Source organism: Bos grunniens, chromosome 21, assembly GCF_055505025.1.
Source record: "Bos grunniens cultivar Pamir isolate PY7600 chromosome 21, Bosgru_T2T1.0, whole genome shotgun sequence".
NCBI classification, from domain to species: Eukaryota; Metazoa; Chordata; class Mammalia; order Artiodactyla; family Bovidae; genus Bos; species Bos grunniens.
In genome coordinates this window covers 44,420,170-44,491,633 of record NC_141185.1, presented here as the reverse complement: position 1 = coordinate 44,491,633, position 71,464 = coordinate 44,420,170, and the positions used below count along the sequence as shown (strand labels likewise).

General features: G+C 44.7%; 2 protein-coding genes and 2 long non-coding RNA genes across 8 annotated transcripts; 2 read left to right on the top strand and 2 right to left on the bottom strand.

Annotated features, from left to right (window-relative positions):
- Positions 1-11,271: 11,271 nt before the first annotated feature.
- MTHFS (methenyltetrahydrofolate synthetase) lies at positions 11,272-27,470 on the bottom strand. 2 transcript variants are annotated; one of them, XM_086364246.1, is made up of 3 exons: positions 27,165-27,470; positions 18,671-18,932; positions 11,272-11,720 (listed from the first exon to the last, which is right to left on the bottom strand). In XM_086364246.1, the coding sequence occupies exons 2-3, from the start codon at positions 18,876-18,878 to the stop codon at positions 11,497-11,499; spliced, it is 432 nt and encodes a 143-aa protein (XP_086220372.1). In that variant the 5' UTR covers positions 18,879-18,932; positions 27,165-27,470; the 3' UTR covers positions 11,272-11,496. The 2 variants fall into 2 exon arrangements, with proteins under 2 accessions (XP_086220372.1, XP_086220371.1); XM_086364245.1 differs by having other exon boundaries at positions 27,301-27,470.
- Positions 27,471-27,569: 99 nt separating this feature from the next.
- LOC147349546 (uncharacterized) lies at positions 27,570-36,412 on the top strand. Its single transcript, XR_015149936.1, has 3 exons — positions 27,570-28,004; positions 33,719-34,357; positions 35,268-36,412. It is a non-coding gene; the product is annotated as an uncharacterized LOC147349546 (long non-coding RNA).
- A 5,258-nt stretch (positions 36,413-41,670) lies between these two features.
- Positions 41,671-53,931, bottom strand: BCL2A1 (BCL2 related protein A1). The gene is made up of 3 exons (XM_086364247.1): positions 53,372-53,931; positions 50,285-50,883; positions 41,671-41,951 (listed from the first exon to the last, which is right to left on the bottom strand). The coding sequence occupies exons 2-3, from the start codon at positions 50,702-50,704 to the stop codon at positions 41,844-41,846; spliced, it is 528 nt and encodes a 175-aa protein (XP_086220373.1). The 5' UTR covers positions 50,705-50,883; positions 53,372-53,931; the 3' UTR covers positions 41,671-41,843.
- On the top strand, positions 53,750-64,950 carry LOC147349544 (uncharacterized). Of its 4 annotated transcripts, none has more exons than XR_015149934.1 (3): positions 53,750-60,333; positions 61,629-61,753; positions 64,543-64,950. It is a non-coding gene; the product is annotated as an uncharacterized LOC147349544 (long non-coding RNA). The 4 variants fall into 4 exon arrangements; XR_015149935.1 differs by lacking the exon at positions 61,629-61,753 and adding an exon at positions 60,830-61,591; XR_015149932.1 differs by having other exon boundaries at positions 60,830-61,753.
- Positions 64,951-71,464: the final 6,514 nt, after the last annotated feature.

The window sequence follows — 71,464 nt, the reverse complement described above, 5'->3', positions numbered from 1 at the left end:
ATCCCTGATCTGGAAAGATCCCACATGCCGCAGAGCAACTAAGCCCCGGGAGCTGCAACTACTGAGCCATGTGTCACAGCTACTGAAGCCCATGAGCCTTAGATCCTGTGCCCTGCAACAAGAGAAGCCACCACAATGAGAAGCCGGCGCACTGCAACTAGAGTAGCCCCCACTGTCTGCAACTAGAGAAAGCCGGAGTGCAGAATCTCCAGAACAGCCAATAAAAAAAAAATAATAAAGTTAATGCTGCTACTGCTAACTGCTGCTAAGTCGCTTCAGTCGTGTCCGACTCTGTGGGACCCCATAGACTGCAGCCCACCAGGCTCCCCCGTCCCTGGGATTCTCCAGGCAAGAATACTGGAGTGGGTTGCCATTTCCCTCTCCAATGCAGAAAAGTGAAAATGAAGTCGCTCAGTCGTGTCCGACTCTTAGCGACCCCATGGACTGCAGCCTACCAGGCTCCTCCGTCCATGGGATTTTCCAGGCAAGAGTACTGGAGTGGGTTGCCACTAAAAAGGACCGGGCAGGGGGAGAAGTGGAACTGCAATGCAGGCATGCACAGGCACGCAGCCTCAGCCAGGCCCATGGCGGCTGCCCTGGGATGGCCCCTCACCGGTGGCCTGCCCTGAAGCAAAGGGGCCAGACCTTCCCACCTCTTCAGTGACCATATGCTAGTGTGGGCTGTCACCAAGAAGGGGCTCTAACCTTCTTGGTGAGATGCCTTTGTTTTGTTGTTGTTGTTCAGTCACTAAATCGTGTCTGACTCTTTGCGACCCCATGGACTGCAGCACACCAGGCTTCCCTGTCCTTCACCATCCCCTAGAGTTTGCTCAAACTCACGTCCGTTGAGTCAGTAATGCCATCCAACCATCTCATCCTCTTTTGCCCCCTTCTCCTTCTGCCCTCAATCTTTCCCAGCATCAGGCTCTTTGCATCAGGTGGCCAAAATACTGGAGCTGCAGCATCAGGAACAATTGTTTAGTCGGGAGCAATTCCAGGCAAGGGACTCAGCTCTGGGCCACCAGCACCTGGAGGAAAGCATAGTTTAGACCTCAAGGAGGGATCGGGCAGCTTGTCACAGCACCCGCTGCTCCTTGCATCATCTTCTTCTCAGACTTAAGTTCAATCTCTGCTTGAAGTAAAGGACCACAGCTGATTTATTCAGACACAGAGAGATCTCGGACAGTAGACTTAAATTTACCTCCTGCCTTTGGAGAGCTCTCTTCAACAACTAACTCCAGCTTTGTCTGTCCGTTGTGCACGGCCCCAGTTAAAAATGAGCACAAGAACGTGAACTTCTATCAGGAGGAAAACTCTGCAGACTGCTAACCATCATAGAGTTTTGCCTTGGCATAAGTACCTGCCTGTTGACCCTCCAGGTCCAATTACTGTGTGAAAAGGGTTGTTACACGGGGTTTTTCCTTTGTGTGGAATTTCTGGAATCTCCAAGGCGGGGAAAATGGGAGACAGGTATCTACATTTTGTTTTTGTTGTTCTTGCTGCACTGGGTCTTGTGTGTGTGTTAGTCACTCAGTCATGTCTGATTCTCTGTGACCCTCCTGGGCTGTAGCCCTCCAGGCCCCTCTGCCATGGGATGTCCCAGGCAAGAATACTGGAGTGGGATGCCATGCCCTTCTCCAGGGGATCTTCCTGACCCAGGATCAAACCTGGGTCTCCTGCATTGCAAGCAGGTTTCCTTACCGTCTGAGCCACCAGGGAAGTCCATATGCCAGGTCTTAGTTGCCACATATGGGTTCTAGTTCCCTGACCAGGAATCAAACCCAGACCCCCTGCGTTGCAAGTGCAGAATGCACAGGGGACCACAGAACATAACTGGGATTGGTGGCACACCGGCAGAACACTGCTGACTTGAGGGGTTCACACCTCTTCCACCCTACATGACTTTGGCACCAGAGGTCAGCCCCACCAGGTGAAACCTACTATACCTATAGACAACTGCATATACTTTTCATGGCTGGCAAAAAGGGCATTCCAGTTTAAGCTGAGCTGCTCCATTACCTATCCCCGCATTTGGAGAAGGAAATGGCATGGGATTTCTTGCCTAGGAAATCCCATGAACAGAGAAGCCTGGTGGGCTACAGTCCATGGGATCGAAAAAGAAGAGCCAGACATGACTGAGCAAGTAAACATTACATTTATCTCTAAGCATCAGACTCTAGTTCTCTATAAAAGCTTTCCCATGACTTTAACATGCATAAGAACCCATAGGGGTGCTTGCTTACAATGCGAATTTCTAGGCCGCTACCCCTGGAGATTCTGATTTAGTAGATGGCCTGTAAAAAACCGTTTGAAAAACAGCATTTTAGAGAACAGTGCTGTCTAATAGAACTTTCTGCAGTGATGGCCATGTTTTCTTTCAACACTATTCAGTATAGTAGGCACCTAATACTATACTACTACTGTGACCAAGGAAGTGAATTTTAAGTTTTATTCAGTTCTGAAAAGTGAAAGTGTAATCGCTCAGTCGTTTTTGACTCTTCGCCACCCCATGGACACGAAGGAGCCCAGCAGGCTCCTCTGTCCATGAAATTCTCCAGGCAAGAATACTGGAGTGGGTAGCCATTCAGTTTTAATCAATTTCAATTTAAATAGCTGCCTGTGATGAGGGTCACCATCTTGAACAGCACAGCTTAGGACCTTGATGCCCAGAGTGCACAGCAAACCAATAGCAGCTCCTGGGGGGTTGTTAAAAATACAGAATTTCAGGTCCCATTCTAGACCTACTGAATCAGGATCTGCAGTCTAACAAGATGCCCAGGCAGGAGCTCCCTGGAGATTCAGTGGCTAAGACTCCAAGCTTCCACTGCAGCAAGGAGTGGGTTTGATCCCTGGTCAGGGAACTAAGATCTCACATGCCAAAAAATAATAATAATAAATAAAAATTTTAAAACGAACAAGATCCCCAGGCAAACCATAAGTCAGTGAAGGCTGACACTCACTTTCAAGAACATTTTGGTGCCTGACTGAGATGCCCCGTTTCTGAGCTACCTGCCATCTGTTAACACCACTCTCTTGTTATAGACAAATTCTAATATCCAACTGTATTAACAGTCTAACCCAATTTTTACCCAGAATACTGGATTCTGATGTAACTAGCATTATTTGTTTAGAAGAAATAAGAGGATGTGTGTGCGTGTTAATATAAAGAGGGAAAGAGAAAGATGAAGAGATGGTGTAGTCAAGTTAGAATGGGTCCTATTTGCTAGCCAAGGGTTTTGGCAACAGACAACCATCAAAGATGTTAAGCAGGCAGATAACATAAGTAGGGTTGTTTTCTGACAATAAGGCTCCTGACTTAGGAGGATGGGGTAGAGGAGATGGCTGGTCACACAGGAATCTCCATTGTCCATTGGGTCTTATATGAAGTATAATTACAGGGAGAAGCATTTACTATCTAATCTTATTGCTAGATTTGAGGAACGGCAAATATTTAGGACTTACAAAACCTATCTATCCTCCAGAACCCATGTCCACAAATATCTCAACCCAGATCTTCAGAATAATGTAGTACTCTCTTTTCTTGAGAAAAAATAACAGACGATTTTTGTATTTTAATCCCTAAGAGATAATTTCTCAGTGATAAACCAGATGTCCATCATTTCTAGTAGTGAACTATTTGGGATCCGATTCACCCCTGCAACAACTGTTTGCTTCTAAAGTACACTTTTTTAAAATTTTATTTATTTTGAATTGAACGATAATTGCTATACAATATTGGTTTCATTTCTGGCATACATCAAAGTGAATTAGCCATAGGTGTAAAGTATACTTTTTTACACTTCGTTGTACAGCAGAAACTAACACAACATTACAAACCAATTATACTCAAGTAAAAATAAAGTAAATATACATTTAAAAAATAAAGTGTACTTTCTACACATTTTAAGGCTAAAATATAAGGAGGATATCCACAGAACACACATAATCAAAACAATGGACTTTCCTTTAGACAACTTTCCCATTAGTATTCATGTGGTCTGTTGTCACAAACATGAAAATGAAAAATAGCTGCAACTGGGGGTGGACTGAGGGATGACATGCAAGGAAGTAAAGGACTTAAAAAGTGTTCCTCATCTTTTATCTGGGCTCAGAAGTCCTCTGATGCACCCAAAGGGTGGAGATTGGTCAGCCAGGGTCTCTGAGAGGGAAAGAACCAAGAGATAGGAATCTGCTGTTTTCTAGGCAACAGCGTTCTTTAGGCCATGCTGTTTTTCAAGGAATAACTTAGAGAAATGATTTCTCCTAGTACTCGAACTCGATAGGCAAGAGAATAGCCCAGCAGAGCACTCGGAAGACAAGGAGACCAGAGAGATGAAGGGGTCACGGGAGGCCAGATACATGTGGTCAATAAGAGGCAAGGAGAGGGACTTTTCTGTTAGTCCAGTGGTTAAGAATCCACCTGCTATGGAAAGGGACACAGGTTCAATCCCTGGACTAGGGGAAGGTCCTACATGCTGTGGAGAAACTAAGCCCATTCACCACAACTACTGAGCCTGTGCTCTAGAGCCCATGCTACACAAGAAGAGAAGCCACTGCAATGAGAAGCCTGTGCACTGCATCTAGAGAGTAGCCCCAACTCGTTGCAACTAGAGAAAGCCTGCAAGCAGCAATGAAGACCCAGCACAGCCAAAAATAATAAATCAATAAAAAAGGCTTTGGCATAGTCAATAAAGCAGAAATAGATGTATTTCTGGAACTCTCTTGCTTTTGCTATGATCCAACAGATGTTGGCAATTTGATCTCTGGTCCCTCTGCCTTTTCTAAATCCAGCTTGAACATCTGCAAGTTCATGGTTCATGTACTGTTGAACCTTGGCTTGGAGAATTTTGAGCATTACTTCAATAGCCTGTGAGATGAGTGCAACTGTGTGGTAGTTTGAACATTCTTTAGCATTGCCTTTCTTTGGGATTGGAATGAAAACTGACCTTTTCAAGTCCTGTGGCCTCTGCTGAGTTTTCCAAATTTGCTGACATTGAGTGCAGCACTTTCACAGCATCATCTTTCAGGATTTGAAATAGCTCAACTGGAATTCCGTCACCTCCACTAGCTTTGTTCATAGTGATGCTTCCTAAGTTCCATTTGACTTCACATTCCAGGATGTCTGGCTCTAAGTGAGTGATCACACCCTCATGGTTATCTGGGTCACGAAGATTTTTTTTGTACAGTGCTTCTGTGTATTCTTTCCACCTCTTCTTAATATCTTCTGCTTCTGTTAGGTCCATATCATTTCTGTCCTTTATTGTGCCTATCTTTGCATGAGATGATGCTGTGAAAGGGCTACACTCAGTATGCCAGCAAATTTGGAAAACTCAGCAGTGGCCATAGGACTGGAAAAGGTCAGTTTTCATTCCAATCCCAAAGAAAGGCAATGCCAAAGAATGCTCAAACTACTGCACAATTGCATTCATTTCACATGCTAATAAAGTAATGCTCAAAATTCTCTAAGCCAGGCTTCAGCAATATGTGAACTATGAACTTCCAGATGTTCAAGCTGGTTTTAGAAAAGGCGGAGGGACCAGAGATCAAATTGCCAACATCCGCTGGATCATCAAAAAAGCAAGAGAGTACCAGAAAAACATCTATTTCTGCTTTATTGACTATGCCAAAGCCTTTGACTATGTGGATCACAATAAACTGTGAAAAATTCTGAAAGAGATGGGAATACCAGACCACCTGACCTGCCTCTTGAGAAACCTATATGCAGGTCAGGAAGCAACAGTTAGAACTGGACATGGAACAACAGACTGGTTCCAAATAGGAGAAGGAGTACATCAAGGCTGTATATTGTCACCCTGCTTATTTAATTTCTATGCAGAGTACGTCATGAGAAACACTGGGCTGGATGAAGCTCAAGCTGGAATCAAGATTGCTGGGAGATATATCAATAACCTCAGATATACAGATGATACCACCCTTATGGCAGAAAGTGAAGAGGAACTAAAAAGCCTCTTGATGAAAGTGAGAGGAGAGTGAAAAAGTTGGCTTAAAGCTCAACATTCAGAAAGCGAAGATCATGGCATCCAGTCCCATCACTTCATGGCAAATAGATGGGGAAACAGTGGAAACAGTGTCAGACTTTATTTTTTGGGCTCCAAAATCACTGCAGATGGTGACTGCAGCCATGAAATTAAAAGACGCTTACTCCTTGGAAGGAAAGTTATGACCAACCTAGATAGCATATTCAAAAGCAGAGACATTACTTTGCCAACAAAGGTCCGTCTAGTCAAGGCTATGGCTTTTCCTGTGGTCATGTATGGATGTGAGAATTGGACTGTGAAGAAAGCTGAGCACCGAAGAATTGATGCTTTTGAACTGTGGTGCTGGAGAAGACTCTTGAGAGTCCCTTGGACTGCAAGGAGATCCAACCAGTCCATTGTGAAGGAGATCAGTCCTGAGTGTTCTTTGGAAGGACTGATGCTAAAGCTGAAACTCCAGTACTTTGGCCATGTCATGTGAAGAGTTGACTCATTGGAAAAGACTCTGATGCTGGGAGGGATTGGGGGCAGGAGGAGAAGGGGACGACAGAGGATAAGATGGTTGGATGACATCACCGACTCGATGGATGTGAGTTTGAGTGAACTCTGGGAGTTGGTGATGGACAGGGAGGCTTGGCGTGCTGCAATTCATAGGGTCACAAAGAGTCAAACACGACTGAGCGACTGAACTTATCTTACATGAAATGTTCCCTTGGTATCTCTAATTTTCTTGAAGAAATCTCTAGTCTTTCCCATTCTATTGTTTTCCTCTATTTCTTTGCATTGATCACTGAGGAAGGCTTTCTTATCTCTCCTTGCTATTTTTTGAAATTCTTCATTCAAATGAGTATATCTTTCTTTTTCTCTTTTGCCTTTAGCTTCTCTTCTTCCCTCAGCTATTTTTAAGGCCTCCTCAGACAACCATTTTGCCTTTTTTCATTTCTTTTCCTTGGGTATGGTCTTGACCACTGCCTCCTGTACAATGTCATGAACCTCTATCCATACTTCTTCAGGCACTCTGTCTATCAGATCTAATCCCTTGAATGTATTTGTAGCTTCCACTGTATAATCATAAGGGATTTGATTTAAGTTATACCTGAATGGTCCTAGTGGTCTTCCCTACCTTCTTCAATTTAAGTCCGAATTTGGCAATAAGGAGTTCATAATATGAGCCACAGTCAGCTCCCGGTCTTATTTTTGTTGACTATATAGAGATTCTCCATCTTTGGCTGCAAAGAATATAAGCAATCTGATTTCAGTATTGGCCATCTGGTGATGTCCATGTGTAGAGTCTTCTCTTTTGTTATTGGAAGAGAATGTTTGCTATGACCAGTGCATTCTCTTGGCAAAACTCTGTTAGCCTTTGCCCTGCTTCATTCTGTACTCCAAGGCCAAATTTGTCTGTTACTCCAGGTATCTCTTAATTTCCCACTTTTGCATTCCAGTCCCCTAAAATGAAAAGGACATCTTTTTGGGGTGTTAGTTCTAGGAGGTCTTGTAGGTTTTCAGAGACCAGTTCAAATTCAGCTTCTTCAGCATTACTGGTCAGGACATAGTTTTGGATTACTGTGATATTGAATGGTTTGCTTGGAAATGAACAGAGATCATTCTGTCATTTTTGAGATTGCACCCAAGTACTGCATTTCGGACTCTTCTGTTAACTACGAGGGCTACTCCATTTCTTCTAAGGGATTCTTGCTCACGGTTGTAGTTATAATGGTCATCTGAGTGAAATTCACCCATTCCAGTCCATTTTAGTTCACTGATTCCTAAAATGTTGATGTTCACACTTGCCATCTCCTGTTTGACCACTTCGAATTTACCTTGATTCATGGACCTACCATTCCAGGTTCCTATGCAATATTGTTCTTTACAGCATCAGACTTCTATCACCAGTCACATCCACAACTGGGTGTTTTTGTTTGTGCTCTGTCTTTTCATTCTTTCTGAAGTTATTTCTCCACTGATCTCCAGTAACATATTGGGCACCTACCAACCTGGGGAGTTCATCTTTCAGTGTCCTGTCTTTCTGCCTTTTCATACGTTCATGGGGTTCTCAAGACAAGAATACTGAAGTGGTTTGCCATTCCCTTCTCCAGTGGACTGCATTTTGTCAGAACTCTCCACCATGACCCATCTGTCTTGGATGGCCCTACACGGCATGGCTCATGATTTCATTGAATTAAACAAGGCTGTGGTCCATGTGATCAGTTTCATTAGTTTTCTGTGATTGTGGTTTTCATTCTGTCCAGTGCTCTGATGGATAAGGATAAGAGGCAAATGGAAGTTTCCTGATGGGAGAGACTGACTGAGGTCTTTTTCTGATGGGTGGGGCCATGCTCAGTAAATCTTTAATCCAATCTTCTATTGATGGGTGGGACTGTGTTTCCTATTGTTTGACCTGAGGGCAAACTATGGTGGAGGTAATGAAGATAATGGCGACTTCCTTCAAAAGGTCCCATGCAGGCACTGCCACACTCAGTGCCCCCGACCCTGCACAGGCCACAGCCAACCATGCCTCTGCCAGACTCCTGGTTACTCACAGACAAGTCTGGGTCAGTCTCTTGTGGGGTCACTGCTCCTGGGTCCTGGTGCACACAAGGTTTTGTTTGTGCTCTCCAGGAGTCTGTTTCCCCCATCCTGTGTAACTTCTGGCAGCACTATGGGGTTAAGGGCAACCTCCTCCAAGAGGGCTTATGCCATACCCAGTTCCGCTGCACTCAGAGCCCCTGTCCCTGTGGCAGGCCACTGCTGACCCATACCTCCACAGGAGACCCTCAAACACTCAAAGGCAGGTCTGGCTCAGTCTCTGTGGAGTCTCCTGGTGCGCAAAAGGTTTGTTTGAGCCCTCTGAGTGTCTCGGGTGGGTATGGGGTTTGATTTTAAATGTGCTTTTTGTTCCTCCTACCATCTTGCTGGGACATGTACACACTGCTATATTTAAAATGGGTAACAAAAAACTATTGTATAACACATGGAATTCTGCTCAATGTTATGTGCCAGCCTGAATGCAAGGGGGGTTTGGGGGAGAATGGATACATGTATATGTATGGCTGAGTTCCTCCACTGTTCACTTGAAACTATCACAACATTGTTAATTGGCTATACCCAAATACAAAATGTTTTTGGTGTTAAAGAATAAAAATAAATTTGAAAAAAAGAATACTAGAGTGAGTTGTCATTTCCTTCTTCAGAGAACCTTCCTGACCCAGGGATCAAACCCACATCCCCTGCATTGGAAGACAGATTCTTAACCACAGGATCGGCATGGGAGGTCCCATGACAACTAATTTGACATGTAGGATGATGTGATGAGGAGAACAATGTCCAGGGCCACTTATGCAAGTGAAGGGACAGGGGAAGACTTCACAGAAGAGGAGGCAATGGAGCTAAGTCTTGAAGGATAAACAGGAGTCTCCCTGATGAACAAAAGAGGAAGCAGCACTGCCGTCAGAGAAAAAGCAGCCCAAGAGGCAGGAAGGGTGGAAGAAACCGGTGGTGTTTGAGGAGCTGTGTGGTCATCCACACAACTGGGACAGGGAAGAGTACAGGGAGAGCTGAGCCTGGAAGGAGATGAGTAGGGGTACTTCATGGTCAGCTTCATGTCTGATAAGATCACCTTGACTGTGATCTGAGAAATAAAGTGAAGAGAAGCAGACTGAAGGCAGGAGCCAAGGATGGGGCTCTTGCCCAGTTTAGCTTAGACACTCAGTCTGGACAAAAGGGACAACAGGATGAGGAGAGGAGGGAATAGGTTAAGAGAGACTTCCCAGGTGGCTTAGTGGGTAAGGAATCCACCTGCAATCCAGGAGACATGAGTTTGATCCTGGGGTTAGGAAGATCCCCTGGAGAAAGGCATAGCAACCCACTCTAGTATTCTTGCCTGGAGAATCCCATAAACAGAGGAGCCTGGTGGGCTACAGTCCATAGTGTTTCAAAGAGATAATCGGACACGACTGAAGAGACTGAGCTCATATGCATGCTCAGAGGCAGAATCAATGGGACCTGGGGACAGGTACAGTGTGGGATGTGAGTGAAAGAGCAGCACCTTGGAAGCCTCCTGGGTCTCTGGCTATAACAAGACTTCCCCCATGAGACTCCTGTTCCCTGGCTGTGATGCCATCTATCAACCGTCAGCTCAAATCTCATCTCCTGAGCAGATACCACAATCAACAGAAATAATGTCTAACTTGCAGGACACCAGATCTTTTTTAAATTTACTTATTTAATTGGAGGCTAATTACTTTATAATATTGTGGCGGTTTTTGCCATACATTGACATGAATCAGCCATGGGTGTACATGTGTCCCCCATCCTGAACCCCTCTCCCACCTCCCTCCCCATCCCATCCCTCAGTGTTGTTCCAGTGCACTGACTTTGAGTGCCCTGTTTCATGCATCGAACTTGGACTGGTCATCTATTTCACATATCATAATAGACATGTTTCAATGGTATTCTCTCAGATCATTCCACCCTCACCTTCTCCCACAGAGTCCAAAAGTCTGTTCTTTATATCTGTGTCTCTTTTGCTGTCTCGCATATATACTCTATTGGTGTTTTTCTTTCTGACTTACTTCACTCTGTATAATAGGCTTTATTTCATCCATCTCATTAGAACTGATTCAAATGCATCCTTTTAAGACACCAGATCTTAAACTCCTTGGTGACTGACACCCGAACAGCAGAGATGGAAACACATTAGCCAGATTTAAATATTTAAATCATAAAAGGTTTCAGTCTGTTGTCCATCAAATGTTAGGAAGTGCCAGACATAATTTCCGGTTGAGTAAGTGAAGCCATGATAAAAGGGGAGAATATTCTTGGGGAACTTTTAATGCAAAGCAAACTCCAAGTCATTTAGTAATTGCTGGGTCTCTGTGTGCCTGCCAGACTGACTCAGACCCCTGACAGGACTTCATGACAGTGTCCATTCCCCATAAGTTTCCTTTCCCCTCACACTCTGAGTTGGAGCACAGCGTCTCATGAATGTTCAACTTACACTTCAAAGCAGAACCAGGGATCCCCTATCGGCTCAAGTGGTAAAAAAATCTGCCTGCAAAGTGAGAGACCTGGGTTCGATCCCTGGGTCAAGAGGAGGTAACAGCAATCTACCCCAGTATTCTTGCCTGGAGAATCCCATAGACAGAGGAGCCTGGCAGGCTATAGTTCATGGGGTCGCCAAGAGTCAGGCTCGACTGAGCAATTAAACCACCACCACCACAGAGCAGACAGACCAACCTGGGACATTAAGGCCAGAAAGTTAAATTGAAAAGCATACAGTGATAGCCTCCATTTTAATCAATGTTCTATTACACACACGGCTATTGATTTTTAAAACTGGTTTCATGTTAGGTGTATCTTATGTTACAAACAATATAGCCCATATTCACATTAGTGTGCAATTTCCACTAATCTCTGACAAAGAGAAAATACACATATTCGACTTTTTTCTGGCACAAAACCTTGATTATTCAGCTGAGGTCGTCAGAGCCAAAGGTGCTCAGGAGTCTTCGTAAAGCACTTCGTCTACCTTCACATCATTCTCATTCACCGGGACCTGGAGGCAGATCTGCTCTTTGAAAGCCAAGGCCAGGGTGTAGGGTTTCACGTCCTGGGACTGCAGACAACGCTTCAGGTAGGCGTCATAGTAGCCCTTGCCCCGTCCCAAACGGTTGCTCTGTTTGTCGAACCCGAGACCCGGCACAAAGATGAGGTCAAGTCCCCCTGTGGAAAAGAGGAGCAAATTTATAAGGAAGGTTAATATGGACAGGGACCAGGGCCACACCAGGTACCCACTGACTGGAGAGGGGGCAGCTACTGTATTTGTGATTGATGAGGCCACAGGCAGTATCCATGTCACCAAAAGCCTGGGCCAGGAGGGGAAGGCACAGTACGTGCTACTGGCCCAAGCTGTGGATCAGACCGCCGACTGACCCCCGGGGCCCCCATCAGAGTTCATTATCGAGATGCAAGACGTCAGTAGCAACCCACCCACCTTTCTCCTCAGGCCCTACCATGGCACAATGTCCAATGTGGGCAAGAAAAAACCGATCACTTCCTGATCTGGTTTTTGTTTTGCAATGATGCCCTTTTTTTTTTTTTTTGGAGTACAGTTGCTTTACAGTGCTGTGTTAGTTTCTGCTGTACAGCAAAGTGAGTCAGCTATATGTTTACATATGTCTGCTCCCACTTGGATCTCCCACCCTCGCCCATCTAGGTCATCACAGAGCACCAAGCTGAGCTCCCTGTGCTATACAGCAGCTTCCCACTAGCTCTCTATTTACACATGGTAGTGTATATAACGACTGATAAATGATGTCTATTTTTTCTATGATTTTTAATGAAATACACGATCACTGTAGAAAATCTGAAAAAACTAAAAAGACAAAGAAAGAAATAAAAATTACTCAGCAACTAGTAAGCCCATCATCCATCCTCTGGCAGTTCTTTCAAGTATGCATGCTACGTTGCTTCAGTCGTGTCTGACTCTGCAACCCCACAGACTGTAGCCTGCCAGGCTCCTCTGTCCATGGGATTCTCCAGGCAAGAATACTGGCATGGGTTGCCATGCCCGTCTCCATTTTTCATGTATACATGTACAAAAATGGCAGATTCCCAGGCCCTATCCACATCTAGTTAAAGAGAATCTCAAGACTTCCCTGGTGATCCAGTGGCTGAGAGGCTGCTATCCCTATACAGGTGCCCAGGATTCTATCTCTGGTCAGGGAACTAGATTCTACGAACCACAATTAAGAGTTCACATGGCTCAACTAAAGATCCCACATGCCACAACTAAGACCTGGCACAGCCAAATAAATAAAATAAAAATAAATGTTAAAGAAGATAAACAGAATCTCCAGGGATAGGACCTAAGAAGTCCTTTTTCTCTTAATTTCTTTCTCTAAGCATACATATGACCCTACACACACTCCTGCCAAGTTTGGGAGCCAATGTCCCAGGGCGCTGACAACTGGCAGAGCGGGAGAGGGTCAGAGGGAAATCAGGAAGGACAGAGCTCTTGTCAAAGTCGATGAGAAGCAGTAGGGTGAGCTGTTAGGAGGCCTAAGCTGACCCTTTTCATCTCCCCTCTTACAGAAGCAGGGAGGCCAAATTGTCCTGCTTTCCTGTATTCACATGAGTGCGACCTTTGACCTATTCAGGAACATTCCGAAGGTACCAGATGGGGTCCCTTGGTTGGTCCTCGGGCTGGAACTCTCCCAGGGACACAAGGACCAGAACTGGCCACAGCCTTGTCAGCACAGGCCTCAGAGAGGAAGGCAGGGTCTTCAAAGTTACAAAAAGCTGCCCACAGTTAGAGGTGTGCAGAAGGCCACAAAGGTCGTGAGGAGCTCCGTGGACTCTGTGAGGTTCAGGGAGTGACCCTCCAGCCCCTGGCGGGGAGCCGGACACACCAGCGCTGCTCACAAGCAGCAGCACACACCCCACCCAGCCATCTACCTGGTGGCCATCCTGTACTGAGCTTCAGCCTTCTGAGGGCTGTCCTGGGGGGTCCGAGTGACCTCCAGCTTAGCAGGGACTGACCACACCTGCAGCGTTGCTGGCAAAGATGTACCAGCGAGGGCTGGGAGCCATGAATTCTTTGGAATGGGCTGCTCAGGGTAGAGGTGTTCAGACTGCCAGCCAGACTGGCCCCCCACTATCAGCAGCTGTTCTGACTTCGTGCAGAACTGCGAGATGAACTCAGCTTCTCCTGGGCGCCCAGCACACCTGCCAACCCCTGCCTGCAAAACCTGGCCGAGCACACCTCCAATGACAGGCATGACCTTCTTGAGGAAACCTGCTCATCTACTCTAATCCCAACTTGCTATAGGGCTCTGGCCACTGACTGTCACCTTCCCTCCCTATCCCTGCTCTGCTCATCTCTCTCTCTCAGGAATCACAGTGACTTCTGGCTCAGTCTCCGCCCCCTCCAAGTCCTCCTCCTGAGCTTAGAGTTCAGCTCTGTCATTATGTCCAGAACACACCCGCACACATCTTTTCCTCCGTTCCTTTGCTGACCCACATCACAGAACATAAGGAAAGAGTTTCCCGTAGAAGGAAGTGGAAACGATGTCAGGAGCTGGCAAAAAGGAGAGTAAGGTGCAGACAGGACAGTATCATCAGAGTCAGTAACAAGGGAATTGGCAGGGTAAGGCTAACTTTGGGAGATGGGGCAGACACTGAGCTGTAGAATATTCATCGACACCCCCCGCCCCCTGGCAAAAAAATAAAAGCCTAGGAACTAGGCCCTGAAAGAAAATGAGGAAAGAAGATTCTCTAAAGGCCTTGATTTATTCTTGAAACTGAAAGTACATACTAGGCACTGAGAATTCAGTTAACCTTCACAAAACATCCTTTTTACCTCTGGCCAAGGAGGTGGCAGCTGGGCCACGGACACCTCTTAGGATGCTCTGAACTCAGACTGTCCATCCTGGGTTTTTTTGTTTTGTTTTTTAATTTTATTTTATTTTTAAACTTTACAAATTGTATTAGTTTTGCCAAATATCAAAATGAATCCTCCACAGGTATACATGTGTTCCCCATCCTGAACCCTCCTCCCTCCTCCCTCCCCATATCCTGGGTTTTGCAGGACAATATAATCAGCTTGGCCAGAGGACTCCCTTTAATACTAAAGAGAAAGCTGAAAACAGTAAGTGTGAGAGGCCGGCAGTTAAACGGAGCTTTCTAACACTCCTTTCAACACATCCTATGCATAACCTTCTCTCTCTTTCTCCTTGCTCTTCTTGCTAAGTTCAGTGTCATGGCCACATCTCCCTCAAAGTCCTCTGCAGGAACTTGATAAACTTCTCCATGCCCGCTCTGCATACTGCCAGAAACCTCATGTCAGCTTTTTGAAGATGCCATTTCTCCTGGAATTCCAACTGTCATCCCACCTCCAGGCCCTGCTGGTCCCAATCCATCCTTCACCATGACTCCCCATGCCCCCAAACTCTCCGTCAATAACAATCTCCTAAAGGTAACATCCACATCCTTAACTGGGTGCACAGCCACGACCCTCTCACCCCAATCACCTCACCCATAGCATCTCCCATTATACTTAGGCGATCCTAGATAAATGGATAGATTCCTTGTCCCACATGCCTGCCCCACGACTTCCTGCTTTTGCTCTTAGGATGCTATTTTCCATGTCTGTAAATAATCTTTTTTTTTTTTAACTTTTTATTTTGTTTTGGGGTATAGTCGATTAACAATGTTGTGATAGTTTCAGGTGAACAGAGAAGGGACTCAGCCATACATATACATGTATCCATTCTCCCCCAAACTCCCCTCCCATCCAGGCTACCACATAACATTCAGCAGAGTTCCCTGTGCTGTACAGTAGGTCCTTGTTGGTTATCCATTTTAAATATAGCAGTGTGCACATGTCTAAACTTTTCATCAATTTGTCTAATTATAACAGTCCTCACGGACCTCAGTGAAATGTCCATCCATCCATCCCTGCCCACGCAGTCTGGTATGACCAGCTCGTATCCTACACTGCATGGTGCCCATGGTCCACTAAGCAGGTGGAATCCTTTCCCCTACCTCTGGGAACAGTTTTTGTGGTTCCCCAGAAAGATGCTCATCTCTGTTCTATTTATTATAAAGGGAAGAATGAGAGTAAAAGATAAAATAAGACACCTCTTGATCATATTTATCTAAGTTTCCTGACTATATTTAAGTAGCTACCTGTTCAGATCATCCTATGCAACATCTGACTCTTATCCAAAGTCCAGCTTCTAGAAGAGGAAAAGAAGCACAGAAGCTAACATTTGTGAAGTGTCTACAATGTGGCAGGCACCATTCTATACCCCAGGGACAGAAGGATGAATCACATAAGCTGATCAGTTCATCTACCTGGTGAGGCAGGAGGGCAAGTATTACTACCATCCCCTGAAGAAAGAAACATACACTGTGCTCAGAGAGGTCTAACTGCTCCTTCACGGCATTCAGCTCATAAGAAATGAAGCTGAGGGCTTGCAGTCCAGGTGGACTCCACAGCATACACTGCTCCTGCTGCTGAAAGGCACAGGTGACCTCAGTCAAACGGACAGAGGATACAGGACAAGAGCACCTTAGAGGGGGATGCAGAGGAGTTGCAGCTGCAGGGTACAAGATATGCTATTGTTGTTATTTAGTCGTTCAGTCGCTCATGTTCAGCTCTTTTGTGGCTCCATGGACGGTAGCCCGCCAGGCTCCTCTGTCCATGGGATTCTCCAGGCAAGAATACCGCAATGGGTTGTCATTTCCTCCTCCAAAGGATCTTCTTGACCGACCCAGGGATCCAACCCATGTCTCCTGTGGCTCCTGCATTGCAAGCAGGTTCTTTACCAAGCCACCAGCAAAGCCCATCATGGATGGATATAATATCAAATATTATATGATCTCACTTGTATGTGGGACCTAAAAAAATAATGCAATGACTCTACATACAAAATAGAAACAGACTCACAGATGCAGAAAACAAACTTATGTTTACCAAAGGGGGAAAGAGGTTTGGATAAATTAGGAGTATAGGACTAACAGACACAAATTACTATGCATAAAATAGATAAGCAACAAGGATTTACTATATAGCACAGGAAACTATGTTCAATATCTTAAAATAACTTTTAATGGACAACAATGGAAAAAATACATATATGTAATGTAAGTATGACTGAATCACTTTGCTACACACCTAAAACTAACACAATACTGTAAATCAACTATATTTCAATTTTTTTTAAAATAGGGTTGGGAAACAAAGAGATTCAGAGTGGCTGGAATTCAGATGATAAAGTAAGGGAGTAGAAAGATGTGCAAAAGGAAAGAATAGCAAGGCTCAATCAGGAAGAGTCTTGGATGTTTTGTTTCGTTTTTATTTTTTTGGTCACACCTTGCAGCATGTGGGACCTTAGTTCCCTCACCAGGGATCTAACCTGCACCTCTTACACTGGAAGGTGGCACTTAAACCACTGGACCTTCAGGGAGTCCAGGAAGAACCTTGTTAAGGAATGTTTACTTCAAAGGAAGGGCAGCAGAAAGTCACTGAAAGACTTTAAACTGAGGAGAGAAAAAGTCAACTTTGCATTTCAGAAATCTTGTTGCAATGACTATATAAATAATATGACTGAGAGGGAGGACAGAATACAAGGCGTGGAGAGGAAGCAGAGTTGGGAGGCTATTATAATACCCCAGACAAGGGGGGATGGTGGCTTGGACTGCAGTGGGATAAGAGAGAAGGGACAGATTCAGTAAGCATTAATCCGCAGGGGTTTCCCTGGTGGCACAGTAGTAAAGAACCTATCTGCCCATGCAGGAGACCTGGGTTAAATCCCTGGATCAGGAAGATCCCCAGGAAAAGGAAATGGGAACCCACTCCAGTATTCTTGTCTGGGAAATCTCATGAACAGAGAAGAATGTCAGGCTGCAGTCCATGGGGTCACGAAGAGTTGGACACAACTTAGCAACTGAACAACAAGTAAAATCACCAGGAGCTGACAATGGGCTGCTCATGGAACAGGCAAGAAAGAGAAGAGTCAAGGGTGATCTTGAGACTTCTGACATGGTCAAGTGGGTGAGTGATGGTACTAAACCCTAAGAGAAACACAAGACAGGAGGCATGAGGGAGCACAATTCACTTTGGAACATGTTGTATGTGATATGACCATGGAATGCCCAAGTAGTTGACAAGTCTGTGCTGGAGACATAAACGCTTATTGCATTAATAATAATGTACTCATTACCAGACTTCCCTGGTGGCTCAGACGGTAAAGCATCTGCCTACAGTGTGGGAGACCTGGGTTCAATCCCCGGGTCGGGAAGATCTCCTGGAGAAGGAAATGGCAACCCACTTCAGTATTCTTGCCTGGAAAATCCCTGGATGGAGGAGCCTGCAGTCCATGGGGTCGCAGAGAGTCAGACACAACTGGGCGACTTCGCTCACTCACTCATTACCAGACAGACTGCAACTGAAACCACAGAAAATGCAGAGTTTTTTTTTTAATTTGGCCGTGCTGGGTTTTTGCTGCAGCACAAGGGTTCTTCCTCTGACTGGAGGGTTTAGTTGCCCCAAGCCATGTGGGATCTGTTTCCCAACCAGTGATTGAACCCGCATCCCCTGCATTGGAAGGCGGGTTCTTAAACACTGGACCTCCAGGAAGTTCTGGGAAACAGAGTATTATTTAGGAAAAATGTATTATCCAAACCAGAAGTTCAGGGCAAGAGTCTGTGGAAAAGAACAATACCTTTGTCCCGCTTAGTCACTCAGTCATGTCTGACTCTTTGTGACCCCATGGACTAGAGTCTGCCAGGCTCCTCTGTCCATGGGATTCTCCAGGCAAGAAAGGTGGAGTGGGTTGCCATTTCTTTTCCCAGGGGATCTTCCTGACCCAGGGAGTGAACCCAGGTCTCCTTGCATTGTAGATGGATTCTTTGCCAACTGAGCTACCAGGGAAGCCCCGAACAATACCTTGATACTTTACTATTACAGTTGACATGCCACAGCTTACAGAGGGCATCTCATCCTAAGTCAAGTTAGGTGGGTGGCTTGGAACTTAAGTGAAATACACATTCATCCCTGTAGAAAAGTAACCCTCCCAACTCGACCACGACAAGCCGATCAGAGGTCTAACAAGCCAACGCAGCAGGACAGCATCCTAAGATGGCAGTTCTAATACTGTAATGCTCACCTGTTGACAAGGCCTCCTCCAGAACTTCATCCTCACCGGGCTGCTGAATGTTCCAGGAAGTTCTGGGCAGCGAAGCGATTTCCTCTGGCGATGCTAACTTCACCATATCCATGTGATTGCTCTGCAACTGGTACCGCGGGATAAAGCAGGTTTTGCCTTGTCGGAAAATGTCCTTGATGATCTCCTCTGTCTCAATTTCATCTGGCATGCTCAGAAAGATGGACACTCTTTTGGACTTTTGATATTCATTATGGGTAAACACCTAAGGGAGAAGTGATGGCAGTTAAATTTTCCCAGATGATACTTTTTAAAACAAGTGGCTCCCCTGAACAGTTTTAACACTTCCTCCCTTTTCTCTCAGCCTTCTCCAAACTTTTTAACCAAAAACAAACACACAAAAAGTGGAGTGATACAATATGTCAAATAATATTGCATCCTGAAGCCTGACTTTTACTTCTGGACCCAACAATTACTTCTCTGATCCCTTAATGCCTCTCTGGCACATCTGCTCTTTGTCGTTGTTGTTGCTCAGTCTCTTAAGTCGTGTCTGACTCAGGGACCCCATGGACTGCCACACGCCAGACTCCCCTGCCCTCCACTGTCTCCCAGAGTTTGCTCAGATTCATGTCCACTGAGTCGGCGATGCTATATAACCATCTCATCCTCTGCTGGCCTATTCTCCTTTTGCCTTCAATCTTCCCAGATCTTTTCCTAGCAGATGCAAAATCTCATTAAAAGGTCACGGTGGGACCCTGCTGTCTAAAATACGGAAAATTCCAAACTTGACCCCCACCACTGGGAGGGAGGTGGGTAGTGCCAACGGGTACAATGGGTAGTGCCCATTCTAGCAGACTTCCGTGTCTTTCCCTGAGAGTCTCTGCTTTAACTTTGAACCTTGGCTCCCACAAGCTTGTTTTTTTTTCCTCTGTGGCTGTTGTTGTCATTGTTTTAATATTTATTTATTTGACTGCACCAGATCTTAGTTGCGACATGTGGGACATTTAGTTGTAGCATGTGGGATCTATTTCCCTGACCAGTGATGGAACCCAGCCTCCTGTGTTGGAAGCGCATAGTCTTAGGCACTGGACCACCAGGGAAGCCACCCCCAAACCCCAACTAGTACAAGTTTCTTTACTCCCTAGATTGTTAGCCTTCTCTCATCTCAAATTCCACCACTTAAGCCCAATTCAAGTCCTAACTTTTCCTGACTTCTGCAGAACCCTCACTATGTGTAGAGTCACTATACAACCTAACAGCTATGTGCTATCATAAGTCAATTATTGTTTTGTGTATCCTAAACACAGCATCCTAGCCAGTCTATAAACTCCCCAGGGCAGACATGCCACACAATTCTGTTGGCACTACCCACCCCCCTCCCAATTGCTAAAGCTCTTCTATTCAAATGAGTGTTAAAATGTTAACAAAGACAAGGACTTCTCTGGTGGTCCAGTGGTTAAGACTTCCACCACAGAGGGCAAAGGTTGATCCCTGGTCAGGCAACTAAGATCCCACATGCCACAGTTCTTGCTGTTCAGTCGCTCAGTTGTGTCCCACTCTTTGCAACCCCGTGGACTGCAGCACACGAGGCTTCCCTGTCCTTCACCATCTCCCAGAGTTTGCTCAAACTTAGGTCCATTGAGTCAGTGATGCCATCCAACCATCTCATCCTCTGTTGTCCCCTTTCTCCTCCTGTCCTCCTCAATCTTTCCCAGCATCAGGGTCTTTTCCAATGGGTCGGCTCTTCACATCAGGTGGCCAAAGTATCGGAGCATCAGCTTGGGCATTATTCCTTCCCATGAATATTTAGGGTTAGTAGGTCCACCAAAAATAATTTTTTTAATAATATAAAAAATAAAAGTGTTCACATAGATGGAAGGTGGGGGATCCTGGAGAAGCAAAGGCCCTCTAAATGAGTGCCATGTTGTGTTAATAAGAAGGAGAACCTGGGTGAAAGCATTCTTTTGTACTCAGTTTAACAAGAAGCAGGAGCAATGGGCTGAGCTTTGCTCACTATAGAAATGTTAATAATCCCAAAACATCCCTAGTCTCTGAAGTTAGCCCTCAGCTCCCTTTTTCTTCCTTTTCTGTTCTTCCCTGTTCTCCGAGCTAAGAAGGAAAAGTGACTGCAAAGGTGGCTTATAAATATGAGTGCCAGAAAGATACAGGCACAGAATGTCCAGTTATTCCTAATAAAAAGGAATAACTTAACACAGAGTTAAGCAGACAAAGCACACCAAAACAGTGCCAAGGAAGGAAGCTAACTCCATCTTTCTGAGCAGTTACAAAACTGTTATCAGGCCCGAAGTGGGCAAAGCAAGTGGAACTGTGAGACCTGGACACTGGGCAGACCTGAGGCTTTTAACACCCAAGTACTTTCTGGGAAAGTTAAGTGTCTATCTTGGGCTCTTTAAAGCAGAACATAGAAAATCAAAACTTGAACAAGCAGAAACAAACATCAGTTAAAGTTCAGTGTGAGACTGTTAAGGGAAGCACACTGATTGAAACCGCCCACCCTGGCCAGGCACCACAGTAACCATTTGCATGAGTTGCTTTATGACAGGAGATCCTGATAAAGAATATGGAACTATTAAGCCACCACCAACCGGAAGAGTTCAGGAAAGGTCGAAAGGAGACACTGGGTGTCGGTCCACTTCCCAGAATCCCTCTCGCTAGTATCCATCTTGGCTGAGAGATGTGTGCGCCACCAGGCAAGACTGAATTAGAATGATTGACCAAAGACCACCCGGAAACTAATCCAGTCACCATAAAACCCGAGACTGCAAGCCACGCGGCAGAACTGTTCTCCTGGGTTCCCTTACCCTACTGCTCTCCACCCGGGTGCCCTTTGCCAATAAAATCTCTTGCTTTGTCAGCAGATGTGTCTCCTCGGACAATTCATTTTCAAGTGTTAGACAAGAGCCCAGTTTCGGGCCCTGGAAGGGGTCTCCTTTCCTGCAACAAGACTGTGTATACACACTTACCTTTCTTCCTCAAATCTCATTTACATGACAGTAAGAACAAAGTAAAAAAGAAAAGCATGATAACACCAATAACAAGAGAATAGGTATTTAACTAGTTTCTGCAAGACAGAATGAATGGGACAGTGTGTGTGTGTGTGTGTGTGTGTGTGTGTGTGCGCGCGCGCGCGCGCGCTCATGCACACGTAAGTGCTCGGTCCTTTCCGATTCTTTTGCAACCCCATGGACTATAGCCCGGCAGGCTCCTCTGTTCATGGGATTTCCCAGATAAGAATACTGGAGTGGGTTGCCATTTCCTTCTCCAGAGGATCTTTCCGACCCAAGGATGGAACTTGCATCTTCTGCATTGTCAGGTGGGTTTACCACTGAGCCACCAGAAAAGCCCTGGATAGGACAATATTTACAGATAAGAGCAACAGATTGCAACACTGGGAGAACAAGGATTAAGTCAGACAAGAGTCCGTTCTTACCACAGAATTCCAAAGTGACTACTAAAAGCAAAGGAAATCCCCATTTTAGTGATCACACCTTCATTCATAAATATGTACAGACAATAAAGGTTCATCGAGAAGGAAGTGGCAACCCACTCTGGTACTCTTGCCTGAAAAATCCTATGGACAGAAGAGCCTGGTAGGCTACAGTCCATGGGGTCACAAAGAGTTGGACACAACTGAGTGACTTCACTTTCACTTTCAAACATTTTAGAAAGCCAAACACTAATTAGAAGGATTTTTTAAAAGGGGAGGTGAGGGGAGTGATCCAGCAGGAAACAGAAAATTATAATTCAGAGAACATGAATTTTCTTTTTTTTTAATTCTAATTAGTCTTCTCAGACAAGTTCAAGAAGATAGATGCATCTATAGGGCAAAAAAAGGCTGCTTTGGAAAGAAAGCAGAGAATTTTTTTAAACACTTGGAAATTAAAATTAAGATTACCAAAAGTAAAACAATTCAGAAGTGGGACTTCCATGCTGGTCCAGTGGCTAAGACTCTGTGTTCCCAATGCAAGGGTCCTGGGTTCCATCCCTGGTCAGGGAACTAGATCCCACCTGCTGTAACTAAGTCCCTCCTGTGTACTTAGTCACTCATTTGTGTCCAACTCTTTGCGACCCCATGGACTGCAGCCTGCCAGGCTCCTCTGTCCATGAGGATTCTCCAGTCAAGAATATTGGAGTGGGTTGCAACGCCCTCCTCCAGGGGATCTTCCCAACCCAGGGATCGAACCCAGGTCTCCCACATTGCAGGCAGATTCTTTACCATCTGAGCCACCAGGGAAGCAGTCCCAGCACAGTCAAATAAATACTTTTTAAAAAAGAAAGAAACTGGCACATAGGATATAAGATAAAATGAATACTGGGTACTAATTTCCTCATCTTATTTGCTGAGGAGTCAAACTACAGCATAAAGTTTAATTTCTTTACTATATGTCATTTTCTGGTAAAATTCTAAATTATTTTTTAAAAATTTCTGTGTCAATAAGAATACGCCTACTTATCATTTAATACTTTTATCGTATTGAACACACATTATGGCAAATCACTGTTCTAGTACCAGTACGTTGATATTTTGGGCCTTGATCCATGGTTGGTCATGAAACAACAGTGAGTTATAATCAGCAAATGAAATAGAAAATATTAGAGTTCATCATATACAGTAAGAGCTATGAAATCTTTGGTTATGAAACAGATGTCTCATATGAGTACATCTGGGTATATGTGCTCAAGTATATGTATTACTGAGAGTTGTGGGTCTCTCCTCAGATGCCAGTGCTCAGCTGTCAGTGTACTACCAGTGGTCCTGTCTCTATATGGCTCCTATTCCCACCTGGAGTGTTTTGTTTCTAATGTACCATAAGACAAAGAAACCAAACTGAACTCATCTTTATTTACCCCATGCCCCTCCAAAATCCACTCCAACACCTACATTCCTTGCACCTAGTAATGTTAAAAACCCTTTATCAGGACTTCCCTGGTGGTCCAGTATTTATAAATCCACCTTGCAATCCAGAGAAAGCAGGTTCAATCCCTGATTGGGGAGCTAAGATCCCACATGCTGGGGAGCAACTAAGCCCATGTACCTCAACTAAGACCCAATACAGCCAAATAAATATTAAAAAATAAATAAGCAAACCTTTACCTCCAGCTCTAAATTCTGAAATCATAAGTGACTCCCCTTTCCCAGTACTTTCTAATGTCATCCAGTTAATTGCCCAATCCTGCTGGGTCTCACTGCATAGTCTCCCATTCACCTGCCTTTTCCCCCTCAGCTTCACCATCCACGCCCTTTATTATCTCTTATCCAAACTATCACAACAGCCCCTTAATGCCCTCTATATATTTTTTCCTCATTCTTCCATCCCCAACCTATTTTCCAAAAGTGCTGCCAATATTCTCTTCCTACAGGACTTATCAATACATCCCTTAGCCACTTCTTTAATCCTCACGATAGGTCTTGCAAGGATGGGCATTATCCCTCTTACAGATAAGGAACCAGAGGCTCAGAATGATTAAGGGATTTGTCCAAGGCCCTAGGCAGCTAATGGACAGCTTATGGACTTCCCTGGTGGCTCAGACGGTAAAGCGTCTGCCTACAATGTGGAAGACCCGCGTTCAATCCCTGGATCAGGAAGATCTCCTGGAGAAGGAAATGGTAACCCACTCCAGTATTCTTGCCTGGAAAATCCCATGAACAGAGGAACCTGGTAGGTTACAGTCCATGGGGTCACAAAGAGTCAGATACAACTGAGCGATTTCACTTTCACTAGGCAGCTAAAATGCAGTGTAGCCAGATTAAATCCAGATCTGCAGAACTCCAAAATACATGTTCAACTGTGCCCTTCCTTCTCTTGACAAAATATTCCTGTACATGTTCACCGATCCTACTTTCCCTTCACCTGACAAAATTCATCTTGTACTACAAAAAACATCTCAAACATCTCCCTATAGAAGGAAAGCCTTCTGAGTCCCCCTCCCCTAAGTTATATTTCTACAATTGATGTTTACCAGATTATCTGAAAGCACTGGAATTCTGTATTCACAAGTCTGTTTCTTCTTCCAGACTCTGTTCCTTTAGAGCAACAATCCTATCTTTTTCATCCTATAACTAAGTACATGGCAAAGTATGGGCCACAGTAGGGTTCAATATGGGCTTCCCTGGTGGCTCAGAGGTAAAGACTGATGGCTCCTTCAGTGCAGGAGACATCGGTTCAATCCTTGGTCCAGGGAGATCCCCTGGAGAAGGAAATAGCAACCCACACCAGTATTTCTGCCAGAAAAATTCCATGGACAGAGGAGCCCGGCATGCTATAGTCCATGGGATCACAAGAGTCAGACATCCCTTAGTGACTAAACAACAAAGGGTTTGCTGCTGCTAAGTCGCTTCAGTCGTGTCCGACTCTGTGCGACCCCATAGACGGCAGCCCACCAGGCTCCACCATCCCTGGGATTCTCCAGGCAAGAACACTGGAGTGGGTTGCCATTTCCTTCTCCAATGCATGAAAGTGAAAAGTGAAAGTGAAGTTGCTCAGCCGTGTCCAACCCTTCGCGACCCCATGGATTGCAGCCTATCAGGCTCCTCCGTCCATGGGATTTTCCAGGCAAGACTACTGGAGTGGGGTGCCATTGCCTTCTCCAAACAAAGGGTTTAGTATATGTGAATTAATTAACTAAATTTTAAGCACCTAGAGAGTAAGGATAAGATGGTATGCATCTCTACATTCACTAAAGCAACCAATGCCTTCTTCATAATCGCTAAAAAATACTAAGTTTGAATAAACTAATATCTGCATAGACACCATCTGCGTAGAACCCCCTTCATGCACACCTATATACACAAAGAGTGGAATGAAATGCTTGTACTTGCTTTACTGTTTTAACTCATAGGAACTTTGAATTTGAGAAACTAATGGATGGTAGAATAATGAAGGGTAATTAAGAAATTCTTATGGCACATCTAATTTCAAGACACATCAAGGAAAAGAAGCTAATTTCCAAATATAACATTGGTATATAACATCCTGATAACATCCAAATATAACATCTGGATGTTGAGGAAGACGGGTCACTAGTTTGACACAGAATCACTAATATTTAGTTATTCACAGGACACTCATTTTTCCCCCTCTGGTGTCCAACAAAAACCAGTCTCACAGACCTTTGGCACATGCCTCTGGGACAGGATCTGTGGACTGTTTTACTGATAAGAGACACTGGTATCATTACATGAACAAAGTATTAATATATAGCAAGTTAGTCTGTGAAAGTAACAAACTGGAGGTATCATAACCAAGAGACAGGAAACCGGACTCAGTTCCCTAATCTCTCCTGCTTCCTATCTTCTTGAGCAGGCTGAGTATGAGAATCAGTTGTCATTAATTCAAAAATGTACTTAACGTTCACCTACTGCGTGACAGGATAGGCCCGAGGCCACAGAGGCAGGGCCCAGCCCTCCACAGGCTCCGACGGGCTTCCATCCTTGAGCATCTCTGCACCCTATTTTGCACTCGCTCCTCTGAAGTAATCGTATCGTTCTCTGGTCATTTTACCGCTATGGACTCTTTTTCATAACTTTTTTTTCCCCGGCCACATCAGGAAGCGTGAGGGATCTTAGTTCAAGACCAAACCCGCGGCCCCTGCATTGGGAGGCTGCAGTCCGAACCATCCGAAGTCCCTGTATTCTTTAAGAGTCACTGAAGGCACCGCAGATAGATGGGGAAACAGTGGAAACAGTGGCTGACTTTATTTTGGGGGGCTCCAAAATCACTGCATATGGTGATTGCAGCCATGAAATTAAAAGACGCTTACTCCTTGGAAGAAAAGTTATGACCAACCTAAACAGCATATTGAAAAGCAGAGATATTACTTTGCCAACAAAGGTCCGTCTAGTCAAGGCTATGGTTTTTCCAGTGGTCATGTATGGATGTGAGACTTGGACTGTGAAGAAAGCTGAGCGCCGAAGAATTGATGCTTTTGAACTGTGGTGTTGGAGAAGACTCTTGAGAGTCCCTTGGACTGCAAGGAGATCCAACCAGTCCATCCTAAAGGAGATCAGTCCTGGGTATTCATTGGAAGGACTGATGCTGAAGCTGAAACTCCAGTACTTTGGCCACCTGATGCGAAGAGCTGACTCATTGGAAAAGACTGACGCTGGGAGGGATTGGGGGCAGGAGAAGGGGACGACAGAGGATGAGATGGCTGGATGGCATCACCGACTCGATGGACATGAGTTTAAGTGAACTCCGGGAGTTGGTGATGGACAGGGAGGCCTGGCGTGCTGTGATTCATGGGGTCAAAAAGAGTCGTACACGACTGAGCGACTGAACTGAACTGAACGGAACGGAACTGAAGGCATTTTAGACCCAGGTGGTCCCGCCCTCCAGATCTGTTCTCATGCTGCTCTTGCCTCAGCACCCTGTCACCCACCTCCATCCCCTCCCTCACAAGGCCCATAATTCTCCACGTGGCGCTGATTCCCTCCACACTGTGCCCAACAGTACCCTACACCCATTGTGGGACTCACACGGGCTCACGGGGACACGGCATGCGCGCGCTCAGCGGACATGCGCGCGGCGGGCGGACGTGCGCGCGCCCAAAGGGCCGCGCCTGCGCAGATCCGCAGGTCTGGCGCTGCTGTGGCTGTCGTCGCGGTCTCTCACCTTCTGGGCCAAGAGGTGGGACTGGCGCAGCCGCTCCTCAGCGCTCAGCGCCCGCAGACGCTGCTTCAGCTCGGCCCGCAGGCTCCGCTTGGCGCCGCTCACGGCCACCGCTGCCGCCATCTCCTGGTGCGATCCAGCCCCCGTCCTCACTCCGCGAAGTCCGCCGGCCCAAGGGAGGGTCCGGGGGCGCCCCCACCCCCTCCGCTTCCGGCCCCGGGCGCACCACGCCTTCCGCCCTTCTGACCCGACATCCTGCAGCTTTCGCGATCGATGCGCGCCCCACCCCTAGCAGATGAAGGGCAAGGGCTTCCCTGCTGTTCTCCGGCTCTGCAGCGGTGACAGCTCTACACGCCTGATCTCTCGGCCTGGGGTACTGCTGGAAGGAGTACTATAGGGCCCCCCTGTACACACACACACACACACACAAATGCTCTCGAATCCCTGGGTGCCATGGCTCCTGCAGTACTGGGGCCTGAAAAAGTAGAGGCCGGTGGAATTGAGAAATTCACATGACATGGCAGTCCTACTAGCTAAAGGGAAAACGACCCTTTTTGTTTGTAATAACTCTGAAACTGTGTAACTCAGATCAGGACCGGAAACCATGATCTGTTAACTGAGATCTTAAACCTAGCCTCTGATCTTAAAGAAGTTCAGGTTCTTGATGTCTCATTGTGGAAAGAATTAAGAGAGAGATGAAGTGAAAGGTAAGAAGTGGGTTTATCTGGAGACAGACACAGTCCACAGAGTGTGAGCCCGCTCAGGGAGCAAGAGCAGCCTCAGGGTTCGGGGGTTACCAGGTTGTCACTGTTTATAGGGGTGGGTAAGACTAATGAGTAGGAGGCCTATTCCAGCTATTTTGGGAAAGGGGTGGAGATTTCCAGAAAGTGGGCCACTGCCCACTTTTTGACCTTTGTGGTCAGCCTTGGAACTGTCTTGGTGTTGGTGGGTGTGTTATCTACTTTCTGATGTGTTGTAATGAGCCTATACTGAGGCTCAAAATCTCTTGAGATATGCCATCTTGGATCTATTTGGTTCTAATCTCATCAGTTTATGTTATGTCTTTGGGCTGTGTCATTCTGTTCAAGATTGTGCCCTGCTTCCTTTCCCTACTGTTTCAGTGCCTTCCTCTTTTTCTTTTCCAGAAGCTGGAAGGATGAGGTGGTTGGATGGCATCATTGACTCAGCAGAATCTGTTGGGTGTGCTCAGTGGCTAAGTCGTACGGATTCTGCAACCCCATGGATTGCAGCACACCAGGCTTCCCTGTCCTTCATTTTCTCCCAGAGTTTGCTCAAACTCATGTCCATTGAGTCAGAGATGCTCCTAACTGTCTCATCTTCTGCCTCCCCCTTGTCCTTTTGTTTTCAATCTTTCCCAACATCAGGGTCTTTTCCAGTGAGTCAGGTCTTTGCATCAGTTGGTCAAAGTTTTGGAGCTCTAGTTTCAGCGTCAGTCCTTCCAATGAGTATTTAGTATTGATTTCTTTTACGATTGACTGGTTTGACCTTGCTGTCCAAGAGACTCTGAAGAGGCTTCTCCAGCACCACAATTCGAAAGCATCAGTTCTTTGGTGCTTAGCCTTCTTTATGGTCCAACTCTCACATCTGTATGTGACTACTGAAAAAAACCATAGTGTATATATATATATATATATATATATATACACACACACATATATATACATATTTATATATATACACACATATCAAAAGATAATAGATACATTATTAAGTATATATAATAAAATATAAGGCCTGGCATGCTGCAGTTCATGGGGTTTCAAAGAGTTGGACATGACTGAGTGCCTGAACTGAACTGAACTGAAGGCATATGTATTTATATTCTATAGGATCAGCTTCTCTGAAGAAAGCTGATTAATATAAATTTCTATATGCTAGCAATGAGCAATATGACATTTAAAAAAACAGTTCCATTTACTATAGCATCAAAAGGGGTTTCCCTCGTAGCTCAGTTGGTAAAGAATCTGCCTGCAATGCAGGAGACCTATGATTCCTGGGTTGGGAAGATCCCCTGGAGAAGGAAATGGCAACCCACTCCAGTATTCTTGCCTGGAGAATCCCAGGGATAAAAGAACCTGGCAGGCTACAGTCCATGGGGTCACAATAGTTGGACATGACTTAGCAACTAAACCACCACCACTACAGCATTAAAAAAAACAAGATACTTAGTAATAAATTTAACAAAGAGGGTGTTAAACTTCTGAAAGCCAGATGCATTGTTGAAAGAAAGACCTGTATAAGGAAAAGGACAGCCCATGTTTGTAGACTGGACGACTTAGTATTTTTAAGATAGTAATACTCCACAAATTATAGAATCAATGCAATACCTATCAAACTTGGCCTTTTTGCAGAAACCAATAAGCCAGTCCTAAAATTCATATGTAAATGCAGGGAGCCCAGAATAACCAAAGCAATCTTGAAGAACAAAGTTGGAAAACTCACTCTTTCAAACTTTAAAAGTTATTTCAAGGCTGCAATGATCAAGACAGTACAGTGTTTGATTAAAGGGAGATAGGAAAATGTCACAGAATTGAGAATCCAGAAATAAGCCTTTACATTTATAGTCATTTTTTTTTTTTTAAAAACAAGAATACCACGATAATTCTATAGGGAAAGTATAGTCTTTTCTAACAAATGATGCTGGGACAACTGAATGTCTACATACAAAAGTTAACTCAAAATAGATTTTAAAAAGCATAAATATAAGAGCTCAAATGAAACTTTTGGAAGAAAACATAGGCACAAATTTTCATCACCTTGGAATAGGCAATGGTTTCTTAGTTATAACACCAAAACCACAAGCAAGAAAAGTACATTGGACTTCATCAAAATTAAAAACATTTGTGCATCAAAGGACACCATCAAGAAAATGAAAAAAACAGCCTACAGAATGGGAGAGACTATTCACAAGTCATATATCTAAAAGGGACCTGTATCTAAAATATACAAAAACTCATAAAACTCAGCAATTTAAGAAAAAAAGATAATCCTATTTAAAAATGAGCAAAAGACTTGAATAGACATTTCTCCACATCAAATAACCAATAAGCACTTAAAAAGATCATAATTAGTCATTAGAGAAATTCAAATCAAAACCACAGAGAGATACCACTTCGCACTAGAGTGTCAACAGTCAAAAAAACAGGAGACAAATGTTGACAAGAGTTCGGAGAAATTGAAACTGTTATAATGTTCTACATGTATATACATGCAAGCCAAGTGTGGAGAGATGTCAAAATATTACAATACACGCAGGGACAAACAAACTGAATTGTAATGTAAATGATTAACATAACCACAACGAAGTGGGTAGAGAAGAAAAGAACTAAGTTAAGTAACTTTGGAAAAGAGTATTTTGACTGTATACCATAAGGCCGAAGACAAAAATAACTTTATAAAAATATTGCACTCTAGTCAGTACATTTGTTTTTCACAGGGGTGAGTATTAACAATTGTGAAATGACTTTATTCTAGAATTGAACAATAATGAAAGATATTCTGGATAGTGAGAGCCAGGTTTCTTCCTGTTGGAAACACAAGTTACAAATAAAGAGAGAATTGGGGAATGAACCCTCTAGTGCTGGGTTGTAACTGTTTTTCTGTTACTCAGTCACTCAGTCGTGTTCAACTCTTCATGACCTTATGGACTGCAGTATGCCAGGCTTCCCTGTCCTTCACCACCTCCAGGAGCTTGCTCAAATTCATGTCCATTGAGTTGGGGATGCCATCCAACCATCTCGTCCTCTATCATCCCCTTCTCCTTCTGCCTTCAATCTTTCCCAGCATCAGGGTCTTTTCTAATGAGTCAGTTCTTCCCATCAGGTGGCCAAAGTATTGGAGCTTCAGTATCAGTCCTACCAATTAATATTCAGGATTGATTTCCTTTAGGATTGACTGGTTTGATCTCCTTGCTGCCGAAGGGACTCTCAAGAGTCTTCTCCAGTACCACAATTTGAAAGCATCCATTCTTCGGTGCTCAGCCTTCTTTATGGTCCAACTCTCATATCCGTGTGTGACTACTGGAAAAACCATAGCTTTGACTATACGGACCTTTGTCAGCAAAGTGATGTCTGCTTTTTAATACACTGTCTAGGTTTGTCATAACTTCTCTTCCAAGGAGCAAGAGTCTTTTAATTTCATGGCTTCAGTCACCATCTGCAGTGATTTTGGAGTCCAAAAAAATAAAGGATTGTAATTAGAAGTCTCAGTACCAGGACTTCCCTGGCAGTCTAGTGGTTAAAGCTCTGCACTTGCAAGGAGCACAGGTTCAATACCTGGTGGGGGTATTAAGAGCCCACGTGCTGGGCGATATGGCCAAAAAAAAGAATAGAAGTGTCAGTATTTAAACTAACACACACAAATAGAAGTGTCAGTATGACCCATGGTTTTAAATATAGTGGGAAGGGGCGGTTATTTGGCTACATTGTCACTCGGGCTCGTTGATCTTTGTTGAGACATGCAGGATCTTTAGTTGTGGCATTCAGGATCTAGTTCCCCAACCAGGGATCTAACCCAGGCCCCCTGCACTGGGAACTCGGAGTCTTATCCCTGGACCACCAGGGAAATACCAATTCACAATAAAATTTGAAAAATAAACTAGTGAAAGCATGGAATGGAAAAGCTCCTACTGTGAAATTTTAGTTGATCGAGGTGTAAATGAACAAGTATTCACTAACCATCTATTCCAGCAGGCTCCTCATGCATCTCCCAGCCAGTAAGCTCTCCTGCAGTCAGGGCACACCACCACCACCAAACCCAGCTTCCTTACAAAGAAAACATTCTGTCCATATCACTGTCTCTTTTAAAAGTTATTTTCAAAACCAGCCTCGCATCCTGGGACACAAGGCTCCTCTCAGCCTGGACCCAGATGAACTGAACAGCTCCATAACTCACCACGTGGCCCACAGCGTGCAGTGCTCCTATAGACCTCTGTGCATGGCTGATGTCACAGCTGTCACGATGTGCTGATATAGAGAAAGCTTCATTCACTGGGGTTAGAGAGTGAAAACCAGAGTACTGAAAAGATGGTCCCTAAACTGCTGTGCATAAGATGACTTTATGTTGCTCCACAAAGGAAGAGAAGGAAGGTAGTGACTCAAATTGGACAAAAAAAAAGAAAAAAGAAAGGGAGAGATCGTGGAGCTCATGAAGCTAGTTTCCACTGCGTTTGAGGGAAGAGAAGTGTGGAGTCCTGCCCCAAGGCCACAAATGGGAGGCCTTGCACCAAGGCCACAGACGTGGAGCCCAGAACCAAGGTCACCTCTGCAACTGATGGAGCCCCTTTGTAACCATTGCCAAAAGCCTCCCGATCATCACCAGCAGGCTTCCTGGCCCCAGATTAGGCAAAAACGCCCATCTCAGTAGTCTCCTCATGGCACCCTAACAAATCACCTAACACCAACGTTCCAGCAGAAATGTTCTTTGACTTGAGGCTATAAGAATTGGCTACTCATTAAAAAGAATGAAATAATGTGATTTGCAGCAACATGAGTGGACCTAGAGAGTGTCATACTGAGTGAAGTCAGAGAAGGAGAAATATTGTATGACATCCCTTATATATGCAATCTAAAAAGAAATGATACAAATGAAGTTACTTACAAAACAGAAAGATTCTCCTTGACTTAGAGAATGAATTTTTGGTTGCCGGGGGTGAGGGAAGGATGGGGGAAAGGATAGTTTGGAAGTTTGGAAATTTGGAATGGACATGTCCACACTGCTATATTTAAAATGGATAACTAACAAGGTCCTACTGTATACAGCACAGGGAACTCTGCTCAGTGTTAGGTGACAGCCTGGATGGGAGGGGAGTTTGGAGGAGAATGGATGCATGTATCTGTATGGATGAGTTCCTTCGCTATTCACGTGAAACTGTCACAACATTGTTAATCAGCTATATGCCAATACAAAAGAAAAGTTTTTTAAAAACTTGGATATTAACCCATACTGAGTTAACTTGATATGGGGGGGGCAGATATGTGGAAATTCTCAGTGAAACAAAAAGTTGAGTCAATAGGAATCAAATTGTGTCAAAATAATCATGTTGCAAGTGTTTCTAAAAAAATGCTTCTCGTATAGACGTCCTCATGTCACAATCATCAACCTTTAATTTGAATGTAGTTTCAGAGAATGTTGGTAATGGGTTTGACTCTCATGTGAGTTGATAAATCATAGCCATAGGGTCATTCAGCTGTCTTGAAGTCCCACCTTTGGTCATGAGGCAGATGAATCAGAGAAACCCACCAGCACCATGGGGAAATGATTTAACCCCAATACCCAATCCCTAACTGCATATTCCAGCAGAAATGGCCACACAGAGCAACCGATTATAAGGAAACAGTCTGTTTTATCTTTATGTTCCGTGGAATTATATTAATACAAAGCAACATTTTCCTGTCAGCAGGTTTGCAGCCTCCGAAAACAGTTTCAAGATGTAGGACTTTCCTGGAGACTCAGTGGTAAAGAATTGGCCTGCCAGTGCAGGAAACACAAGTTCCAGCCCTGGTCTAGGAAGATCCCACATGTTGGGGAACAACCGAGCCCGTGCACCACAACTACTGAAGCCCTCTCTCCTGGAACATACGCTCTGCAACAAGAGAAACCAGCGAGATGAGAAGCCGAAGCAACCAGCAGAGAGGAGCCCCAACTCGCTACAACTAGAGAAAGCACACACAGCAATAAAGACCCAGTGCAGTCATTAATTAATTAATTTTTTTTTTTTAAGTTTCCAGATCCAGAATCATAATAGCCAATTTGAATTGGGCTGATGCTCCAAGAAGGACATGCATAGTGGAGTGAAGATGATGAGGGGAGAGGCCAAGGACACCCACGAGGTTGCTAAAGACATGCTCAGTCAGCTGGGAGCCAGCTGGCCTTCACACACAACTCCAGCTTGTGAAAGGGCTAGAGAAGGAAGTAGAGGGTCTGGGTGGCCCCAGGAGATGAGGAGGAAGTGCAGCAGAGAGAGGAACCCCAGGGCAGTGAGCCCCAGTCTGGGGCACAGGGGCCAGTGTGACACACCCATGCAACTCCAGGACCTGGGGTGAGTTTCTCACTGCCTTTATGCCTGTTTCTCCAGTTAGTAAAATGGGAGTAGGCTGTTCTGGTGGCTCAGATGGTAAAGAATCTGCCTTCAATGCAGGAGATCCCAGTTTGATCCTTGGGTTGGGAAGATCCCCCGGAAAAGGAAATGGCTAGCCACTCCAGTATTCTTGCCTGGAAAATTCCATGGACAAAGGAGCTTGGCGGGCTACAGTCCATGGGATCACAAAGAGTCGGACATGACCAAGTGACTAATGCATACATGCATGACATGACATGACATGACACATGCATACAAAATGGGGGTAATACCTTGTTCTAGGTATTGTTGTTGAGTCTCTGGTCCTATCTGACTCTTTGCAATCCCGTGGACTGCAGCATTCCAGGCTTCCCCTGTCCTTCACCATCTCCTGGAGTTTTGCTCAAACTCAGGTCCATTGAATCAATGATGCCATCCACCAATCATCTCTTTCTCTTTTATCCCTTTCACCTCCTGCCCTTCAGTCTTTCCCAACATCAGGGTCTTTTCCAATGAGTTGGCTCTCTGCATCACGTGGCCAAAGTATTGGAGCTTCAGCTTCAGCATCTGTCCTGCCAATGAATATTCAGGATTGGTTTCTTTTAGGATTGACTTGTTTGACCTACTTCAGGGAACTGCCATGAAAATAGAAAGAGATTGAATATCTGAAGCTCCTAGCACGTGGAAGACAACCAATAACAGCCATCACTCCCTTCTACACACAACACTCAGCCCCACCGCAGCCTTGTGTGTGACCCGTCCCCAAACCAGTTGACGTCCATTCATTTATTTTTTTTTAAGATTTTTTAAAAATGTGGACCATTTTAAAAGTCTTTATTGAGCTTGTTACAATATTGCTTCTGTTTTACATTTTTTTTTCTTTTGGCCGCAGGGCATGTAGGATCTTAGCTTCCTGACCAGGGATGGGACTTGTACCCCCTGCATTGGAAGGCGGAGTCTTAACCACTGGACTGCCAGGGAAGTCCTCACTCATTTATTTTTGAAACACATATTTATTGAACTTTCGTTTGGCTCTGAACAGGACTCTGAGAGAGAATGGTGAGTACAGACAGCCATGGATCCTGCCCTCCTGTTGAGGAAACAGGTCTATAAATTCCAAACTCACACAAGTACGAAACTGTAATTGAGATTGTAGTGTTTCCAGAGACTATAATAGGAGAGTCTAACCTAGTCAGGGGAGGCATCCCTAAGCAAATTACCTTTAAACTGAAATCCAAAGGGCAAGTAAACATGACCAGGTGCAGGGGTCAAAGATGTGTCCTGAGCAGAGGGAACAACAGATGAAAAGACTGTGGTCTCAAGGGTTATGAAAACAGACCAGCGAAGCTGCAGAAAAGACAAGCCACTGGGAGGAAGCATTGGAAAACAAGAGGGATGAATGAAGGGAGGGCCAGACACACACAGTGCCTAGTAGGGCATCAGCAAGTCTTTACTATCTGGCCAAGTCCTTTTGCATGACAAGAAGGTGAAAATCAAGTGCTACATGTTTATCTGAGTGTGAATAGCATTTCACGTCAAATTAGTATTGAGAGTGGTATTTATTTCTCTCCTTGTGTATTTTTCCTTATTGTTTACGTCATTTGTAATGAGTGTTCATCATTTTTTCCCCTCACACAAGAACTTTTTTTCTAAGTCAACTTCATTGAGATATTATCTACAATAAAAGGCACCTATTTTAAGTGGGAACCTCTGTGAATTTTGGCAAATTTCTACCAGCTCAAGCAAGACATAGAGTGTTTTCTTCACTCCTTTCACCCACACACCAGTCCCAGGCCACTACTCAGCTGCTCTCTGTCACCATGTATTAGATTTGTCTTTTCTAGAATCTCACTTAGATGATACAGTATGATATACACTGCTTTTGTGACCAGCTGCTTCTGCTCAACATGCTTTTGAGGTTTATCCATTCCATTTATGTATCAGTTCTTCATTCATTTTTTTCCTGTGTGATATTCCATCATGTGGATATGCTACACTTTGCTGAACAACTCACCTGTCAAATAAACATTTGGGTTGTTTCCAGGGTTTGGGTTTTTTTTCTTTTGGCCATTGTGAATAGAGTTGTGATGAATAGTACAGACATATGTTTTTATTTCTTTTGAGTAAATACCTAGGGGTAGAAAGTCTGGGTCTTACAGTAAGTATACTTTTACTTTATGAGAAATTGCCAAGCTGTTTTCCAAAGCACTTGTGGTTTTCCATTACCACCAGAAGTGGACAAGACTTCCAGTTATTCCATATCTTCCCCAAGGATGGTATAATCAATCTTCTTCATTTTAGCCATCCTTGAGGGTGTGCAATGGTCTCACTGTGGGTTTTTATTTTTGTTTTAAGACTTTTTATATTTTGGCTGCACTGCAGGGGCTTCTCCCTAGCTGCAGCATGTGGACTTTCGATTGCAGTGCATGGGCTCCGTTGGTTGTGTCACACAGCCTTAGTTGCTCCAGAGCATGTAGAAGCTTCCCAGACCAGGGATAGAACCCATGTCTCCTGCATTGGCAGGTGGATTCTTAACCACTGGACCTTCAGGGAAGTCCTCTCATTGTGGTTTTAATTTGCATTTCCCTCATGATTAATGGTGTCCAGAATCTTTTTCATGTCTGTTGACCATCTACATTTGCAAAGTGTGTGGTCAAATTTTTTGCCAAATTTTAAATTAGATCAATGGTCATGTTTTTATCAAATTGTAAGAGTATTATATTTTTTCTGGAGACAAGTCCTTTGTCAGATAGTAATGTGACATATTATCTCCCATTCTGTGACTTGCTTTGAGTTATTTTTTAAACAGCTTTATTGAGATATAATTCACATACCCTCTCTGACTTCTCAACTGTGTCTTTTAAAAATAATTTTTAAAAGTTTGGTGATTTCTAAATTACCAATCTTTTCTTTTCCAGTTCAGGTTTTTGTGTTGTCACTAAGAAATCTACCTATTCCAAGCTTGTGAAGGTTTTCTCCTGTGTGTTCCTCCAGGAGCTTTATAGTTTCAACTTAACATATATGTTTGTGATCTGTTTCACTTTCATTTTTGTTTATGGCATCAGTTAGAAGTTGAGGTTCCTCAAAGCTTTTTTATTTTAAGTAAGGTGCTAAACAAAGCACGCAGCAAGCTGTAGTTTGAAAGACCAGGTCACCAGCCAAGCCAGAAACGGTCAGTGATATCTCACCGTCACTTTGTTAAATAGATTATCACAGAATATAAAAGCCAGGGTTTGTGGTTTCCTGTGCAAACCTATTCCAGGTAGCACTGCTCTGACACACACTTCCTGTTGACGTCCATTCATGACTATTCATTCCCACCTTAGTGCTGATTAATGCAAAAAGTGATTAATACTGAACACAGTTTGGTAGGGGGAGGGGAGGTGAAGGAGGAAAAGGAAAATGCTCTTTGCCTGCTGCAGACACTGCCCAGGTGACCTAGGATTTGTTCAGTAGCCAGAGCTACTTTCATTGGGAGTATTTCCCTGCTAACTCACCCCAGTGTCCTAATCCCCACCGTTAAGAATCACCAGTGCTTAAGTGTGGTCCAGTGGGAAAACCACTAGACCATTCAGGTATGACCTACGTCAAATCCCTTATGATTATACAGTGGAAGTGAGAAATAGATTTAAGGGCCTAGATCTGATAGATAGAGTGCCTGATGAACTATGGAATGAGGTTGGTGACATTGTACAGGAGACAGGGATCAAGACCATCCCCATGGAAAAAAAATGCAAAAAAGCAAAATGGCTGTCTGGGGAGGCCTTACAAATAGCTGTGAAAAGAAGAGAAGTGAAAAGCAAAGGAGAAAAGGAAAGGTATAAGCATCTGAATGCAGAGTTCCAAAGTATAGCAAGAAGAGATAAGAAAGCCTTCTTCAGCGATCAATGCAAAGAAATAGTGGAAAGCAACAGAATGGGAAAGACTAGAGATCTCTTCAAGAAAATTAGAGACACCAAGGGAACATTTCATGCAAAGATGGGCTCAATAAAAGACAGAAATGGTACGGACCTAACAGAAGCAGAAGATATTAAGAAGAGATGGCAAAACTACACAGAAGAATTGTACAAAAAAGATCTTCATGACCCAGATAATCACAATGGTGTGATCACTGACCTAGAGCCAGACATCCTGGAATGTGAAGTCAAGTGGGCCTTAGAAAGCAGTACTACGAACAAAGCTAGTGGAGGTGATGGAATTCCAGTTGAGCTATTTCAAATCCTGAAAGATGATGCTGTGAAAGTGCTGCACTCAATATGCCAGCAAATTTGGAAAACTCAGCAGTGGCCACAGGACTGGAAAAGGTCAGTTTTCATTCCAATCCCAAAGAAAGGCAATGCCAAAGAATGCTCAAACTACCACACAATTGCACTCATCTCACACGCTAGTAAAGTAATGCTCAAAATTCTCCAAGCCAGGCTTCAGCAATACGTGAACCACGAACTTCCTGATGTTCAAGCTGGTTTTAGAAAAGGCAGAGGAACCAGAGATCAAATTGCCAACATCCGCTGGATCATGGAAAAAGCAAGAGAGTTCCAGAAAAACATCTATTTCTGCTTTATTGACTATGCCAAAGCCTTTGACTGTGTGGATCACAATAAACTGTGGAAAATTCTGAAAGAGATGGGAATACCAGACCACCTGACCTGCCTCTTGAGAAATCCGTATGCAGGTCAGAAAGCAACAGTTAGAACTGGACATGGAACAACAGACTGGTTCCAAATAGGAAAAGGAGTACGTCAAGGCTGTATATTGTCAACCTGCTTATTTAACTTCTATACAGAGTACATCATGAGAAATGCTGGACTGGAAGAAACATAAGCTGGAATCAAGATTGCTGGGAGAGATATCAGTAACCTCAGATATGCAGATGACACCACCTTTATGGCAGAAAGTGAAGAGGAACTAAAAAGCCTCTTGATGAAAGTGAAAGTGGAGAGTGAAAAAGTTGGCTTAAAGCTCAACATTCAGAAAACGAAGATCATGGCATCCGGTCCCACCATTTCATGGGAAATAGATGGGGAAACAGTGGAAACAGTGTCAGACTTTATTTTTCTGGGCTCCAAAATCACAGCAGATGGTGACTGCAGCCATGAAATTAAAAGACGCTTACTCCTTGGAAGGAAAGTTATGACCAACCTAGATAGCGTATTCAAAAGCAGAGAGATTACTTTGCCAACACAGGTTCGTCTAGTCAAGGCTATGGTTTTTCCTGTGGTCATGTATGGATGTGAGAATTGGACTGTGAAGAAGGCTGAGCGCCAAAGAATTGATGCTTTTGAACTGTGATGTTGGAGAAGACTCTTGAGAGTCCCTTGGACTGCAAGGAGATCCAACCAGTCCATTCTGAAGGAGATCAGCCCTGGGATTTCTTTGGAAGGAATGATGCTAGAGCTGAAACTCCAGTACTTTGGCCACCTCATGCAAAGAGTTGACTCATTGGAAAAGACTCTGATGCTGGGAGGGATTGTGGGCAGGAGGAGAAGGGGACGACAGAGGATGAGATGGCTGGATGGCATCACTGACTCGATGGACCTGAGTCTGAGTGGACTCTGGGAGTTGGTGATAGACAGGGAGGCCTGGCGTGCTGCGATTCATGGGGTCGCAAAGAGTCGGACACGACTGAACAACTGAACTGACTGACTGACTGAGTGCTTAACACTCCAAGTTTCCAATGCAGTTGTTGCTATTAAGTCGCTAAATTGTATCCAACTCTTGTACAGCGGGCACAGATTGGATCCCTGGTCAGAGAGCTAAAAAGTGAAGGACAGGGAAGCCTGGCATGCTTCAGTCCATGGGATTGCAGAGACAGGCTCGACAGCAACTGAACAACAACAGGGAGCTAGGATCCCACATGCTGCATGGCAGAACCGAAAAAAAGGAAAAGAATCACCATGAGAGGTAAACATAAATTAACTAAAATCCCCTGAAGGGCAATGGGGAAAGGAGGCTCTGGTTTCTTTACTGGATCCCTGGACAACTTCAGAGGAAGGGTAAAACAGCCCCAGGGTGGGTAGAGATTGTATTGTGGGAGGAGAGGAAGAAGGACAAAGTCTAGAACAAGGTACTGCTGCTGCTGCTGCTAAGTCGCTTCAGTCGTGTCCGACTCTGTGCGACCCCATAGGCGGCAGCCCACGAGGCTCCCCTGAACAAGGTACAGTGCTCCCATATTGCAATCTGATGTGCTGATGTAAAAATCAGAACACAGGGGCTAATAAATGACATCATTTTCCACTTTGTGAAAATTTTTTTGTATTTGTTTTTGGCTGCATCCGATCTTAGGGTTAGGTTGTAGCAGCGCACAGGCTCAGTAGCTGTAGATTGTGGGCTTAGTTTCCCTGTGGCATGTGGGATCTTAGTTCACCAACCAAAGATTGAACCCATGTCCCCCATATTGGAAGGCAGACCTTTCAATGGACCTTCTACTGGACCACAAGGGAGTCCCTATTTTGTGAAATTTCTTAAATGGAGAGTTTAACAGTGGCTCAACGTTGAGTCATTTACCTGACTATCCTTGTTCAGATTCTCCCAAGGCATCCTCCATATCTCGCTGCCATATTCATAAGCTTTAAAGGACACCTCTGAAGTGAGCTGAGAGGGCATCAGTGGAAAACCACACGTAACCATTCAGGGGCCCTGGGGTCTTCAGAAAACTTGAATTCCAGAGGCATGTGGGCAGCAGACCTCACCCACTATCAGTCTAGACTGTGGTGTAGTGGTTTAGTCGGTAAGTTATGTCTGACTCTTTGTGACCCCAAGGACTATAGCCTGCCAGGTTCCTCGGCCTATGGAATTTTCCAGGCAAGAATACTGGAGTGGATTGCCATTTCCTCCTCCGGGGAATCTCCCTGACCCAGGGATCGAACCCGGGCTTCCTGCATCTCCTTCTTGGCAGCGGATTCTTTACTGACTGAGCCGCCTGGGAAGGGGCTTCCCTGCTGGCTCAGATGGTAAAGAATCTGGCTGTAATTTGACCCCTGGGTCGGGAAGATCCCCTGGAGGAGGGCATGGCAACCCACTCCAGTATTTTTGCCTGGAGAATTCCCATGGACAGAGGAGTCTGGCGGGCTACAATCCATGGGGTTGCAAACAGTCAGATACGACTGAGTGAGCACAGCACCTGGGAAGTCCATCAATCTAGACTACTGACACTGGAAATGATTTGGGGGTAGTGGACACACCCTTAAGAAAATCTGCCAAAGACGTCACTTTCCGGGTCATCCTTCTCTTAATTCAGCCCCTGTTCCCTTTATTGAGCTTTATCATTTTGTTGTTAGACTCCCAGAGAGTACACATCACATATATGTACAGTTTATTCACTAAAATGGGGAGAAAATTCCCATAACTTCAGAATGTCAAGTTACATCATCAAAGTTCTCTGTGTAGAAGTAGAAGTAAGTGTTGACAGTACTTCTTGTATGAGTTTAAAAAATTGGACAAATTTCACAATGTGGAGTGTCCTTTTCAGTCAATAGTATTGCTTCAGGCGACATAATGTTTCACAGATCTTTCCTGTAACTTCCAGAAAAGTCAGCCAGCCAGATTTGGTTTCAAACTTCTTTACAAACCCATTTTCCTACAAGAGAACAAAGTTAACATTTTAAAAATCAGTGGAGACTAAATTTGTTGGAATGAAAAGCAAATAAACTTTCATTTAATTAATGTAGGTAGTCTTCTCTATATTTTCACTGGTTTTATTCTATTCAGCCTCATTACCATTCTCTATCTTCAATTCCAGACCACCCTAGAGCAGTACTGTCCAACAGAAATATAGTGCAAGCTATATACGTAATCTTTTTAGCCACAGGTTTTTGTTTTTATTTTTTTTTGCTGGATCTTTCTTATTTCCCCAAGCAGGGATTGAATCTTCTCCCCTGGAATTGCAACCGTAGAGTCCTAACAACTGGACCACCAGGAAATTCCCAGTAGCCACATATTTAAAAGTAAAAAGAGGCAAAATTAATTTTAAAAATATAATCAATTTATCTAAAAATATTATGATTTTGGGACTTCCCTGGTGGTTCAGTGACTAAGACTTTGTGCTTCCAATGTGGGGGGTGTGGGTTTGATCGCTGGTGGAAAACTAGGATCCCACATGCCTTGCTGTGCATGGCCAAAAATAAATAAATACATAGATAAGGAAACAAATAAATTGTGATTTCAATATGCAAGCACGATGGAAATAAGATATTTTACTTTATTGGTACTATATCTTTACTATCCAGTGTGTTTGAACTTACAGCATATCTCAATTCAGACCAGCCACACTGAAACTGTTCAACAGTCACCGGTGACAAGTGGCTACTGTATTGGATGGCATAGCGCTAGAGGGTAGAGAGTCTATCTTTCCCCCGCTGCCCCCCACCCTTCTTTTTCTTCTGAATGTTTGGGACTAAAATATGCATTTATTAAATAATTTTATTTATTGATTTGTTTTTGGCTGTGCTGTGTCTTTGTTGCTGCATGCAGGCTTTCTCTAGTTGTGGCAAATGAGGGGTAACTCTCTAGTTTCAGTGCTCAGGCTTCTCGTTGCAGTGGCTTCTCTTGCTGCAGAGCAAGAGCTGTAGGTGCTTAGGCTTCAGTAGTTGTAATATGTGGGCTCAGTAGTCGTGGCTCTCCAGCTCTAGAGCACAGGCTCAATAGTTGTGGCACATGGGCTTAGTTGCTCCAAGGCATGTGGGATCTTCATGGATAAGGATCGAACCCATGTCTCCTGCATTGGCAGGCGGATTCTTTACCATTAAGCCACGGAAGCCCCTGAAATAAGCCTTTATTTGTAAACTCCTTTGTGCTGAGAGTCATGAGGATGCAACAGTAAAGTCAGATTACATTCATTCCTTTTTTAATCAGACTTTTTTTTTTTTTTTAAGAAGCATGTAAACTGGACTTCCTGGAGTAGAAAATGGCAACTCAATCTGGTATTCTTGCCCAGAAAATTCCATGAATAGAGAAGTCCATGGGGTTGCAAAGAGTTGGACACAACTGAGCAACTGAGAATGCATGTACACATAAACTGGACACTGTATTTAATTAACTTTTGATTTATTATAGAGCACCCTCACTGAAAAGCACCGCTGAGCTTATCCAGCCTAATGTCCTCTCTTATTTTGACAAATGAGGAAACAGAGATCCAGAAAAAAATGTTATGTAAGTAAGGTTACCTGATTTCTTAGTACCTGGACCTGTACTGAAATGAAAGCACTGCTCTTTTCAATCCATAAATTTTCAAACCACTCCCAAGGAGATTAGAAAATTGTTTAAAACAATTTTTTTAGATGTTCATCTAGTAAAGTTCCATTTCTGGGGTTACAAACGTCTTCAAGTAGTTCGTAGTTCATAGTCTAGTGTGACTAACACGATAGTGTAAACCAAACATATTTCTTTGAGAACTCAGTAATGCTACGGAACTGTCTTTTGGAGCATCACCGGCAGCAAAGACTAACACCATTCAGAAGAGTTTTCCATTGAAAAGATTGCATAAGAAAGCCAACTTCCGCCTCCGTGTGAAGTGTGACGTCATGCCTGGAGACGCTTGCTGTCACATGTTCACAGAGAGGACAGGCTGCTCCTGCTTTTCTTCCTCTTTCTCCTGCCTTTACACACTCGGGCATTTCCCACCCGTCCCAGGTGTGGGATCCACTTCAGTGTTCCTCTTCCTAGAATTTCTATAAACCCCGTACTGTGGGGGCAACTCTACAATGATTTTTATTATTACCACAATGATCACCATTATGATCAGGCAGTTAATGGTTAATATGTCACCCTCTTATATTTATTAAAGTTCTAAAGCAACAACAAAGGAAAAAAACTGACAATTCAGCTATATGAAGATTCTTTTTTTTTTAAGCTATAAGAAACTAAAATAAGAACAACAGACCAGGATACTATTTATTACACATATGCCATGAAAGAGTTCATTCAAACATAAGAGGAAATCATCAAGCCCTCAATAATTTAAAAGGCAAAGGCTGTTGAGAAGATAAATATCAATCATGAGCAAGTATATGGGGAAAAAACTCCACATTATCAGCTCTTAAATTCACATTGTAATGGCATCTTACTGTTTTTTAGACTTATTAACTTGACCTTGTTAATAGAAGTCTATTAAACCCTCAAGATTATGTTTAATGGTTCCACCTAATGCTGATCAAGTTGTGAGCTTGTCCCATTGGTAGCAAAACTTTTGAAGGCAATGTGTATTCCAAAATGTATGAGTAGTGTGATTATAGATGAACCAATCATTCTATTATAGATGAACCAATCATTCTATTGTGAGAAGGTGATCATGAGGCAGCCTCCTTTTTTTTTTTTTTTTTTTTTGAGGCAAGGAATAAGACTTTATTTGGAAACCCAGCTGACTGAGAAGATGGCAGACTTTAGTCTCAAAGTAACCATCCGTTGGGCCCTGGATACCAAGTTCTTTTCTAGTGTCAGAGAGAGAAGCAATGAGGAACTAAAGTCAAAAGGCAGAATGGAGAGGGAGGGGCAGTGAAAGGCAGTCTTCTTTTATGCTGTGGGGGTGGAAAACCATCTCCATGTTTAGTATTGAAGCATTATCTCTAAGAAGGAAAAACAGAAAACAACCCAAATGTCTAGCTGTTGGAAATTGCTTAAGTAAATTATGATGCATAAAAATGATGGGATAGTCTATAAACATTGGAAGTGTTAACATGGAATACGTAAGGCGAGTTATTTTAAAAATTCCTCTGACGGCTCTGATCACTCTGCTATGTGGGGAACAGAGCATCGCACGGCAAGCTTGGAAGCAGGGAAGCTGGGAGGAGCCTATTGACACAGTTAAGTGAGAGAAGACAGTTGCTCCAGTGTGCTGGGTGTGCAGAATCAGAATTTGCTGATGCGTCAAATGCAGGGTATGCACGGAAAGAGTCATAGAGGACTCCCAAGGGGAGAGAGCTGAGCTGGTCAAGTGGAAAGGATATTCCACAGATACTCCCTGAAGGAGCCCTCAGGGAGACCTGAACTACATTTAACCTTATTCTTCATTAAATGATTTTTAAATCTCAAGTTAAAATTCAAAAAGATATACAAGAAGAATCTGGCCCCCAAATCTATTTTATATATTAAAGGATATATAAAAAATTTTGAGCTTGTATTACCTCATTTTGGAAATGCCTTTGCCAGGCTGAACACTTGGTTAATCATCTACACGCCTGTGTAGGTCTTTTGATTTGCCCTCAAATTCACTAGACCATTATTGAGAGCAAGATGATCATAAGAAAATAAAACCTACTTTGCATAACACTTATGACTCAGACTTCAACATGCTGGTTACATGGAAAGCACCAGTTCTGATTGTACATTCCTACTTTCAAAGGGGGCTTTCTTTTGGTATTAGAGTAGTTTTAAGAATTTGCATATTTAAACTTTTTGGAATTTTCCATGTAACCTTCACAGTTGTATTATATCTGACAGTTTACAAAACACTCTTACAGAAAAGTTCTTTCAATTTTTAACGGTATATATTATTGTCTTTATTATACATTATGTGAGGTGAAGTGAAAATGTTAGTCCCTCAGTTGTGTCTGACTCTTTGTGAACCCATGACTGTAGACACCCAGGTTCCTCTGTCCATGGGATTCTCCAGGCAAACATACTGGAGTGGGCAGCCATTCCCTTCTCCAGGGGATCTTCCCCATCCTGGGATTGAACCCATGTCCCCTGCATTGCAGGGGAATTCTTCACTGTTTGAGCCACCAGGGAAGCCCATATATTATGGAAAATATTATTTTATATTATATTAGGAATTTGGGTCTCAAGTGACTTCAGTATCTCACCCAAGATCACACTTCTAGTGAGTGGGAAAACCGGAATTTAGATCTCACTTTCAATGCCAGTTCATTCCATCACCCCATTAACAAATATTTGCTGGCTATGTTCTATACCACAGGCCCTGGGCCAAGCATGATGTATTCAGTGTGCATTAGGTAGAGGTGATTCCTCTCATGTGAAGCTGGAGGTAGAGTATCCTTTCCACTCGACCAGTACAGGGGCAGGAGAGTGTTTTACTGAAGTGGGCAAAAGCAGGAAAGCCACCTGGCTGCAAAGGAAAGGCAGTCCCAGGAGGTGAGATGAGTGTCTTCTCAGACACATTCTACTGGTTTTTAAGAACCAGGCTTTCCTCATGAATGCCAAAGACTGCTAAGAAAAAACTAATAATAATAGCACTGGCTCTCCTGTCAGATCTACGAGAGCCTTTTCATTTCTAGTATGTCACGCTGGCAGAGACAGGAGGAAGTAATGGTAAATGTGGAAGAGGAATAAAAAGTGACATGAGAAGCAGCAAAGAAAAGAAAGAAAGAAAGGAAGGGAGAAACAAGGGAGGGGGAAAGGAGGGAAGGAAGAAGGAAAGAAAAGCAGCTCAAGATGATAAAAATGAAAAAAGAATAAATCTCACTGGTTCCCCCCCACTCCCTTTAGGGCATCTGTTTTAGATGGTGGCTAATATCTAACTATATAGCTGGTGATATAATTTCTGGAGATTACACCTATCTATTCAGGGAAGTTGGGCTTCCCCAGGTGATGCCGGTGGTAAAGAACCCACCTGCCAGTGCAGGAGACATGTGAGACTCGTGTTCGATCCCTGGGTGGGGAAGGTCCCCTGGAGGAGGAAATGGCAACCCACTCTAGTATTCCTAGTACTCTAGTGTCTGACTCTTTGCAACCCCATGGACTGTAACCAGATAGGCTCCTCTGTGCATGGAATTTTCCAGGCAAGAATACTAGAGTGGGTTGCCATTTCCTCCTTCAAGGGATCTTCCTGACCCAGAGATCAAACCTGCATCTCCTGCAATGGCAGGCAGAATCTTTACCATTGAGCCACTCATATGAAGTTTGCCAACTAGGATTTCTCTACACATAGACCTCTGTGCTAGAAACCTTCCTGCATTCATTTGAAATCTACATAGCGTAATAGCTGCAATTCCCACCCATCCTTCATTATAGCTCCCCACAGCACCCAGAAGAAAACATGACCAAATATCTTGCATGCTTTGTCCAGCCCCAAGTCAGGCTGAGTTCCAAGAAAAAAAGGTGATAGAGAAAGGAGAGTGATTGAAGGAAGCCCTTTCATTATGCAGAAAGATCTCAAACAAAGTGCAAAAGACATCAAGTAAAAGATTAATACGTATGATTTCATCAACTTTTAAAACATTTATGAACACCAAAGACATCTATAGTTTTAAAAAGCAATCAACATATTAGAAGATATCCACCATATACAAGGGGCTTCCCAGGTGGTATTAGTGGTAAAGAATCTGCCTGTCAATGCAGGAGATGTAAGAGACATTCAATCCCTGGGGAAGATTTCCCTGAAGAAGAAAATGACAACCCACTCCAATATTCTTGCCTGGCAAATCCCATGGACGGAGGAAATTGGTGGGCTACAGTCCATACAGTAGCAAAGAGTCAGACACGACTGAAGTGACTTAGCATATATAAAGCATATATATAAAATAATTTGTGTTCAGAATATTCCAAGAATTCCCACAAATCAGTGAGAAAAAGACAAAAAATGGGAAAATGGACACAGGAGAGAAATAGGCAGTTCCCTGAATAAGAATTACAAATAGTCAATAAACATATGAAAAGATGCTCAATGTGAAAAGACACTAGTAATCAAGGAAACTGATTTTAAAAAGAATTAAAACAGCAAGACAGAAGACTTCCCTGGCAGTCCAGTGGTTAAGACTCTGCGCTTCTATTGCAGGGGGCATGGGACTAGGATTCCATATGCCACAGGGTGTGGACAACAACAAAAAGATAATTAGGTATGTATTTTTAAGCCAACAGAGTAGGGAAAATACGACAGACCACCATAACGTAATATTAGTCAGCCAGGATGAAAGGAAATGTGGTGTATTCCATCAAGCTGCGATAGGAGGGTAACTAGGTTAGAATCATTTAGGAGGACAAGCATCTACTAAGTTTGAAAATGTGTTGACACCATGACTTAGCCATTCTATATCCCAGTATTCACCCTAGAAAAGCACAGGGAAGACACGACTAAAGATATCCAATGAAGTATCATTCATGAGAGCTCTGGAATAACTCAAAATAAATAACTATCCATCAGCTAGAAATGATCATTCAACAGCATTCACATACAACAGCATATATGTAGTACTCTTTTGTGTGTATGTGTGGCCATGTTAGGACTTCCCTGGTGGCTCAGACGATAAAGCGTCTGCCAATAATGTGGGAGACCCGGGTTCAATCCCTGGGTCGGGAAGATCTCCTGGAGAAGGACGGGATCTTAGTTCCCCAACCAGGGACTGGAACCCATCCCCCTGCAGGAATCTTAACCACTGGATCTCCGGGGAAGCCCTTGTGCTGAGCTCAGTCATGTCTGACTCTTTTGGACCCCATGGACTATAACCCGCCAGGCTTCTCTGTCCATGGGATTTTCCAGGCAAGAATAGTGGAGTGGGTTTGCCATGCTCCCCTCCAGGTGATCTTCCTGACCCACAGATCAAGCCCATGTCAAGAACTATTTACACAAACAATTTCTGAAAGGCTACCCATTCCAGTATTTTGGCCTGGAGAATTCCATGGACTGTATAGTCAATGGGGTCGCAAAGAGTTGGACACAACTGAGCAACTTTCACTTCAAATATTAGTATTAGTATTGTTAAATATTATTTAACAACTTATAATTTTTTTACAAAGAAGTGCTATGTATATTTTCTATAGATATATCCAACAAGCATTTTTTTTTATTAATAGGGATGCTTTAATAATTGATAACAGTGGACAGCTTTGAGAAGAGGGGAGGCCAGGGATTGTGGGTTGAAGAGAGGATCTATGGGAAATCAGTGATGTAAGAAAAGTGAGCATTGAGTTTATTGGAATATCAAGAAAAGTATGTACATTCAGCCGGGACAGGCCCCTTATCAATGAGTTGTGTGGGGTTTCCCTGGTGGCTCAGACAGTAAAGAACCTGCCTGCAACGCAAGACACCTGGGTTCCATCCCTGGGTCAGGAAGAGCCCCCTGGAGGAGAGCATGACAACCTATTCCAGTATTCTTGCCTGGAGAATCCCATGGACAGGGGAGCCTGGCAAGCTGTATAGTCCATGGGGCTGCAAAGAGTTAGACATGACTAAGCATGCGTGATATGCTACAATTTGAGTTGTGATCTAGGACCCCTGCATGGTCTCAGTTTTTGAGGCATTGATAATAAAGTGAATTTTTATTTGGAAAATCTTGAATAGATTCTAGCTGGTGATATAGTACATTATGTTTTTTTAATCGCCAAGCTTTCATGGCCAGAATTTGGTATATTAGAAAACTGGGCAGGGCAGGGAGAGGGGGCAGGAAGCAACAAACTCGTAAAAATTTACACCTGTCTTTTGCAACATAATAAATACCTAAATATAACAGATTCTAATATCAACTCATTCTGTACTAATTCTACATTGTCATGACAACCCTGGCAAGAGCTCAGTCCTGTGGACTAGACTCTGAAGAAGCATTAGGGAGGTGCTTTATTAATCCCCCAAACTCACTTCTTCAATTTACACTGTAGGTATAAAAACTGAAACCTCAAGTGTTTCTCAGCTATAAAGTTTTAAGATTCACTGGAAATCGGCTAGAAATGTCTTTTTTTATTATTTTAATTTATTTGGCTGTGCTGGGTCTTAGTCGCACCATGTGGGATCTAGTTCCCTGACCAGGGATTCAGGCCCCCTGAGTTAGAAGTGCAGAGTGTTAGCCACTAGACAACCAGGGAAATTCCTCTTTATTTTAAAATTAAAAAAAAAATTTTAAACAAACTACTCAAAGAAAATATAATCCTTTAGGTAAATTTCTTTTTTAAATTACCAAAGAGACTTGCTATTTCAATTCCTATTTTAAAGTAAAGAACAAAGAAAAATACTTCCATCACACATACCCAGCCTCCATTTTGCTTTATCCACTCTCCTGTATTTTCGGTGATGAACTCCGCCACAAAGTAAGAAATGTCCTTGCACATGTCCATGTCTGAGGCAATACACTTGCCCAGAAGTTTCTTGGTAAGAATACCTTCAAAGGCGAATATGGTTACAATCCTGCCCCAGTTAACAATGCCATCTTCAAATTCCTTTTCCATCACTTGGTTGAATATTGTTCTGGCAGTGTCTACGGACACCACATCAAACTTATCCAAGCACTGCTTCAGAGTCCTTTCCACTTCGTCCTGGACAGAGGAAGCCACATCTTGTAACACCCTGGATATTTTGCTTGGCTTGGATCCAGGTTGCTGTATCTGCAACACATATTTCAGATAGTCCTCAGCCAGCCCGTGAACGTAGCCAAACTCAGTGTCAGTCATCTTCTCCTGGCTGGGGAACAGAGTCTTCAGCCTGCTCACCTGCAAGTGACCGAGACAGTCTGAAGCTCAAGCTTGTGGAGCCTGGTGAAACATGACACATGATAGTATCTGGAGGCCAGTGGAATTTCTGTTTGCATCATCTAAAGCTATCCTTCCTCCTGGTCGCTTTCAGGCGTGGGCTGCAAGTGAAAGAGAAAGTATAAAATGTGAAAGAGGAAAATATCTCAAAGACAGGCCACTTCCTCACCCTGTAAGTGATTAATGTAGTTTCAAAGAAGTGGAGGAATCAGAACCCTCCTGCATTGCTGGTAGGATTGTAAAACAGTTTTCACGAACTTTTACTGTGAAATATTTGGCAGTTCCTCAAAAACTTAAATATAGAGACTTTTCTGGGGGCCAGTGTTTAATTTCCACTTCCAACACAGGGGGCACAGGTTTTATCCCTGGTGGAGGAACTAAGATTCTACATGCCGAGTAGTGTGGCCAAAAACAAAGAAAAAAAGTTAAATATAGAATTTCCATATGACCCAGAAATTCCAGTTATAAGTATATGCCCAAAAGAAATGAAAATAGGGACTCACACAACTCCTGACACATGAATGTCTACAGCAGCATCATTTACAATAGCCAAAAGGTGGAGACAAACCAAATGTTCATCCACAGACGAAGGGATAAATGAATTGTGGAACGTTCTTAAGCCACAGAAAGAAATGAAGTCCCCATACACTTTACCGCATGGACAAACCTCCAAAACAGGACACCCAGTGGAAGAAGCCAAAGGTAAGAGCTCTCCTACTGTATCATCCCATTATGTGAAAGAGCCAGAATAAGTAAATCCACAGAGAAAGAAAGCAAATGGTGATTGCTGGGGGCTGAGGGGAGAAGGGAGTAACTGCTGAGTAGGTACAGGTTTCTGTCTTGTGATGAAAATGGTTTGGAACTACATCGAGGTGGTGGCTGGCTGCGAAACATTGTGAAGATGCTAAACGTCACTGAATTGTACACTTTAAAACGGGTCATGTGGGGACTTCTCTGGTGGTCCAGTGGGTAAGACTCCGAGCTCCCAATGCAGAGGGCCCAGGTTTGATCCCTGGTTAGGGAACTAGATCTTACATGCCACAACTAAAACCCAGCACAGTGAAATAAATAAATATAAAAAATAAAGGGAAGAAAATAAAATGGATCATTTTTACATTATGTGAATTTAACCTCCAAAGGAAAAAAGTTCAATATAGCCCAGTGGCTAAGCTGAATTAATGAAAATTTGGAATACAGATTAGCAAATGGCCAGTAAACAGGGCCTCTCAAGCACTGCTGAGGCAACACGGCGCTTGACACTTTGGTGCTCAGATAGGATGACATGGGAGGGAAGAAAAACATATCTGCTTCATTCCTCACATCCCATTTACCCTAGAACTTTGGTTTTTTAGGCAAATATTTGTTGCATAACAGATGAACACACATTTTTTAGAAGTACAATCAAGAATGAAAAATACGTTTCCCAAGAGCATTAAGCAATGGGTTAGGTGTTAAACACATACAATTCTAAAGACTGCAACACAAGACACTTCCAGACAAAACTAAAGGGGTTTAGGACTTCCCTGGTGGTCCAGTAGCTAAGACTCTGGGCTCCCAATGTAGGGGGCCTGGGTTGATGCCTCAGTGGGTAAGGAGTCCACCTGCCAATGCACAGGAGATGTGGGTTCGATCCCTGGGTTGGGAAGATGCCCTGGAGAGAAGGGAATGGCTACCCACTCCAGTATTCTTGCCTGGAAAATGCCATGAACAGAGGAGCCTGGTGGACTACAGTCCATGGGGTCGCAAAGAGTCGGACACGGCTGAGCGACAGAGCACACACACAGGGAACTAGATCCCACATGCCACAACTAAGACCCAGCACAGCCAAATAAACAAATAATTAAAACAAACAAACAAACAAACAAAAAGACAAAATCCTGCTATAAGCCAATACCTCTATTTCCTCTTATTTAAGTCAGCCAAATTGTCCAACGTGCAGATAGAATTTAGGGGCCAGAAGGAACACTAAACTTGGCGTCAGAGGACCCAAGCCTCATTCCCACCCAAATCTCTGTTCCCTTACTCAGTATGTGCCCAGGGTTTGTAAAATGCAGCCATGCGCAATGAACTCCCAGGGGTGAGGTATGCAACTGATGACCCGTGTAGCACCTGTGACCACAGCTGGCACAATGTGGGGGCTTCACCAGCCCTAATTCTCCATCAATCTTTACAGACTAATGAGAAATTCGGCTTCCCAATAAGAGCATAACTTCCTAAACGCTTAGGTTCAAGTGAATTGCAAATCTGTCATTCATTTAGCTTTGGCACCAGTTCTGGGAAACAGTTGGTGGAAACGGTGAAAGTGTTGGCTAAGAAGAGCCCTGGGGAACAGATTATATGGCAATGAAGGCAGTCAGGGCACTGTATCCCTGTCTGCTGGCAGCATCTTTCTGTCGACCGAGAAGCCAGGGTTGCTAATAGGCAGGAGTAGAGAGTGGGAAAAAGAGTAAACAGTGCAGGGTCCCTAGAGAGATGGGATTCACTATTTTTGTTGTTGTTGTTCTATCCACATATGGAGTAACTTTAATTCTTCGCCTCAGTGTTTCTGAAGAGTGGCAAACAGGAAAAAAAAAAAAAAATCCCACATACCTTGTATTTCTGAATTATCTCCAAAGGGTTAAGGAGGATGGGAGAGCTGCTGCTTAGGGTGCTGGCTGAGAGGGACTTGTGGTGGCTGTGAAAATGCACCCCTGGGGCTTCCTTGGTGGTCCAGTGGTTAAGGCTCAGCCTCCGAATGCAGAGGGTGCAGGTCAGATCCCTGGTCGGGGAACTAAGACCCTATATGCCACAGGGTGTGGCCAAAAGTTTAAAAATAAATTAATTACTAAAATTAAAAAATAAAAAGAAGAAAGAAAACAACAATGCACTGTAAACCTTGTGCCACAGTGGCGTAATTGCTGTAACTGACCAAGGGCCCCACGGCTGGTCCTTAATCTATCGCCCCCATGACTTTGCACAGAGGTTGTGCTGCCTGCAGGCTGTCCCTATCAATGACTGGTCAAGGCACGAGTAGGAAGAGCCATCCCTGTAGGTCAGCCTCCTTTGAAAGGTGGCTCGATGACTCCTCATCAGCTTTGTGAAGAATGGCTGAGACTTTGCTCCAATTGAGACTCTTCCTCCTGGGTCCTCCTTCCTCCTGGTTCTTCTTCAGCCCAGGCCAGCCCACACTGTGGTCTGACAGCTCCCTCCCAGTTCTCCCTCACAGGCATTCCCCCCACTAAATCTCTCGCACATCTAACCCTCTCTTGGCATTTTCCGCCTAGAGTTATAGAACAAAGGAGCACACAGACCTGTGGTCAAGTCACTTCTCTGGGATTTCCCCTGGGGAGGTTCTTCCTCCCCTCCTCCCACCACCTGGGACAATGCCTCTTGGCCCACAGGAGCAGGAAGCCAAGTACAGCCAGCTTTTTCTCCTCAAATCATCCTTGAGCACCATAAGAACCATGGCAATGATGGGAAAATTTATTATAACCTGCCACCCCCCACCCCTGCCCAATTACATTCCTGTGGTGATGAGCATTTCTGGAAAAATAGTATGAGCAGGTGGTTTAGGAGTTACTGTACAGGGGACTTCCCTGGTGGTCCAGTGGTTAAGATTTTGCCTTTCAATGAAGGGAGTGCAGGTCCGAACCCTGGTCTGGGAGTTAAGATTCCACAAGCCTCTGGGCCAAAAACCCAAGACATAAAATAGAAACAGTGTTATAACAAGTTCAATAAAGACTTTAAAAAAAAGTCTGACTTTAAAGAGTTGCAATTCAGTCTCATAAGGTCAGGGTCTACCTTTTTTGCCCTGTCTTGCCAGTGTTCAAGCCTGGACCTAGGGAAGCCAGGGACAGATCTCTGTTGAATAAATAAACATGACCAATGTCACACCTGGAGCCAACTACATTTAGGGCTCTGGGTTCCTTATCTGGAATTGAAAAGAAATTGTTGTAAAAAGTCTTAAATATTGTAGTCTGCTTTAGTTTATTTTGCAGTATTTCCAAATAATCACTTTTCCAGGATAGGTAGAGGAAAGACAAAGTCTTTTCCAGAAAGAATTATTTGTATATAAAGTATGAAAAGACTGGAATGGGGTGTGTAGGTTTAAAAAACAATCACAACCTAAAAGTTGAGTTGTTTTATTCGGTGGGAATTATTAGGACTTCAGGCCAGGAAGTAGCATCTTAAGTAACCCTGAGAGAACTGCTCCAAGGAGGTGAGGTGGGAGCCAGTTTTTAGAAGTTTTGCAACAAAGGGAAGGTCAAAAGATTGTTGTTTGTTAAAGGAAAACCAGACATCTCAAGATAGTGCTTTTCTTTGTATAGGAAGATGCAAGAGTCTGGGCTCACTGAAATCATTCCTTTGATATGCACCCCAGGTATCTGGGACCAGTGTCCTGTGTTCTCTCATCCTGAGTTTCCTCAGGGCTTACCGGAGGGCATGGCTGCTAGATAGCAGGTGTTCTTTCCTTCTTAAGCTCCTTCAGGCTCCCTGACTCTGGAAGGTGGCACCTGCTGATGACTGTGAAATTCTTATTTACTGATAGGGCAGGAAATGTCCCATTTCTCAGGTGTGTTGGGATGGAGGGCCATGTGGGACAGAGACAAGTAGCTGATCATGAAGCAGGTATAGAGACAGAAGGACGTATCCTTTGTTAATGCCACTATGACCTGGGTTTGCATTCACCAGGCTCCAGGGCTTCCCTGGTGTCCCAGACAGTGAATTATCTGCCTGCAATGCAGGAGAAGTAGTTGCATCCCTGGCTCGGGAAGATCCCCTGGAGGAGGGAATGGCAACCACATCAGTATTCTTACCTGGAAAATCCCATGGACAGAGGAGCCTGGTGGGCTACAGTCCATAGGGTCACAAAGAGTCAGACACGACTGAGCAACTAAACACACACACACACACACACAGGAACTACACCTCCGTGTCTATCTGTGGTGTTTATATAAATTGCCACATCTGTATACATATGTTATCTATTGCTTTCTAGGGAGTTCCCCAAATTCAGTGGCTTCAAACAATAATCATGCATTTTGCTCATGAAATGAACCTTGGGCAGGGCTCAGATGGATGACTGGTCTCTCCTCCATGTTGTCTGGGGTTTAGCTGGAGTGTTTCAAACAGTGGCAGCTGGAACAGCTGGGGTTGGCTGGGCATCTCTCTTCACGTAGTCACAGAATTTTTCTGTGTGGTCTGTCCAGCATGGCAATCTCAGATTGGTCATACTTCTCATGTGGTGGCTAAAGGTGCCAAGAGCAAGCATTCCAGTGACCAACATAGGAGTTGAATAGCTTTTTATAACCCAGGTTAGAATTCACAGAGTATCAGAACTTCTCTGGTGGTCCAGTGGTTAAGAATCCTTGCTTTGGAGGGGATTAGCCGGAACCAGATTGAATGGCAGCCGACATGGGCATTGGCCACCGGCTGCAGGAATTCAAGCCTGACGTCTGGGTTAGAGTCCCCGGAGGCCGGCCGGGGATCTAGAGTCCTTACTTCTCTTCCAGAAATGGAACCAGCTCTCCTACCAACTCAAGGGTCTAGATTTCCTCCCAGGACCAAGGGATCCTAGACTCTTAACTCGACACCCTACACCAGCTTCACATAAGGTCCCTGGATCTGAGCTCTAAGCTCTGATCTAGGCCCTCAGTTTATCTTCTGGACCCAGGCATCTTCCAGGCTTCCAATTCCTGTTCAAGACTAAGAGGCCCAAGGACAAGTCGCAGCAAACCAAACTGGAGTCCAGACTCCACTGGGGAGGAGGCACCAGGAATCTTCTGACCCAGGCAACCAGTCTGCTTCTCTTGACAAGTCTGCCCTTGGTCCCGAGCCTGGAAGGCCCTTTGGGGCCAGGAGACACTGGATCTTCCCCTCCATTTCTGCCCAGGGTGGTGGACAGTGTCACAGACGACAGACTGACCAAGCCACTAGGGTCCTTCATGTCCCTGCCTGATTTCAGCCAGAGACACTTGAGCATCTAGGAGAGAAGAAGGCCAGGAGGAAGCTCTCCACGGGCCTGGGTTCACACCGCCCCTGCCAACCCCTCTGTGAGACCCCCACCTCATAGCCAGGTCGGTGCAGGCATACGGGATGATGCCAAGCATGTTGGGGAGGTACCCACGGTAAAGGGCGCGGGTGCCCTCCTGCTCCAGGATCTGCCTGGCGCAGTCCGGCAGCCCCTTGTACTGGCCGGTCCGCCGCAGGGTCAGCCGCGTCTTCAGCACCTGGGGAGGATGAGGAGTGAGGCAGCTTATTTGAGCTAATCGCCTCAATGACTCTCCAGCACAGGAGGCAACTGCTCAAGAATGCACATAGCTGGGTTTCAAACCCAGCTGCCTTGGCCTGTAAGTGCTCTCAACCCAAAGGGTGAGGGAGGGACTTCCTCGGCAGTTCAGTGATTAAGACTCCATGCTTCCACTGCAGGGGGCACAGGTTTGATTCCTGGTTGGGGAACTAAGGGGGCTTCCCAGGTGGCGCTAGTGGTAAAGAACCCGGCTGCCAACACAGGAGACGTAAGAGATGCAGGTTCAATCCCTGGGTCAGGAAGATCTCCTGGAGAAGGAAATGGCAACCTGCTTCAATATTCTTGCCTGGAGAATCCCATGGACATAAGAACCAGGTGGACTACAATCCATGGGGTCGCATAGAGTCAGATACAACTGAAGCGACTTAACATGCACACACGGGGAACTAAGATCCTGCATGATGTAAGATACAGCCAAGAAAATAAATAAAACTAAAAAAAAAAAAAAATGGATGAGAGAAGTGATGTGAGCTGGGTGGAGACTGCAGTGGCCCTAACCCAGCCAAACTCGCCCTACCTGGACCTCAGGTAGGCAGATCTGCCAGTTTTCCCAAAGAAGCCAGAAACTGAAGTTTTTATGAAATGCCCAACATCAAAATGTTGGCAACTCAACAGCTGTGCAAAAGACAGCACACCGTGTATGGTAGGCAAAATTCTCAGGTGGTCCCCATGATTCTTGTCCCCATTATACACATGCTCTGTTTAATGGCCTCCTTTGCCCTTGAAAATGGTCTACACCTGTGAGCATGATGGACTGTGACTCTCTTGGATCAGGGTACACAAAGGACAAAGGCAGAGAGATTCTGCAGATATAATAAAGCCCCTAACCAGTTAACTTTATTTATTTTTTAGATTTTTTTAATTGGCATGTAATTGCTTTACAATGTTGCCTTAGTTTCTGCTGTACAGTGAAGTGAATCAGCTTTACATGTACCTATATTCCCTCCTCTTGGATCTCCCTCCCACCTGCCCCCATCCCATCCATCTCGATCATCACAGAGGTGAGCTTCTTGTGTCACCAGTTGACTTAAGTTAATCAAGAGAAATCATCCTGAGTGGGTCTGACTCAATCAGGTGAGCCCTTTAAAAGAGTCTGAAGAAGAGATCGAAGGATCAGAAACACTCCTGGATTGGTTTTTTATATCTTGGCCATACTTCTCAACTCACAGGATCTTAGTTCCCCAACCAGAGACTGAACTCAGGCCCATGGCAGTGAAAAAAGTGTGGAATCCTAACCATTACACCGTCAGGGAGTTCCCTAGGGTTGGTCTCAAACAAACTGTTATGGAGAGGACCGCAGGGCAGGGAACAGTGGGTAGCCTCCAGGAGTTGAGGACTCAGTCTACAGCCGTAAGAAGCTGAATGCTGGTAACAACCAGGGAGTTTGGCAGAGGACACCCAAGCCTCAGATGGGTCCATTGGTAGCCCCACCGACTGACACCTTGATTTCCACCTGATCAAATCCTGAACTGAGGACCCGACTAGTCAGTGCCCAGACATGACCCACGGAAACAATGAGATAATAAATCTGTATCATTAAAAAAAAAAAAAGAATCCTTGCTTCCACTGCAAGAGGCACAGGTTCAAATCCCTGGTCAGAAAACTAAGATCCTACATGCTGTACAGCCAAAAAAAAAAAAAAACCCCGAAAAGAACTCACACAGTATCATTTCTATACTAATCTAGTTGTACAAGTTATTACATGACTGCTCAAATTCAAGGAAAGGAAACATAGATATTTTTATTGATAAGAAGAGTGTCAAGAATCGGTAGCCATGTTTTAAAATTGCCACAGCATGCAACTCACATGCAAGGTCACTTATAGGCACAATCACGTACAATTTAACCAATGTCACTCTCCTACACGACTTAGTGACTGAACAACAACAATACCCTCCTGCCATCCTTTGGACTGGGAAAGCAGGGAGGCAGTTCAAATCTTTGAGTGATCCAGGAGGTCCTTCAAAGTCACCTTGCTCACCTCTATAACCATCAAGTTACTAGAGGTCTGAGAATCCTCTGAAAAGTAGACCCTCCGAAGACAGAGGTGTTCTAAGTGGCCTGAAGCACAACTGCCTGAATATTTCATTTCATTTCATCTCCCTCCTGACCTCAGAGATCTTATTAGGTCATGAGCCTACCTCCTGCTATGACCCAGAAGGAGAGAGCAATGACTGACAGTGGTGGAGTTTTGATGGGGAATCTGAGGGGAGAACCCTGAAGCCACCCTGGCTGACGAGTGGCCAGAGGAACCCAAACTCCGGGACGGGGGGCCCATGTGCGTGACTTCAGGGAGGGGCTGCTGAGGTCACACTCTCTTTTCTCCAAATGCAGACGTTGGGAGGAAACTTGCTGTGCTTTCAGCTGCTTCAAAGGAGGTGGCCCGGGGAAACTCCCAGCCTGGCTCGCTCTTCAGGTCCTCTGAGCTTATCATGACAACTTCCTTTTTCCACGCCTCTTCCTTTTTTCACACCAAGCAGAGAACAATGGTCTTCAGTGGGAATGCTGTCGTAACACAAAAGGGAGGGGGGAATAGAAGTCACCTGCGTGCCCCCCACCCCCGCATCATCTCCCTGGGTCTGGTGGGGCCAAGCCTTGATCATCAGAAAGCACAATGGAAGCTTGTCCACACTCTGTGTCAGGAAAAACGAGTTGCTCAGTATGACAGGGCTCCCAGCGGAAGCTTGGTTCCTAGCCGGGAGATCAATATCCAGGAAATGCTATGAGCAAAATAAGCAGGTGGGACTTCCCCCAGTTCCCCTGTTGAATTTGGAGACAAGGCTGAAAGTGGGCCCTGAAGAGAACAACCATTGTGAACCAAGGAAGCTGAGAGGCAGAGAGGGAAGACAGCAGGTGTCATAAATTCGGCTTGTGGGGGTGGGTTTTTGACTAACATTGTAGAGGCTACAAAGGAGATAGAGGTGAAAAGAGGAGAGGGAAAAGCCAAAGAGAGGTTGATTTTTTTTTTTTTTGGTCTATTTTGGTGGGCTGCCGTCTATGGGGTCACACAGAGTCAGACACGACTGAAGCGACTTAGCAGCAGCAGCAGCAGCAGCAGCATGGCATGTGGGATCTTAGTTCCTCCACACTGAATATTCATTGGAAGGACTGATGCTGAAGCTGAAGCCCCTATACTTTGGCCACCTGATGCAAAGAGTCGACTCATTGAAAAAAGACCCTGATGCTGGGTAAGATTGAGGGTGGGAGAAGAAGGGAACAACAGAGGATGAGATGGTTGGATGGCATCACCGACTCAATGGAGGTGAGTTTGAGCAAACTCTGGGACATAGTTGAAGGAAAGGGGAGCTTGATGTGCTGCATTCCATGGGGTCACAAAGAATTGGACAGGACTCAGCAACTGAACAACAACCAGGGATCAAACAGTCCACATGTCCTGTGCAGTGAAAGTGCAGAATCTTAACTATTGGACCACCAGGAAAGTCCCAGCAGAGGTTAAAATTATAGATGGTCGCACATAAGGTAGAATGTCTGAGTGCAACATGTCCTGATGTGTTGATTTGTGATACATCCCTTTTGCACACCTGTGTGCACAGGTGCGTGCCCAGACCCATTTTCCCTTACCCTCTCTGAATCTCACTGGAACACCCATTGCTCATTCTGCTCACCAAATGAAGGGCTTCGTGTTGACTATGAAGAGGAGCCCAAATCCTGGAAGGGTCTTGGTGCTCTGATTTGACCTCCTCTCACCCCAGTTCTGCCCCCTGACCTGACTCTGTGATGTGTTCTCTTGTCTCTAGGAACTTGTTCTTCCAGCTGTCTCCAGTGGCAGTGGCTTTTTTCTTTCATGCACGTGTCTTCAAACCTCCTCTATCTTCCACATCCAGTGAAAATAAGCCTTTCCCACTCACCTGAGCCAGGAGAAATCTCAGCATGTGTTCCCATGGGACCCTGTGCCCGTGCACATCTCCTGGTACATCTTATACTGAAGCCGTGCTGCTGGCTGGTGCCCTTGGCTGGTGGCTCCCCAAGGAAGAGAGCTATTTATCTTTGACATGCAAGACACACATGGACTGGATTCTACTATCATCATTGCCAGTAACACCGAATATTCGACCAATTGCCCGCTTCACAATCAGAGTGATCCTGGGGCTGAAGCTTTGTTACTATGTCTGTGAAGTTTTACTTGGCAAACTGAAAGTAAAATTATCTTTTCTTTCCTCAAATGTCACCTTGGGAGAAGTATAAGAGAAAAGCCTATTTGAATAAGACCTTCAAGTGATGTAGGCAGAAGGACTTGGACTTTCTTTTTTTAGAAAAATCAGTTGATCAGTTGTGCCAACTCTGCGACAACATGGACTCTAGCCCACCAGGCTCCTCTGTCCATGAGATTCTCCAGGCAAGAATACTGGAATGATTGCCATTCCCTTCTCCAGGGGATCTTCCTGATCCAGAGATAGAACCCAGGTCTCCTGCATGGCAGGCAGAATCTTTACCATCTGAGCCACGAGGGGCTGAAGCTGTATTACTATGTCTGTGAAGTTTTACTTGGCAAAGCAAAAGTAAAATTATCTTTTCTTTCCCCAAATGTCATTTCAGGGGAAGTACAAGACAGAAGCCTATTTGAATAGGACCTTCAAGTGATCTGGGTAGAGGGCCTCGGACTTTCCACTCCCTAAATGGAATGGCCGTAAGACAAAAAGCAAATGCAGGAAGTGTGCTTGGTGAGAGCAAGTGAAACTGGGCCCCTTAAGGGCAAGTCTCTGTTGGAAAGGCCAGAACTCAGATTCCCCCAAAGAGCAAAGGACAAACAGCCCATAGCCACTCACTAGGCTAATTGCTCAACAAATTTTACAAAGCGCCCACCATGCACTGGCCCTGCCCTGGAGCTGGGGATGGGTATGCAAGGAGTTTGTTTCATTAACACAGGTGTAAAGGGATCTCACATAAAACCACTGAAAAATTCAAATGCAGAATAAGTGCCTTGAGACTCTGAGACGTGAAAGTTCAGCCTGAAGGAGAAAGTAAGGACTTCCCAGAGAAGGCTTGGATGTGGCCATACTTCCTGCTTTGGGAAGGAAGTTGGTAAAAATGAATGAAGTCCATGTGCAGAAAGGAGGGGGGCTGACAGATGGTGAGAGGGTCCCCGTGGCCTTCCAATCCTCTGTGCCATTTGTTCCGTCCCTGTTCAGGTATCTGAGACATCTCAGGGTGCTTCCTATAAATTCTTTTTTTAAAAAAAATTATTGTTGGCTGCTCTGGGTCTTTGTTGCTACATGCAGGCTTTCCCTAGTAGCAGCGAGAGGGGGCTACTCTCTAGTTGGGTGGGGTATGTGGGCTTCTCAATGCGGTGGCTTCTCTTGTTGCGGAGCACAGGCTTTAGAACATGCAGGCTTAGTGGTTGAGGTACATGGGCTCAGTAATTGTGGCTCACAGGCTTAGCCCCAAGGCATGTGGGATGTTCCTGGACCAGGGATTAACCTGGTGTCCTCTGTGTTGCAAGGTGGATTCTTTACCATTGGACCACCAGGGAAGCCCAATAAATTCTTTTTCTTGTCAAAGTTAGAGTTGTTTCATGGAAGGGCTTCAAACAAATGTATTTCCCCAACACAGTGCCAGCAGAAGAGTAGGCTTTGTCTCTGTTAAGAAGTTTCCTGAAAAAATGGTCCAGATTAAAGTGTCCTAAGAAACACAGTTCATCATCGAGGGAGGTGAACAGTGGCTGCCATGAGCTAGATGCATTTGTGAGTGTCAGGTCCAGTGTTTCTCCCTTTCCAGTGTGGAACGGTGGTCTCATGACCTCCATTATTATTATTTTTTTTTTTTTTGGTTGCACCGGGTCTTGATTGCTGCATGCGGGATCATCTATCCTTATTGCAGCAGCATGCGGTCAGTCTTTAGTTGTGGCATGCGGGATCTGGATTGCCCTGACCAGGGATGGAATCCAGGCCCCCTGCATTGGGAGCACAGGGCCTTAGCCCCTCCCCTGCCTTTAAGGATACCTCCCAGTGGGCAGTGAGGGAGAAGACTCACTCCAGAAAAAGGCTGTGTTCCTTCATACCAAAGGTTTCTGGGATGTTCTTTTGCTCCGCTGCACCAGGAAGCAGGAAGATGCTCTCTTGCTTGAGGGGGAACCCCCTGCACCCTGGCCTTAGTCAGAAGTCACTGTGGCATCAGCCATGAGCAGATCTCTCAAAGGAGAACAGATTCCCTCCCCTGACAAAGCCACTGACTCTGTGGGTTTTCTTCTTCAAGGAAAGGCTATAATTAGTCCTTGGAGGCCCAAGGCTCTTAGAGTTCAGAGAGCAGGGATCCAGCAGTAAAGCCCCACCCCCACCTTCCAGCAGGGACACAGCCCAGATGAGAGAATGGCCCTGGGGCCGGAAAAGATGTTCTCAGATCTGGGTGCTAGTCCTGGCTCTGCCACTCACTTAAACCCCTTTACCTTCCAGAAGCTTCTATGGCTTAGTGGACACAGGGGAGGAAGGGGAGGGCAGGATGAATTGGGAGATTAGCACTGACATATATACACACTGTGTGCTCAGTCGTGTCCGACTCTTTATAACCCCATTAACTGTGACCCCGTGAACCCCTCTGACCATGGGATTCTCTAGGCAAGAATACTGGAGTGGGTAGCCATTCCCTTCTGCAAGGGATCTTCTTGACTCAGGAGTCAAACCCAAGTCTCCTGAGTCTCCTGCATTGGCAGGTGGATTCTTTACCACTAGTGCCACCTGGGAAGCCCCTAGAATGATAACACCTACCGTTATAGATGTTGTGGGGATCAAACTCTATAACCACATTCCATAACCAGCAGCTCCATGTCAGTGTAAGCTGCTTCTTTGTGCTCTCAGGACTCTGGGATTTGAGTGCTCCTAACATTTTCCCTCCTTCACAGTAGATTTTGCTGCAGGGCTCAGTGGCCTTTCATTGCCTGGAACCAGAAGAATCCATGCACTGGGAGTGCCCAGGCCTGGTTTCTTGGCCCATTTTCCTTATTGGGCCTCAGTTTTTGCACCTGAAACCTAAGAAGGCTTCCCTGGTGGCTCAGTGGTAAAGAACCACCTGCTAAGGCAGGAGACATGGATTCGATCCCTGGGTCAGGAAGATCCCCTGGAGAAGGAATGGCAACCTACTCCAGTATTCTTGCCTGGAGAATCCCCATGGACAGAGGAGGCTAGTGGGCTATAGTCCATGGGGTCGCAAAGAGTAGGACACAACTGAACAACTAAACAACAACGTAAGAATGTTGGACCAGAACGTTTTCAGATTTCCTTCTACCTCCACAAATTCTTCAATCCTTATCTTAAATCCTTATAAGGCCTTATTAGCCTCCTAAAATAAGTCAAGTAGTGGCTACTCTAACAAAAAGGTGGGGGCAGGGAGAAGTCGGGAGAGAGATGAAACAAGCTAGGCAAAAGGCTGGAAATATGTGAAGCTGGTTAAGGAGCACTTGGGAGTTCTCTATTCTCTTTACCTTGTGTATGTTATTAACACCATTTTTCTATGCTAGGGTTTCTCGTGTGGCTCAGTGGTGAAGAATCTGCCTACCAGTGCAGGAGACATGGGTTCAGTCCCTGATCCAGGCAGATCCCCCATGCCTTGGAGGAACTAAACCCATGCACCACAAATATTGAGCCTGTCCTCTAGAGCCTGGGAGCTGAAACTACTGAGCTCATGTGCTGCAACTACGGAAGCCTGTGCGCCTAGTGCCCGTGCTCTGCAACAAGAAAAGTCACCAAGACAAGAAGCCTGTGTATCACCTCCAGAGAGTGGCCCCTCTCACTCAAACCAGACAAAGCTCGCATGCAGCAATGAAGACCCAGCACAAAAATAAATACAAAGTTTTAAAATTTCTATGCTAAAAAATGTTTTTTTGTCTGTTTTTTTTTTTTTTTTTAATAAAAGTTCCATTGAATTCGAGTGTCTCTATGACCTTTATTTTCTGGCACCCTCGAGAAGTAACCACCCTAATAACAGGTACCTTCCAAAGGAAAGCCCCTCTCTCTGTCACCCTTGGCATCCGCATCTCCATCCCTGAGACAGACAACTTCAGCTGCTATGCTGCTCCAGCGTTAGAAAAGCCTGGGGACTTTCCAGAATCTTCAATTCCCACTTCCCATTTCTCAAGAGATGAACTATCACATTTCTAAAGAAAAAAGTCACAAACCGGGGAAAACTCAAATCCAGGGTCAGCCAAGTTAGAGGATTTAAGGAAGTCTCCCAGGGGAGCTGCTCACTGGTGAACTGGTTGCAGTTTGGGGTGAGCTGCTCAGCTCTTCCCTCAGCCTGAGAGGACTTGAGGTCACTCCCCATTGCAAACCTGGCTGGACTGGCAAACCCAAGGGCACGTGCTGCTCTCCCCAGCCCAGGAAAGGGCTCCCAGGGAGATGCCTGAACCTCTTCCCTAGGGGGAAAAAAGGGTTTTCAGGATTGCTGTTACTAGTCACTAAGTCATGTCCAACTCTTTGCAACCCCTTGGACTGTAGCCCACTGGGCTCTTCTGTCCCTGCTATTTCCCAGGCAAGAATACTGGAGTGGGTTGTCATTTCCTCCACTTGGGGATCTTCCCAACCCAGGGATTGAATCTGAGTCTCCTCCATATTGGCAGGCGGGTTCTTTACCACTGAGCCACCTGCTGGCAGGATTACTGAAACTAAAACAGAACCCCAGGACTTGATCCCATGGGCTACAACTAAGACCTGATACAGTCAAATAAATATTTAAAAAAGAAAAAAAACAGAACCCTAAACAGAAGGAGGGCAACCCCAGCCCACCCGCCCTCTCTGGCTCTGTGCGCTCCCTGCCCAGCAAGCAAGCCAGGGTTGTAAGGGCCACCTACTGGCTCCTGCCCACAACAGGTGAGTTTGCATCTACCTTGAGGAGTTGTGCACCTCTGCACAGCCCAGGAGGGCGGTCTTTCCAATCACGGGATTGCAGGCAGGCTGCAGATGGTGCCTGCAGCCAAACAAGCCTCCAGGGTTGCTGGCAGCATAAGTATCAGTTCAGATTTTACCAGATTTTCCCCTATGTGTGTTTAATGCAAAAAAATAGCCATGAACCTAGACCTGAATAACATAGGTTTTTTTCTGGCCCAGGAAGAGGACACTGGTGCCAGAGGAGGATTATGAGGAGAGGGAGGGGAAAAGAGTGCTGTGTTTACTTAATATCATTTCATGGAATATTTACCAAATATCCACTATGTACCTGGTTCTGAGCTGCGTACTGAAGTTAGAGAAAGATCAGACAAGCCCTGCCCTCAAGGAGTTCCCATATTAGAATAAGTAGCAACAAGACAGATGATGTTCTTGTTGAGTGGCTAAGATGTATATGACTCTTTATGACCCCGTGGACTGTAGCCCACCAGGCTCCTCTGTCCATGGGATTTCCCAGGCAAGAATACTGGAGTGTGTTGCCATTTCCTTCTCCTGGGGATCTTTCTGGCCCAGGGATTGAACCCACTGTCTCCTGTTTAGCAGGCGGATTCTTTACCAATGAGCCACCTGGGGAGCCCAAGACAGATATAGAAGCTATTAAAAAAGAAAATAGATGGAGAAGGAAATGGCAACCCACTCCAGTATTCTTGCTTGGAAAAGTCCATGGACAGAGGAGCCTGGAGGGCTGTAGTTTACAGGATTACATAACTGAGCATGTGTGCATGAGGGTGGAGGGAAATAGGTTGGTAGCAATAAAGTGGTAGAACTAAAAAAAAGAAAAGAAAAGAAAATAGAAAGCGGTGAGTGTCAAGGAGGCATAGATGGTGATACAAAAATGCTTAAAAGGAAAACGAATATTTTTTGAACACCCAGCATGTGCCAGAAAGGATGCCAGAAACCTTGAAAACCTCATTTCATTCAAAGCTCATAGAAGTATCAACTCTATTCCACTGGGACGGAATCTGACCGCTAGAACCTGACAGGTCACACAGCTAGAAGCATCAGAGCAAGGAGTGACACCGGCATGGTCTGAATCCAAAATACATAGATAAAATGCTGCCTGTAAGTTTTTCTTACATTCACATACACACATAAATGAAGATATGTAAACATTTGTTAGCTCTATTCATCATGACAAACACATGAAGTGTCAGTTTTGTTCCGGATCATCAGGGCTCCTTTGTTGCTGGATTAGGCAAGCTCCTAGTCCAGACCTACCTCCACTGGCCTCCGTAGATCGCCACCTCGTGTTTCCAAGTGGGACTGCAGTCGAGGAACAGAAGCCTTTGCCTAGGTTTTGACTGTGCCAAAGCCTTTGACTGTGTGGATCACAATAAACTGTGGAAAATTCTGAAAGAGATGGGAATACCAGACCACCTGACCTGCCTCCTGAGAAATCTGTATGCAGGTCAGGAAGCAACCATTAGAACTGGACATGGAACAACAGACTGGTTCCAAATAGGAAAAGGAGTACATCAAGGCTATATATTGTCACCCTGCTTATTTAACTTCTATGCAGAGTACATCATGAGAAACACTGGACTGGAAGAAGCACAAGCTGGAATCAAGACTGCTGGGAGAAATATCAATAACCTCAGATATGCAGATGACACCACCCTTATGGCAGAAAGTGAAGAGGAACTAAAAAGCCTCTTGATGAAAGTGAAAGTGGAGAGTGAAAAAGTTGGCTTAAAGCTCAACATTCAGAAAATGAAGATCATGCCATCTGGTCTCATCACTTCATGGCAAATAGATGGGGAAACAGTGTAAACAGTGTCAGACTTTATTTTTTGGGCTCCAAAATCACTGCAGATGGTGATTGCAGCCATGAAATTAAAAGACGCTTACTCCGTGGAAGGAAAGTTATGACCAACCTAGATAGCATATTCAAAAGCAGAGACATTACTTTGCCAACAAAGGTCCGTCTAGTCAAGGCTATGGTTTTTCCTGTGGTCATGTATGGATGTGAGAGTTGGACTGTGAAGAAGGCTGAGCACCGAAGAATAGATGCTTTTGAACTGTGGTGTTGGAGAAGACTCTTGAGAGTCCCTTGGACTGCAAGGAAATCCAACCAGTCCATTCTGAAGGAGATCAGCCCTGGGATTTCTTTGGAAGGAATGATGCTAAAGCTGAAACTCCAGTACTTTGGCCACCTCATGCAAAGAGTTGACTCATTGGAAAAGACTCTGATGCTGGGAGGGATTGGGGGCAGGAGGAGAAGGGGATGACAGAGGATGAGATGGCTGGATGGCATCACTGACTTGATGGACCTGAGTCTGAGTGAACTCCGGGAGTTGGTAATGGACAGGGAGGCCTGGCATGCTGCAATTCATGGGGTCTCAAAGAGTCGGACACGATTGAGCGACTGAACTGAACTGAACTGAATATCCAGAGAAGGGGTTCCCTGGTGACTCAGATGGTAAAGAATCTGCTTGCCAATGCAGGAGTTAAACCAGTTAATCCTAAAGGAAATCAACCCTGAATATTCATTGGAAGGACTGATCCTGAAGCTGAAGCTCCAGTACTTTGGGCACCTGATGCGAAGAGTTGACTCATTTGAAAAGACCCTGATGCTGGGAAAGATTGAAGGCAGGAGGAGAAGGTGATGACAGAGGATGAGATGGTTAGATAGCATCACTGACTCAATGGACATGAGTTTGAGCAAACTCCAGGAGATAGTGAAAGACAAGAAACCCTGGCGTGCTGCAGGCCATGGGGTTGAAAAGAGTTGGACATGACTGAGCGACTGAATAACACCAACAATATCATGTGGAAAGGGCTGCAGTGCCCATTACCAATGATTTGGCTTCAGTTGGAAAAATCCAAGCCCCTGGCAAGGGCGATAGCAACCCTTCTTGGGGAAGCACCTGCAAGTCTAAGTAGCTATCTCTTTTGTTTACAATAAAGTCCTTTGTATTTTCAGAAATCCCTTGTCTGTCACAGCTGTTTGGGAGGCACCAGAGATTTGGGAGGGAAGAGGTTGTCCTTTGAGTTGTTCACAGTCTAGAAAAGAGATGGCCAAGTGCATGAGCATTGTAATCCCATGTGCCAAGTGCTCTGATAGAAGGGAACACAGGGCAGGTTGGAGAGCCTCCCCACTAGATTACCAGGGAACTGGCACTCTAGCATGTGTAGGAGTTTATCAGGCTGAGAAGGAGGCGTGGAGAGATAGGGTGGGAAAGAGAATAGATGTCAGGGGCCAGCTCAATATCACCCAGTGCCCTACAAATGGAGCCTCAAAAACCAGGGGAAGAAAGGGGAGCAGTGGTCAGGGGCCCCAGTCATAGAGTCTTAAGTCATGCTAAGAAGAGTAGTACTTATCCTGTGGATAGTGGGGCTTGAAGTAAGGCACTGACAAAGTCAGACTTGCATTTGAGAAAAAACATTTCAGGAACAGAGGAGACTCTGGATGGGAGAGGACTGGAAAGGATGAAGGCCGGGTAGGATGCTTTGGGGTTTTTCCTTTTCAATATTCATTTTTAATTATTTGGCTACAACAGGTCTTTATGGAGTCATGCGGGATCTAGTTCCATGCTCAAGGATAAAACCCAGGGGCCCTGCATTGGGAGTGTGGAGTCTTAGCCACTGAACCACTAGGGAAGACCTAGGATTCTTTTGTAATTTTGTAATGCTTGTGTGGGCTTCCTAGGTGGCGCTAATGGTAAAAAACCCGCCCACCAATGTAGGAGACAGAAGAGACACCCTGGAGCGGGACATGGCAACCCATTCCAGTATTCTTGCCTGGAGAATCCCATGGACAGAGGAGCCTGGTGAACTACAGTCCATAGGGTAGCAAAGAGTCAGACACGACTGAGCATGCGCACACACAATGCTTGTATAACTAGGAGAGAGATGCTCGGGACCCAAATAAAAGTAGAGCTCCTGAGGATGGAGAGGAAAGGATGGGGGAAAGGCATTTGTGAAGCAGACCGGCAATGACTAGCGACAGGGGGATGAGGAAGCTGGAGGCGCACAGGAGGTAAAGGACACACTCTCAGACACCCAAGAAGGAGGGCGTGTCTGGTGGAGAGGAGGAGAGTTGCCCAAGACATGCTGAAGGAATATCCAAGGGAGGCAGTCCAAGGGGTCTGCAGCTTAGGAGAGGTGTACTTGGAGCTGTGTATAAGAGAGTGTTCATAGCAACTTATTCATGATAGTAAAAAACTGAAACAACTCAGATATCCCCCAACAGAGAAGAGATAAACAGTTTAGAATAGTAGTTCTCTTAGGAAGGAGGCTAAGTGATTTGAAAAGACACTGGGAAGCCCTTCGGTTTGCTGTAAGTTTCTGTCTTGATCTGAGTGGTGATTACATAGGTTTATACTCTAAAAATTCCTTGAGCTGTATACTTAAGCTCTCAGAGGATCATGCATGTTAGGTCACTTTAGTCATATCCAGCTCTTTGCGATCCTATGGGCTGTAGCTGACCAGGTTCCTCTGTCCATGGAATTCTCCAAACAAGAATACTGAAGTGTTGTCATGCCCTCCTCCAGATATATATACATACATGTATAAAAATATGTACATTTATATACACATGCATACATATATATGTGTGTATATATTATTGTTATGTATATTATTATAGATATATATACACACACATATGAAATGTATGCATATTTACAACATGTGTACATACATGTATCAATTATTTTATTATATATATTATTCTCTCTATATATATATTATCCTGGATATATATATATATATATATATATATAAAATAAGGAAAAAAAGAATACACAGTAAAAAAAAAATAGTGAAAGACTTGGATGACCACTTTGCAATAGAGAATACTAAAGGGCCAATGCTGCTGCTGCTGCTGCTGCTAAGTCACTTCAGTCGTGTCCGACTCTGTGTGACCCCATAGATGGCAGCCCACCAGGCTCCCCTGTCCCTGGGATTCTCCAGGCAAGAACACTGGAGTGGGTTGCCATCTCCTTCTCCAATGCATGAGAGTGAAAAGTGAAAGTGAAGTCAGTCAGTCGTGTCCGACTCTTCGTGACCCCATGGACTGTAGCCCACCAGTTTCCTCCGTCCATGGGATTTTCCAGGCAAGAATACTGGAGTAGGGGGCCATCGCCTTCTCCAAAAGGGCCAATAAATAGATATAAAGGTGTTTAATTTCACTAATCATCAGAGAAATGGAAATTAAAACCGTTTACTCCCACCAGAATGGCTAAAACTTAAAAGACCAACAATACCAAGTACTGGTACAGATACAAAGCAGCCTCTACTCTCATAACCTTCTGATGGGAACATAAACTGATACAATCACTAGTGTGCTGGATTTGTTCCAGTGGATAACATGTACACCCTAAGATCCAAAAATTCCACTCTAAGGTATGTCTCCAGCAGAAATGAAGGTGTGTATAGAACAGCAGAGGTGCTAAAGAATACCCGCAGTAACGTTATTCACAATCAGCAAAAATGGAAATAATCCAAACGCCTGTCACAGTAGAATGGATAAATAATCTGTGGTGCATTTATATGAAG

Excerpts from the sequence above, each read along its gene's own strand:
- BCL2A1 (XM_086364247.1), bottom strand. The coding sequence starts at position 50,704 with ATGACTGACACTGAGTTTGGCTACGTTCACGGGCTGGCTGAGGACTAT. Across the intron at positions 41,952-50,284 it reads TAAAGCAAAATGGAGGCTGG|GAAAATGGGTTTGTAAAGAA; the intron begins GTATGTGTGATG and ends GTTCTCTTGTAG.
- MTHFS (XM_086364245.1), bottom strand. The coding sequence starts at position 27,420 with ATGGCGGCAGCGGTGGCCGTGAGCGGCGCCAAGCGGAGCCTGCGGGCC. Across the intron at positions 18,933-27,300 it reads CCCACCTCTTGGCCCAGAAG|GTGTTTACCCATAATGAATA; the intron begins GTGAGAGACCGC and ends CTTCTCCCTTAG. Across the intron at positions 11,721-18,670 it reads GGAGGAGGCCTTGTCAACAG|GGGGACTTGACCTCATCTTT; the intron begins GTGAGCATTACA and ends TCTTTTCCACAG.